The 72089-nt window shown below is 44.6% G+C and overlaps 1 protein-coding gene across 5 annotated transcripts; it reads right to left on the bottom strand.

The window, feature by feature from the left end:
• Window positions 1-30652: 30652 nt before the first annotated feature.
• Window positions 30653-67204, bottom strand: MFAP3L (microfibril associated protein 3 like). 5 transcript variants are annotated; one of them, XM_074993031.1, is made up of 5 exons: window positions 66339-67204; window positions 65513-65692; window positions 52933-53023; window positions 50610-51018; window positions 30653-38273 (listed from the first exon to the last, which is right to left on the bottom strand). In XM_074993031.1, the coding sequence occupies exons 4-5, from the start codon at window positions 50890-50892 to the stop codon at window positions 37408-37410; spliced, it is 1149 nt and encodes a 382-aa protein (XP_074849132.1). In that variant the 5' UTR covers window positions 50893-51018; window positions 52933-53023; window positions 65513-65692; window positions 66339-67204; the 3' UTR covers window positions 30653-37407. The 5 variants fall into 5 exon arrangements, with proteins under 5 accessions (XP_074849132.1, XP_074849131.1, XP_074849133.1 ...); XM_074993030.1 differs by lacking the exon at window positions 65513-65692 and having other exon boundaries at window positions 52933-53026; XM_074993032.1 differs by lacking the exon at window positions 65513-65692.
• Between the last annotated feature and the right edge of the window lie 4885 nt (window positions 67205-72089).

Raw genomic sequence — 72089 nt, 5'->3', positions numbered from 1 at the left:
TTAGCCCTGACTGCATTCTATAGTTGATGTGTCTTGGCCATTTCTTGGCCAAAAGACATGCAGTTGAACAGTACAAACCCCATTCAATAATGGGTAGTGGTACATGTATATGCATCGGTCAATTCATTCTGTGGTCACCTGGCCTAGTAGCCTTAAATGAGGTAATTATTTACGTGGATAGGAGTTGGATTAGTTGTGACTCTCAACTTGTTTTGCAAAACTAGCATCTGCTTGCATCAATGCCATGCTTTCTAAAAGACAGAACAGAAGCAGCAAGTAAGAGCATAACTGCCATGTATGTGAATGGCGACTTCAGGCAGATTGCCAATAAATAATGATCATGTGAAAGGCACAATATGAAGCCCCAAGGAAGGGCCAGATTTGCAGATAAAGAAATGTGTCAAATAAAACACCAGCGATGACAATAAAGCTAGAGTAGACTTAGACTTGGCCACATATCGGTTTGACATTGTCATTGTGACAAGGAAATGTGTTCATGCTAGCCTGCCCATCTTGGCATTACTAGGTAATTAAAAATAATGCAAGTAATATTGAGTGCTATTCCATACTTACATCTATGGACACTAAAACTCCCTACCACTAATACCTAAGGGCTTTCACTTTCATCTAGTGTCCCTTTTTCCCTCCAGAAAGAATCAAAGCCAGAGTAAGAAGGAGATGTCATAAGAATACCATCTCTGCTACTATTTGCTTTTGGCGCTCATCAGCTTGGCAAGACTAAGACTTGTTTAAGGGCCGGATCAACTCCCATGGAAAATTCCCATTGCCTTCAGTGTGAGCTGGCCTGGGCCTTTAATGGTTAGTTTAAGGGATATTTCATGTTGTCACTGTATGTATCTGTTTTAGGCTAGGCTGCCCCATGTTCAAGCTCAGTGTGATTTATTCAGTAGCATTGAAACACGACTGCTATGCTAGCATATCACAGAATCACAGGGCTGGAAGGGACCTCAGGAGGTCATCTAGTCCAGCCCCCTGCTTCAAGCAGGATCAACCCCCACTAAGTCATCCCAGCCAGGACCTTGTCCAGCCGGGACTTAAAAACTCAAGGGATGGAGAATCCACCACCTCTCTAGGCAACACATTCCAATGCTTCACCACCCGCCTGGTGAAGTAGTTTTTTCTAATATCTAACCTACACCTCTCCCTCTTCAACTTCAGACCATTACTCATTGTTCTGCCATCTGACACCACTGAGAACAGTTTCTTACCCTCCTCTTTAGAGCTTCCCTTCCGGAAGTTGAAGGCTGCTATTAAGTCATGCCTAAGTCTTCTTTTCTGTAAACTAAACAAGCCCAAATCCCTCAGCCTATCCTCATAGGTCTTGTGCTCCAGTCCCTTAATCATTTTTGTTGCCCTTTGCTGAACTTGCTCCAGCAAATCCACATCCTTTTTATACTGGCGGGCCCAAAACTGGACACAATATTCCAGATGTGGCCTCACCAGTGCCGAATGAAGAAGAATAACTACTTCTCTAGATCTGCTCAAAATGCTCCTCTGAATGCACCCGAGGATGCCGTTAGCCTTCTTGGCTACAAGGGCACACTGTATACTCATATCCAGCCTTTCATCTACCATAACCCCTAAGTCCCTTTCCATCGTACTGCTGCTGAGCCAGTCAGTCCCCAGCCTGTAACAATGCTTGGGATTCTTCCGCCCCAGGTGCAGGACTCTACACTTCTCCTTATTGAACCGCATCAGATTTCTTTTGCCCAGTCCTCCAATTTATCCAGGTCCCTCTGGATTCTCTCTCTACCCTCCAACAAATCTACCTCTCCCCCTAGTTTTGTGTCATCTGCAAACTTGCTGAGGTTGCAATCGAGTCCCTTATCCAGGTCATTAATAAAGATGTTGAATAACACCGGCCCCAGAACCGAGCCTTGCAGCACTCCGCTTGAAACAGACCACCATCCAGATATTGAGCCATTGACCACTACCCGTTGGGCCCGACCATCAAGCCAGCTTTCTATCCATCTTGTAGTCCAAGGATCCAATCCATATTTCCTTAACTTATGGATAAGAATGCTGTGGGAGACCATATCAAAAGCCTTGCTGAAGTCAAGGTATATCACATTCACTGACTTCCCCATGTCCACAAAGCTTGTTACCTCGTCATAGAAGCTAATCAGATTGGAGAGGCAGGACTTGCCCCTGGTGTATCCATGTTGGCTACTTTTGATCACTTTCCCTTCTTCCAAGTGCTCCAAAACGGATTCCTTGAGGAGTCCCTCCATTATTTTCCCAGGGATTGAAGTAAGGCTGATAAGAACATAAGAACGGCCATACTGGGTCAGACCAAAGGTCCATCCAGCCCAGTATCCTCTCTGCCGACAGTGGCCAGTGCCAGGTGCCCCAGAGGAGGTGAACCGAAGACAATGATCAAGCGATTTGTCTCCTGCCATCTGTCTCCAGCCTTTGACTAAAGGCTAGGGGCACCATACTTTACCCTTGGCTAATAGCCATTTATGGACCTAACCTCCAAAAATTTATCAAGCTCTATTTTAAACTCTGTTAGAGTGCTGGCCTTCACAGCCTCCTCCAGCAAGGAGTTCCACAGGTTGACTGTGCTGTGTGAAGAAAAATTTTCTTTTATTAGTTTTGAACCTACTACCCACTGATTTCATTTGGTGTCCTCTAGTTCTTATATTATGGGAACAAGTAAGTAACTTTTCAATATTCACTTTCTCCACACCCTTCATGATTTTATATACCTCTATCATATCGCCCCTCAGTCCCCTCTTTTCTAGACTGAAAAGTCCCAGTCTCTCTAGCCTCTCCTCATATGGGACCCTTTCCAAACCGTTAATCATTTTAGTTGCCCTTTTCTGAACTTTTTCTAATGCCAGTATATCTTTTTTGAGGTGAGGAGACCACATCTGCACGCAGTACTCAAGATGTGGGCGTACCATAGTTTTATATAGGGGAAGTATGATATTCTTTGTCTTATTTTCTATCCCTTTTTTAATAATTCCTAACATCCTATTTGCTTTACTGACTGCCGCTGCACACTGCGTGGATGTTTTCAGAGAACTATCCACTATAATTCCAAGATCTCTTTCCTGATTTGTTGTATCTAAATTTGCCCCCATCACATTGTATGTATAATTGGGGTTATTTTTCCCAATGTGCATTACTTTACACTTACCTACATTAAATTTCATTTGCCATTTTGCTGCCCAATCACTCAGTTTGCTGAGATCTTTCTGAAGTTCTTCACAATCTACTTTAGTTTTGACTATCTTGAACAGCTTGGTATCATCTGCAAACTTTGCCACCTCACTGCTTATCCTATAGTTCCCTGGATTGTCCTTCTTTCCTTTTTCAAAGATGGGCACACGTTTGCCTTCTTCCTGTCATCCGGTATGTCCCCGATCTCCAAGAGTCTTCAAGGATAATGGCCAAAGGTTCAGCAATGACCTCTGCCAATTCCCTCAGTACCCTGGGGTGCATTAAATCCAGACCCATGCACTTGTGCACATCTAGTTTTTCTAGATAGCTCAGAACTTGTTCCTTCCCCGCAGATGGCTGCCCTCCACCTTCCCATACTGCATTGTCTAGGACCGTCATGTGGAAGTTGACTTTGTCTGTGAAGACTGAGGCAAAAAAAGCATTGAGTACTTCAGCTTTTCCTGCATCATCTGTCACTAGGTTACCTCCCTCATCCAATAATGGCCCCATACCTTCTCTGATAACCTGTTTATTGTTTACATGCCTGTAGAAACCCTTCTTGTTACTCTTCACATCCCTTTCCAGCTGCAGTTCCAATTGTGCTTTCGCTTTCCTGATTACTGCTCAGCATTCTCCAGCCGTATGTTTATGCTCCTCCTCAGTCAACTGTCCACCTTTCCGTTTCTTGTATGCATCCTTTTTGAATTTAAGCTGACTAAGGATTTCCCTGTTAAGCCAAGCTGGTTGCATTTGCATTTCTTACTGTGCAGCAGGATTGTTTGTTCCTGTGCCTTAAGTAAGACTTCTTTAAAATACTGCCAGTTCTCTTCAACTCTTTTCCCCTTCATCTTCGTTTCCCAAGGGATCCAACTCATCTGTTCTCTCAGGGAGTCACAGTCTGCTCTTCTAAAATCAAGAGTCTGTATGTTACTACTCACCTTTCTTACTTTTGTCCGGATCATGAAATCTACGGTCTCATGGTTGCTGCAGCCCAGGTTCCCTCCCACTTCTATTAGTTCTTCACTGTTTGTGAGCAGCAGGTGAAGTTGCGCACGACCCCTACTGCAAATACTATAGAAAGAAACTTACCATTCCTTGTCTAAGACAGCTCAGCTGCTCTTTTTCTAGGACATTTAAAATGTTACTGCCTTTGTACTGGTTATTTTGGGGGCTTTGTAGCCAGACAAAGTCTCCCCCTTACAAGCCAGCTTGCTCGCTGCCCCCCACCACTGAGGAGCACACAGGGCACAGAAACGGCTGCTGACGGCACAGTCTTTGATGCCCTCATTGAGGCCCAGATGTGCTAACTCATCGTGACCCTGAGAAACAGAAAGTACAGATAGAAGGCTAACAGGCCAAACTGTCAACAAGAGGAGGGGGGGACCCTCAAGAAGTCACCCCAGCTGGCATTGATGAATTTGATGCACACATACATACCATCCCCGAAGAGGAAATCTCCGCCCCCACAAAAAGAATGTCCTGTACTCTCAAATTGCTTATGTCCTGTCTTACAAGTGCAAATTAAGTAAGAAATGCCCGTGTAACAAACTGGCGTCACAAAAGACAGACCAGTACGATCTGGCACCCTAGATGAGAAAGAGAATACGTAACCTAAAAGGGGTATAGAAGGTGGGCCTAGCAGAACTCTAACTTTGAGTGCATTCCACCAACTACCTGCTGGTCGGGTCAGGTGATTGCCTCCCGAGGTCCACAACTGGGGACGTCCAACCTCGTATTCGTCTTTCCGTGGAATTGAGTGACCGATCCAGCTTGGCTACACTGGTATCGAGAGACGCAGAGAGGGAAAGATATACCCATGCTAGGTCTCCGTTTTGTTTGTGCACAGCTAAAGAATTAGAGCTCTGTAGCTAGACGTCGTTGTATCAAGATATCATTGTGTTAGATGGTAACAGATATCTTTGTATTGGATTGTAACGTAACTTGTTAACACCTGTAAGCCATGTCTACACGTGCACGCTACTTCGAAGTAGCGGCGCTAACTTCGAAATAGCGCCCGTCACGGCTACACGTGTTGGGTGCTATTTCGATGTTAACATCGACGTTAGGAGGCAAGACGTCGAAGCCGCTAACCCCATGAGGGGATAGGAATAGCACCCTACTTCGACGTTCAACGTCGAAGTAGGGACCATGTAGTCGTTGCGCGTCCCGCAACATCGAAATTGCGGGGTCCTCCATGGCGGCCATCAGCTGAGGGGTTGAAAGATGCTCTCTCCAGCCCCTCAGCTCAATGGTGGCCGCGTGGAGCGGCCCCTTAAAGGTCCCCTCCGCCTCCCTTTCCTGTGCAGGAAGCTGAGAGAACGTGCAGGCGGCAGCCCAGACACGCGGCCAGCCTGCACGCCTCACAGCCAGCACAGACAGCCACCCCAGCTGTGATGGCCGCCCGGCAGCCCCCCCAGCGCCCCCAGGGCCCCCGCCCAAGGGGAGCCAGGGCAGCCAGGGCTCCCAGGCTGGCAGCCAGGCCGGGAAGCGGTAGCGGGGCCCCTCCTGGATGGAGGCCGAGCTTCGGGACCTGCTGGGGCTGTGGAGCGAGGAGGAGGTGCTCCAGGTAATGGGGAGCAAGAGGCGGAACGCGGATGCGTTCACTCGGCTGGCCGAGGGCCTGGCCGCCCGGGGTCACCCTGCCCGCACTCCGGACCATGTCCGGAGTAAAGTGAAAGAGCTGCGGCAGGGTTACGCCCAGGCCCGGGATGCGGCCGGCCGATCTGGGGCCGCCCCCGTCACTTGCCCCTTTTACGGGGAGCTCAGGGACATCCTGGGCCCCCGGCACACCTCCTCCCCTCCGGCCACTCTTGACACCTTGGCTGAGCAGCCCCAGCAGGCCCCAGAGCCGGAGTCCGCCCCAGAGGTAAGCCCCGCACCCCGGGGGCCCCCCCTGGAGCCCACCCCCGGGGCACCAGAGCAGGAGGAGGAGGAGGAGGAGAAGGGGGACTTCTCCTCCACTGAGACGGGGCTGCAGATCCTCCTCCCATTCCGGAGCAGCAGCCGGGCGTCCGCCCCCCAGGTGTCCCCCGACCGTGGGAGTGGACCTACAGGTATGTACCCCCCCTGGTGTACACCCCCGGGGTTGAGGGGTGGGGGTAATAGATATGTGGCCAGGGCCCTCCACATGCCCAGATGTCCATGGCCCCAAGGACAGCACTGCCATGTCCCTCACAGGAGTGCATCAGCCCCTGCCCCCACCCCCAGCACGATAGGGCCATGCCCCATCCCCGGGGCAGGGTGGAGCGGAACCTCTAGGGTCCCCCGGGAGGCAGGGGTGGGACACCCAGCAGCAGCAGCAGCAGCAGCCGCAGCAGCATGTGATGGAGTGGGGGGAGTGCAAATGCGAGACTCAGGCTAGATATGAGCAACAAGCTGAATAGCTCCCAGGGGCAAAGGATGATCCTGGGGCTACAACTGGCAGGTTACACCTCTGCCCTGAACAAAGAGGAGGGAGGAGCCGAGCTGGCTTTGAATCGGCGGGGGCCGCAGGTAGAGGCTAGGGGAAGGGAGAGCTGGAAGGCAGGCAGCCTGAGGAGAGGGAAAGCTACACCCCAGAGGGGCACACCTTGGGGTCTTCTCCCCAGGACGGGTTGGAAGGACTGTCTCTGACTGCTGTACTGTCACTCCTGGGAGAAACTGGGCATCTGTGGCCTAAGAAACCTCTCCTGTCAGACCCTGCTGAGTGAAGTGAGAGTCACTCCCGCCGGGGGACGGGGTGCAGTGCAGGGGGACCTGTGAACCCCATCACAGCAGCATCTCCCGGGGATGGGGATGGGGAACCTGCAGCACAGGGGTGCGGGGACAAGGGCCACGGCTCGGGGCCCACAATAACACCTGTCTCCACTCTTCTTCCCCCCATCCTGTGTTCCGCAGCTGCACCATTGGAAGGACCGGAGAGTGCCGGCGAGGCTTCAGTGGTCCTGGAATCCCCTCCGGGGCCATCGCTCCAGGCCAGCCCCTCGGCGGAGGACCGACCGGCCCCACGGCGGGCAAGATGGCGGACCCAGCACCACCACCCGACGGCGACGGACCCCCAGCTGCTGGCCATCCATCGTCGGCAGCTGTAGGTCACGGAGCAGTGCCTGCGGGTGGAGCAACGCCGCCTCCACCTCCAGGAGCAGGCGCTGGCCTGGCGCCAAGAGGCATGGGGGGCCTACATGGACACATTCAACCGCCTAGTGGACTACTTGGCCCTCCATGCCGCACCGGCCACCGCTGTGCCCGCCCTGAGTGCTCCACCCGCCGCGCCACCCGCTCCTCCGCTCGTCGCCGCGCCGTCCGCCGTCGCCCCGCCCCCCGCCACCGAGGGCTGGACCGCCGAGGGAGACCTGGGGCCAGCTGAGACTCACCGGATGTATCTTCCAGTCCGCCCAGCCCCTAGCCAGCCCCGGACAGGGCTGCGGCCGAGGCGGGGCTCCCGGCCGCCCACCCCCAGTGCCGGACTATAGGGGCATGGGGCCCAGGACGTGCCCCCCCCCACCCTTGTATATAGTTTGGACTTATTTATTTGTGTCCCCTGTTTGCCCCGTCCCCCCCGCATGTAAATAGTTCTCCCCTTCCTTCCAATCTCTGTTTTTTTTTTGTAAATGTATGCATACTTTTTTATGTTTCACTTATAATAGTTAGAAGTTCTTGGATATAGTTTGGTATTAGTTAAAACAACAGTTCAAAGAAAACCAGTTTGATTTTACAAACAAGTGCGTGCTTTTATTTGTCCAGGAAAAGTGGGTGGCGGGTTCTGTTGGGTGCTCCGTGGTGTGGGTGTAGGGGCAGGGATTGTTGTGGAGGAAGTGGGGGGGGGGCGCAGAGGGGGGCCTGGCAGAGTTCACCCCACGGCCTCATCGAAGTGGGCCCGTAGGGCCTCCCGGACCCGGGTCCCTTCAGGGTTCACCTGGTGACTGGGGGCAGCGGGTGGCTGCACGTCGGCCCTGCCGGCCTCCACAGCCCAGCCCTGAAAAAAGGCCTCCCCCTTGCTCTCCACTAGATTGTGTGGGGCGCTGCATGCACCCACAATCTGGGGGATGTTGGTGGGGCCCGCGTCCAGGCGGGTGAGGAGACATCTCCAGCGCCCTTTGAGGCGACCAAATGAGAGCTCCACCATCTGGCGCACGTGGTTCAGGCGCTGGTTGAAGCGCTCCTGGCTGGCAGAGAGAGATGGCCCGTGTATGGGTGCATGAGCTAGGGCCGGAGGGGGTATGCCGCATCTGCGATGACGCAGAGGGGCATGGTGGTGTTCCCCACAGGGATCTCCCACTGGGGGATGTAGGTCCCCGCCTCCAGCCGGCAGCACAGGCCCGAGTTCTGGAAAACCCGGGCGTCGTGGGTGCTGTCCAGCCAGCCCACATAAACGTCGTGGAAACGGCCCCGGCTGTCCACCAAGGCCTGGAGGACCACTGAGTGGTAGCCCTTGCGGTTTATGTAGCGTCCTCCACTGTGTTGCGGGGCGCAGATGGGGATGTGAGTCCCATCCAGAGCCCCGAAGCAATTGGGTTAGCCCAGTGTGGCAAAGCCCGCGATGGTGGCATCTGGGTCCCCCAGCCTCACGAGCCTGTGCAGGAGTATGGCGTTGATGGCGCGCATGACCTGCAGGGGAAGCACATGGGAGAGCATCAATGAGGGGTGAGCAGGGTGTGCGTGGCCCTGCCCTGCCCGGGCCCCCCTGCCCTGCCAGGGCTGCCTCCCCCCTACCCCCGTGGGTCCTCTTACCTCCATAAGGACAGCCCCGACGGTGGCCTTGCTGACGTCAAACTGCTGTCCCACGGATCGGTAGCTGTCTGGAGTGGCCAGCTTCCAGACAGCGATGCCGACCCGTTTCTCCACTGGGAGGGCACACCGCATGGCGGTGTCCTGGTGCCTGAGTGGGGGGGTGAGCCACTGGCACAGCTCCATAAATGTCTTCCGGCTCATCCTAAAGTTCCTGCGCCAGCGGTCGTCGTCCCACTCCTCAAGCACCAGCCGCTCCCACCAGTCGGTGCTGGTGGGGTAGCTCCACAGGCAGCAGCGTGTGAGGTGCGGGGGGTCGGGGTGCTGCAGGGTTGGGGGTTGAGTCCTGTTCCCCTGCGGGCAGCTCCTCCTCCAGTGTGGCAAGGAGGTGCTCAGCTGCCTCCTGCAGGGGCGGCTGGGTGGACCTCTGGCTGCTGCTGCTGCAGCTGCTGCTGCTGCTGCTGGGGGTCCATGACTGCGTTGCCCGAGGTCTGCGTGCCTATGGCTCTTCAGACCGCGTGCTGTGCAGGCTGAGTGTGTCTGGGAGGGGCACTTTAAGGGAGTGGCTAGCTGTTGCCCCGAAAGCGCTAGTCCGCCCTGTGACCCTGTCTGCAGCTGTGCCTGGCATCCCTATTTCTATGTGTGCTACTTTGGCGTGTAGACGTTCCCTCGCAGCGCCTATTTCGATGTGGTGCTGCGCAACGTCGATGTTCAACATCGACGTTGACAGCCCTGGAGGACTTGTAGACGTTATTCATCGAAATAGCCTATTTCGATGTCGCCACATCGAAATAGGCTACTTCGATGTAGGGTTCACGTGTACATGTAGCTGTACTTTGCTAGCATATAAGAAGTAGACAATAGCCTTTTGTAACCACACGCTTATAACTGTAGCTTAATAAACTTGTAACTAGTTAAGATCTAAGCCTGACTGCTGCGAACCCTTTTGTCACTACAACACAGCCGGCACAACAAAAAGAACTTTAACCGTTTGGTTACCACAGCCTGGCCGTAGGTGAAAGTGCTAGCAGCTCTCTGCTCTAACAGTAAAAAAACTGGGTTGCTTAGGACCCAGGGGAATCCGTCAGCCTGTCTTGGCTGCTTGCAGCGAGGAGCTCCCTGCTCTTACAGTTTAAAACTCAGATGATAACAAGGGCATAGTTGGTACCTCACTATACATTACCCGGCCACCGGCTAACAGGCTTTAACATCAGCTGAGATCTTGAATGACTGTAGTAATTAAAAATTTCATTTTGTTTGCCCGGTATATCCACACATTATGCGTGGATGTATGTCTAGCATGGAGCCTGATTCTGCTCTTATTCACAAGGGTATAAATCAGAATTACTTTCATTTAAATTCATGGATTTACAAAGATGTAAAACCACTGAGAACATAAGCAGACCTACATACTATACGGACACGGAGAGATGTGTAGAGTAAGATCATTGGACTACATTTGCTGTGTGATTCTTTCAGTCACTTTTCCTCTCTTGTCAAGCACAAAATAAGATACTTGCATGCTAGATGCATGTGGGGAGCTGTCACTGATCCAGAGTAGGATCCAGTTGCTGTATAGGCAACATGGCAATACCTTCACATAAAGGAAGTTGGGGAAGGTGATCAATAATATTAAAAAATGGTCACAAGCTATTCCTCTCCTTCCTTTAATCTTGTCTTCTCATGGTTTGTTTCCTTCTTTAGTGTCACTGGTGTTGAATACTAATTATATGGTAGTTGGTGCAATACCAGAAGTCATTTGGAGTTTATTCAGGTTCTGAATAGCCAAAGTGAACATGTGCCAATAACTTGCAAGTTTTTCCAATCTGTTGTAACTGGTTTATTTCTTGATTCTATCATGTCAATGATCTGATGCAGGAATACAGGATATTCAAAACAGGGGCAGGACATGAAGTAATAAATGAGCATAGTTCTTGTCAGGATAATCTGTGTACATTATAATTCAATTTATCTTCAAAAGCTGAAAGGAAAGGAAGCAAATAACATTAATACTAAATTAAGAAACAAGTAACTATGGTGGCATTGACACAGCAGGTTGGATGGCTACTACAAATGTAATTGTTGAGACTCTTTTCAAATACTGTCTCAAAGTTTAGTATGGAGCAGAGGGAAGGACATTTTAGGTGGCACTGCCACAGTAGTATTTCAGAATGTGGATCATATTTGGGCCTCGGCTGTATCTAGGCAGTGCCCATTGAAGCAGTAGACTGAATTTTTGAATGGACGGATTTTCCCATCTTACAGTACCCTGCTAGATCAGCCTCCTACGCTACCAAAGTAAAATGCTACATGGTACCCGTTCTAATGCTGTGCCATGCCATCATACAGGGTGCACTTAAGAGATCATAGATTTATGTTAATAAATGGAGAGTAAAGAGTCTTAGGCAACAGAATGAAGATGACTGATTTTTTTTCACAGAGTGTTAGTCTGTCACACAAAAAAAGTAGTCATGTAGCACTTTAAAGACTAACAAAATAATTTATTAGGTGATGAGCTTTTGTGGGGCAGACCCACTTCTTTAGATATGGAGATAGTTTAATGTTATAAATCAATGAACATGGCAAGAGTAATGGAAAGGTCATTTCGTTTTGATTTCTGATGTTGAAAATTTTGCAGGTGGCTGCAAAATGTTAATTACATCTACATTGTGAGCCAGTTCCTGTCATCCTTTTTCAGGGAAATTCCCACTAAAACAAATGCGGAATTTTGCTTGAGAATGGCATGTAGGTCTGGGCCCTAATAGATACACCCAAAAGTGCTAGTAACAGCCAGTAGTTCTAGCTTCACAGCTTTATTAATAAAGTGGAATCAACTGAACAGCTTCTGTTCTGTAACACTGCTAAATAAATGGTGTCACTCTGCAAGGTGATGGGAGCTGAAATTTACACATGCTTCTTACTGCAGACATCCTGCACAATCACTGCTTCATGATTGCACACACTATCAATGATAACGTACGGTCAGTGTTGTCTATTCATAATATTTTATCATGAGTTTCATAAGAGTTGGTGTTACAAACCGTGAAAAGTCACAGCAAAGTTCCAGGTTCTCTGGGACATATGGTCACTAATGTAACATTCATGCACTGCATCATACCCTCGATTTTGATTTATCTGGAGGAGATCCTACAGATAACTAAACAAGTAAGCTTTTATATTTAAATCAACTCAAATTAAATTAAATGTAACCTGATGTTCTTATGCCAGTGTCCCTGTGTCTTGGGAAGGTGTTTGACTTGGACTTGTGTTTTGCAGAACTAGCTTTCTGCCTTTTTAAGTTACATTGTCACCTAGATATACCTTCTGCAGAAAAAATTGGCTGTATTGTTCTTCTGCAAAGGATGGGAAAGAAAAGAGGCTGGTAAGGAACACCTGATGGATTTTTTCTCAAATCTTCTAATATCAGTGACAAATGATTACTGGCAATGCCTCTTTACCTCTAATGCATACTCTTCTACTACTGAATGAAAAAAGATGCTTCTAGATCTATAAGAGTATATTTGAATATCTTTTACAATGAGCTTTAAAATTCTGCTGTTTATCCTCTATAATCTATAGATTACAAGGAACCTATGCCCAAGGTTTCCAAATTCATCATCTCCTTTATAAGGACATCCTGATACAGAGAAAACTATGAACTACTATGAACTTTTTTTTCATTTTTCATTGTTATTGTAAACTTTTGTTGTAATAGTTAATAGTTGTAATAGTTGTGTATGAATCCACACCATATTTTTCTTATTTGTGACATTAAAATAAAATGTTGCATATATAAGAGCATAGGTAGTTTTTAAAAAATCAATGAAACTGACTGGTTATGAAAGTGAAAGAGTAATAGAGGTTAACATGCAGTTCAGCTGATCCAACACATTCATCTTTAGTGTTGGCGTTTACAGAGGGCTAAGTTCAGCAGCAATGAGTTGCAAGTTAAGCATCAACTGTGTGTTACTCAGGAAATGCGTATGACCATAAGCACCAGTGTTAAAGTAGGCAACTTGCACCAATTTGCTGTTTATTAGAAGTGCAAGATGGTTAACTTACACACTGATGTCAGGAGCGTACAAAACTGGAAAAGCAATGAGCAAAACCATACATTTTAAAAGAGGACATAGTCTGTACACTCACCCAATGCCGAATCATTGCCAAATCACTTACACTTCTTAAATCTACGTTATGGCCACTGTATATGCTGCTGAATTTGGCTCATGTGATGACTGGTATGTGAGCTTGTTACCTTCCTGGTTATTGGTTTCTGTTCCTGTTTGTTTCCTGCTCCTTGAACTCAGTGTCAGTGTTTTGTTTTTGGGATTATTGTTCAGGGGTGCATCTGAGTGTAATATCTACAAACATCCTTAGAAGTCTGGTTAGTTCTCTCTCTTGAATTTGGCCAAGAGCATTATTATACTTAAATCAGGAGCTCTTTGTGGGCACAGACTGTCTTTTTGTTCTGTCTTTATACAGCACCTAGCACAAGTAGGTCATGGTCCATGATTGATGTTCCCAGGTACTTTCATGATATAAGTAATAACAGCAAAGTGCTTCCCACATCTGAGGTCAGACTGTCTCAGAGGTCGAGAGAGGTCCAAGCCGCTTCCAGCTTCCCCTCACCATAATAAAAAATAATAGTAATAAAAAAACTTGACATATGAAAACAGTAAGGCATCAAAAAGTGAGACATAATTTGACTATTTTAATGTAACAAATGCTTTTCTAGCCCTTTTCTGTGCAAATGCACGAATTATTGAGTGATGCACATAAAATAAGTTGCAAAATTTATTAAATGTCAAAAATTAACAAGTGTCTAAATTTGAGGCTCCCTTTGAGCTTGAGACCAAGGCAAAATGGTCCTCCTGGCCCCCACTTTGATTGGCCCTGTCTGAGTCTATCATTTAAGGCAGTGTTTCCCAATTTTATGTTGCTACGGAACCTTTTTAAACTCAGAAGAATTTTGCAGAACCCAATTCCGATGTTTTCCTTCTCTCAGCCCCTGAACCTGCCCCTCATCTCCAGGCTTTACCTGCCTCAGCCCCCCAAACCCACCCTGCAAACCCCAAGCTTTACCACCCATCCTGCAAACCCATCCTCCCATCCCCAGCCTTAATCCCTCTCAATCCCAAACGTGCCCTCCTATTCCCAGGATTAACCCCTCTTGGTCCCAAACTGGCCCCCGGGACTAACCCATCTTTGGCTCTGGCTGGGGAGCCTACACCAGGTGGCCATGTGTGCCCAGCAGAAGGGAAGGCTGACATGGAAGTGCTCTGTTGGCAGGGGGGAGATGAGCCATGTCCACTGCAGGGGTGTGGCCGCTTGAGTAGCAGGGCGAGTGAGGGGCTTTCTGAGACTCCCTGCCCTGCTGCTGAAATAATGGATCTAAATTCAGTTGGTTTAATCACCGGATCTCTCCTGCTGCCCTGCCAGACATTAAACCAGTTACACTTAGTTTTACTGATTCAGCACTGGCAGGGCAGGGAGACGCTGAGGAATTTTCTTGTGGAATCGTTATTTTCACCTCGCGGAACTCTGGGGTTCTGCAAAACACCATTTGGGAAACACTGACTTAAGGCTTCGCTAGTAACTCCCCGATTGCAGAAGCATTCAAACACATTTCTGTAAAAACATTGCTGTGCCAAATTGCACTGTGGTTTTTGTTGTTTGCAAAACATCCATTAGGAGCTTTGGGTTGAATCCACTTCTGTTAATTTAGCTTGAAGCAAACTCCAGTCCTCATTGTGCTATGCCTCGTATGTCTCTATTTTGAGTTGAAGTGAAAAAGTGCTCCATTTGTGAAAATGTATGTACATTCCAGGCATTTGAATACTTTTTTCCAGGTTTTGCAATTAACTCATAGCATCTACTCAAATATTTGCTGCAACATATTAGTTACTTTGAAATGTGAATTAGAAACTCTCTGAGTAAACGACCAAGTCCTAAACAAGGGCAGAGATACTGAATGAATTTGTCCACTGTTGAGAGTATTTTTCATTTCTGAGCTTCTCTGTCCTGAGGCACAGTTCTAGTTCATCCACCTCTTTGAAGGAATAATTCAGTGAATCTCCTCCATTAACTTCACTTAGGGGAGTCAGCTTCTTGCAGAGATTCTGGTGTTCTCCCCCACCTTTTTTTTTTAAATTAGTCAGGGTGCCTTAAAAGCAATGGGGATTCAGAAAGCATGACTAATACTGATAATATAAGATGCTTCCTATCAGCCTTGCAAGCAAAGATGCCCATGCACTCCAAGGGATTCACAACTTCAATAGGAAAAAGAATATCTTTTGTTGAAAGGAGCTGAGCCCTGTGCTTCAGATTGAACACCAGTTTGAGTTAGCCCCTCCCTCCCGGTGTTTCTTGTGGTAACAGTGATAACATTACAATAAATTTGGATTCCAGACAGAAGATGATTTCTGAGTCCTATGGGAATCACTTGCTAAAACTGAGCCATCAAATTGAATTGAGGGTTGATTGCTTTGCCTCTCATGGAGTTAAATCAGCCTCTCACTGCTGTCAGATAATCTTGCCAGGGACTGATTTACCTATGCAGTAAAGTTCCTAAAATGCAAGGGGTTTTTTTGCTTTTGGAATGAAAAAATAGCACCAATGAACAAATGTTGCCAAAATATATAAAGTGAGGGTATTTCCGATCTGCCACTGTTGCTTCTCCTAGTGCAACCCACTATGCCATTAGCCTTTTTGACTTCAAAGGCACACTGTTGACTCATATCCAGCCTCTCATCCACTGTAGTCCCCAGGTCCTTTTCTGCTGTACTGCTACTTAATCAGTCAGTCCCCAGCCTGTAACAATGCTTGGGATTCTTCCATCCCAAATGCAGGACTCTACCCTTGTCCTTGTTGTTTTTATTGGCTCAGCTCACATGGGATGAAGTGCAGAACCTGCAAGACTGCATGCCTTAATGGAAACTTTCTGTAGAGCTACAGAAACAACCACCGATTATATCTTCCAGTAACCACACAATCCCTTCAGATGGCTCTTGGACCTTCCAATTACCCTGTACTGCCCTGCTGTATGCATGTGTGCAGAAACACACAGGACCTGACAAATAACCAAATCTGCAGTGTAAGCATGGAGATCACACACACATATAGATCTTCTTCAAGATCAGGAAAGTGAGGGGACAATGCTATAAAGTCAATATTTTCCTGGGAGGAATAACTATCAGATGGAGGAATTAGTTCCTAAAACCAGCAAATGCTCAGAACAGAAGCAACTGCCCTTTGGGCTAAAATTCTTCTAACTGAAGAAATATAATCTGCATAATTACCATGATCTGAACCCTCACAGGGACTTAGAGGGTTGGCAACATAGTGGCATACTGCCTATGTTTTTATGCATTAGTAAACAACCAGAAGAACACTGTGATCCATAAAGCCTGAGGTAGAGTCCTAGGCTCTCTATACAGAAAATGGAAAGAAAGATGCATCTTAAAATCCACAAATGCTGCTAGGCAAGGAATTTCTTAAGCATGAGGCTTGGAGCAGGAGGACTGTACCTCAGTCTACCATATGAGTGCCATACCCACCAGGCTCTGAGTTATTCCTGCTCCTATGCTTTTCCTCATTTACTCTTCCACTGTGGATAAAGACCTCTGGATGCCTAGAGTGAGGCACATGCTCAGAGGCAGAAACTTGGGAGTTGGGGTAATGTGTTGTAGAGATTGTGATATCTAAAGTGATGTAGTGTGTGTGCATTAATTGATCATCGTAGATTCTGTGAGCGCATATCAAAGGTTTTCTAATGTGTTTTAATGTATAATGTTTCAGACAGCACCATGTTAAAGCACACCAGAAGATCTTTGCTACATGTTCTAAAGGGTTAATAGCTGGCAGCAGAAGTAGGCTTATGTGGATTAGCCAGCAGAGGATTTTCAACAGGAGTTGCTCTGTTTTATAGACCAATTACTCAAATATGGGAGGGTCTTTCCAAGAATCAGTGGAGCTAAATGGATGTGCCTTTGCTCTACTATTGTAGATATCCCTATTCTGATACCAGATGGTGTGACCTATCTTTACTTAGCTGACATTAATAACTCATATTAGTGATAAAAGTATAATCTATTACTCATGGACCTTGTCCTTTGTAAAACTGAATAAGCACAGAAACTTTATGTAAATGCTGCACTAAGTTACATTCTGCTGTCTAGAGTCAAAGTTGGTAGAATCACATAAAATGGTCCTAAAATGTGATTTCCCATCACAGAAGGTTTTCCTCAGCATACAGGAATCTAGTGCAGGAGAGCCATACTGCTAATCATCCAACACCCATCTCTCTGCTACCAATATAGGAATTGCAGGTAGGGCTTTCTTATGCCCTGGTGCTTCCCAGCTGCCATTTTTGTTCTCATGGGGCAGCTGGCAGGAATTAAACAGGTTCAGGTCACTTCGTTATGCCGTGGGTTATCCCAGCATGCAGCTGGCCAGAAGAGCAAGTGCGCAAAGGCCATGTCTGACAAGGATTCTGGAGATGTGGTGAGCTCTCTTTGGCCATGGCTGAGAATGGGGAACCATTAATCCTAAGTGTCATGGTGCCAAGTGCAGAAGCCTGTGGACCATACTGTGACCTCTCTTTCCAGTAAAGTTATGTACAGCTTTCATCTCTGATTGCTAAAGGGTTTGTATATATTAATCTGTGGTGGTCTGTACTCTGGGTCTCTCTTCTTGTAATGGGCCCACATGCAACATGCTAGAACATAGTGGTGTGCTGCAGACCAAAGGGATCCTGAGGTTGACGCTCTGCACAGTGAATTTTGTGACCAGCCCACTGGGCTTTGACACACTTTTTGTTTTTTGAATCCTTTGGGCTCTCAAAACAAAAAAACAGTCAAGTAGCACTTTAAAGACTAACAAAATAATTTATTAGGTGAGCTTTCGTGGGACAGACCCACTTCTTCAGACCATAGCCAGACCAGAACATAGAATTCTTCTTCTTTTGTTGTTGGTAGGGGCGGTCGAGAGAGTCAGACTGTTGTTCATAGGTGTGATGGAAAAATTCATTTAGACGGAGGCAGCAAAAGAAGGCTTCAAGGTCACCACAGAATTGCATTAAGTTTGTGGAGGAAGTAGGGCAGAAGGAAAGACCCTGGGATAAGAGAGACTCTTCTGCTGAGATGAGTTGGTAGCTGGAAAGGTTAACAATATTGTTAGCTGAGCTGTTGTTATTGTAGTTGAAGTATCCTGAGGTATGAAGTAATGTAGAAAATTTATTCTCTTTTCTTTTTTGTAGAAAGTGGAAGTGTGTTTTATAAATTTCTTGTCTAGCACAGGTAAAGCCTTGTTCTGTGGGGTCTTGCATGGATGCCTGATTGTTGATGATAATTTCAAGTTCAGAGTTCATTTTAAATTATTTTTGTTTATTATAAAGGATTTTGATCAAGTGGTTCCTCAGTTTCTTAGAGAGTGTGTTGCATAGATGCTCGCTGTAGTCGGTGAAGTATGTTGATTGTAATGGGTTTTTCACTGTCAGTCCCTTGGGTACAATGTCCATTTTCTTGCATTTGGAGAGAAACATGATGTCTGTCTGGATCTGGGCAAGTTTTTTCATGTAGTTGATGGATCTCCATTCCAAACAAGAAGTGGGTGTGTCCCATGAAAGTTCACTTAATAAATTATTTTGTTAGTCTTTAAAGTGCTACTTGACTGCTTTTTTGTTTGGATAGTATATAGACTAACACGGCTCCTTCTCTGTTACTATTCAAATTTGGGCTCTCAGTGGAACATAGGTTCTTCACAGTCATTCTGCATCTTTTGCGATCCTTAGCGGTAGTCTTGATTTGATCCCACATTGAGCCAGCTGCTTTTACTTCATCCAGGAAGCTTTGTCACCATGTTTGTTTGGGACATCCCACTTTCCTCTTTCTGTTGGATTTCATGCTAACATTTGTCTTGTGATACATTCCTCACAGTCCTTATGTGGGATACAGCCTGCCCATTGCCTGGTCCTCCAGGTTGGGGGTTGGGTGATGGGCTAACAATGCATCCCTGTAAAAAACATGTTATGGAAACCACTAAGTCATCTGACACCCTGGGTGAGTGTAAAATATTTTTTTCATAAATGTTATTTGGTTGTTTTCTTAGTTGTGAAATTTGAGGAATGAGGGGTTTTGAGAGAACAAAACTCTCTTAAGACCTCAACCTTGATTGTGCATTGATAATTGGGAGATGCTGGAAGTCAGTGGCACAAGGAAATTCCTCTACCTATGTGGTTTTCATTTCAGGGTTGGGGCAAACTTGTTCTTTGCTTTGTTGTTGTTTGTTTGTGAATCCTAAAAGAAAAAAATTTTTATAAGAAGGAAGTTTAAAAACCATGTCTTTTGAGCTGTTAAGTAAATAAGACATGATTCATTACAGACACAACATGAAATACTTTCTGTTCAAAGGGAGGAAAAGAAAACAAGAGATTATTTTTCTTTGGTTTCTTTGAAAAAGTATGAGTGCTTCAGTGGCATACTGCAACCATAGCAACAGACACAGGCCAACAACATCTTTGCCACTTGAGCCTGGATCATCACAACTGTACTGGATTGTTGAGAATTCTCAGTGTCATGAGATGGTAAAGTACATATTCTCAAGAGACTGAAAGGCAAATGCTTCACAAATGCCAAGCTGGAACTTGGCACTGTGGCTGCTCTTCAAATGAATGGTACTGTATGTAATAAACAAGCAAAGTGAAGGAGCTTAAAAATCTAAATACTCTCTTGAGAGGAGCTATAAAGCACTTCCTGGGAATAATGAACAAAAGCTGTCAGAAAACTAAGATCATTGATTTTTATCACAAATGATTTATGATTATGGATGTGTGGTTAGAATAGGAATGTAGGTTCTGCCGTACAAAGCTCCACATTCTCTAATGCTACTTGTGAGGGATTATTTACACATTTCAGGAAGCATCCTGGTATGTTAGTATCACGTTTGTTAAAGTAGCTGGTATAGATTTTTTTAAACATATTAATCCAATAGTCTTTCTGTTTCAACATCTCCTTCGATAACTGTCATGTAGCAGTGACTGATGCATGCCATATGTGCTTCTATATCTATGAAAGAGGAAAATTCATACTGAAAAAAGTATGGATTTTCTTCTTGAAATTGATCATACTATGCAGATTTTTAACTCCCCCAGGCCTAGGGTTACTATATAACACTAAAAAAAAGCAAATACATAGTGCAGTGTTCTGTCTATTTATTGGTGGCCTGACAGCAGAGCAAACTAAAAAGGGAACAGCGTCTCCCATTCAGACTATGAAGTTTGTGGTGTTGCACTTCCTGCATAGTTTCATTATCCAGAGATACCATTACAGGCCGTAAGCTTCAGATCTCTACTGCTGGACAGTCAGATTATTTGGATGCCTGTAACCAGGCCTGGCAATCTTGATGTCTTTTTACAGTCTCTGTGTACATAGTGACCAGTCAGCTTCCTGGCAGCACCATTTTGGGGAGGGAATCTGATTCCCTCTTTGTGCTGATTCAACATTGACAGTATTACTTCATTCTGGAGTTAAAACTCATCTCCTATGAGAACAGAGTTTAGTTTATTTTTCTATCCCAGAAATGGCCCAAAAGAGAGGCAAACAGATGTTTAGTCATCTTATCCCATTCCAATTATTTAAAGTAAAAGCAAAGGTTATTAACAGATGACAGAAAAGGTAGAAATTACCAAACAACTTTTAATCTTTACATTATTGCTACTAGCCATGAGCAATGCCAGGTGGACACAAACTCTAACTTACAACACTTGAACAAAGCATGGACCTAAATGCACTGGGTTCCTTCTCAACTTTAGTGCTAATGATTCTCTTATGCTAGGGCCTGAAACATCCTCTGCCCCCCAAAAGAACTCCAAGAACAAGTTTTAGGTCTCTTTTCCTTTTTCTTATATTTACTTTCCATTTGAGGGAGATCGGGCTGGATAGATAGGCACTGATAACAAAGAAGTTGAACACAGAATTTGAGTTGAAATATGTGAGTAGTCCCATTGTTTTATACTGCACATGATTGCCTGGTGTTTATCATTGTTCTTAGATCCTCAGGTATTTATTTGTTTCTCCAGCTACCTTCCTCTCGCTCTTTTATTTTAAAACTATATCTGCTTGTGCCTTCAATGTGATCCAAAAACTGTGGTATGTGAATTCAAAATAGGGGACAGGCTATTTAATGATCCCTTGACATCAGAAAACTAAGATTATTAGAGGACTAGGACAGAAACACAAGTGCTGGGCTACTCCATGGAACACATGTACAACGTGGTGGCCAATGTGAACAGCTACCAGCTCTTCGTGCCCTGGTGCAGCTGCTCCAAGGTCCTGTCCGGCCGCAAAAGCCTCATGCGGGCAGAGCTGGAGGTCAGCTTCCTGCCCCTTGTGGAGCGCTATGTCTCCGAAATCTCCCTGACTCCCCACCACCAGATCTGGGTAAGGCGCTGCTGGGGAGCTGGGTTCTCATGTGGGGTAGAGGGGGAGGCCCTAGCCCCAGGCACCCAGGGCTTAGGCAGGAGGTGCTGAGCACTCACAACTCACTGCAGGTGCTTACACGTCTGATAACTGGCGCATGGTATGTCAAGCTGGGGCATCGTTTGTGGAACAGATAGTTCCCAGCAGGGCTCCCTCTAATTTGTTCCATCTGGGGTGGAATAAATTTTGTTATGTGCACCAAGACATGTCTTGATGGGCACCACACCTAGAAACACAGGCTGCCGGCTGTGGGTGCTCTGCCGATCGGCTGGGACAGCCCCGGACTCTCTCCTGGGTGCCCGCCCAAGCGCTCCGCTTCCAGGAAACACTGGTTCCCAGTCCTCATGTAGGTGGTGACCCTGGCTGCTCCACTCTCGAAAAGCTGCTCTGTGTGAGATGCAACCCCCAGTATTCCCACTGGCAGCAGCTAGGCTCTGAGGAGCAAGAGCTAACCCAGGTCATCCCCACTGCTGAGAGGGTTGGGTCCTGTTCCATGCAGACCAGGGCTGGGGATGCACTGGCATCGCTTGTGTAGGTGACCGCTGCCCCGGTGAACTGGCAGCCCCAGGTGCAGACGGATGGGACTTCACGTTACCGCACAGCCTGAGCAGCCTGTTCCGCCCACACGGACTTGCGTAAACATACAGAATGGGGAGAGACTGTCTAGGAACGACTACAGCAGAAAGGGATCTAGGGGTTATGGTGAACCACAAGCTAAATATGAATCAACAGTGTGATGCTGTTGCAAAAAAAGCAAACATGATTCTGGGATGCATTAACAGGTGTGTTGTGAACAAGACATGAGAAGTCATTCTTCCGCTCTACTCTGCCCTGGTTAGGCCTCAGCTGGAGTATTGTGTCCAGTTCTGGGCACCGCAGTTCAAAAAAGATGTGGAGAAACTAGAGAGGGTCCAGAAAAGAGCGACAAGAATGATTAAAGGTCTAGAGAATGTGACCTATGAAAAAAGGTTGAAAGAATTGGGCTTGTTTAGTTTGGAAAAGAGAAGACTGAGGGTATGATTGAGACATGATAGCGGTTTTCAGGTATCTAAAAGGGAGTCATAAGGAGGAAGGAGAGAACTTGTTCTTCTTGGCCTCTGAGGATAGAACAAGAGGCAACGGGCTTAAACTGCAGCAAGGGAGGTTTAGGTTGGACATTAGGAAAAAGTTCCTAACTGTCAGGGCGGTCAAACAGTGGAATAAATTGCCTGGGGAGGTTGTGGAATCTCCATCACTGGAGATATTTAAGAACAGGTTAGATGGATGTCTATCAGGGATGGTTTAGATAGTACTTGGTCCTGCCATTGGGGCAGGGGGCTGGACTCAATGGCCTCTCGAGGTCCCTTCCAGTCCTAGTGTTCTATGATTCTATGATTCTATAACACATTCGACTCTACAGAATTACATGCGTCTAGGTTATGTGGACTGCTTTGATTTCCAACCATATAACACATAGATACTAGGCACCCACAACAGAGCACAGAGAAAAAGCACTTGAGCCAGTCTTCTGGTCACTTTTAGTACTAATTAGGTTTCCCATAGACGGCCTCATTGGACAAAGGTGGTACCAGATTACCATGCCAGTTTGCGACTAGTGAGTCAGGAAGCCGAATGAGCTTGTTAATAGGGATATAAAAAGGCACTGGAAGGGGCCACTATCATGTCTGACAAAGGGAGGCCTCTAAAGTGAAGCACCTTATCTCCCTATTTTTTTTTAAAGAAGGGGTTAGTCAATTAAGATATGGTGTAAAAGTGTGAAGACACTGATAAGTGTTGGTGGAGGAACTATAAATAGAATTCAGGGTGGGATTTACAGCAAGAAGTTTTCAGAACAATCTGTGTTCATGGAAGAGGTGAGGATGTGACAGGCTGCCCCCGTCACAGTACACCTCTGTCAATCAGCTTGTAGTCTTGGACTGTTAAGATGATCACGTTAGTTTATACCGGGTAAGACCAGTGGTCCATCTACCCTGTATTCTGTCATCTTGGAGTTGCCAAAGTCAGCTACTTCAGAAAGTATGAACAGAACAGGGCACTTTTGAATGCTCCATACCCTGCTGTCCAGTTCTAGCTTCTGTCCATGTATGTTGAGGGATACCACTTTACTTTGCCTCTAGGTGAGAAATGTGCTCCTATGCAGCGTTAGTATTTTCTTTTTTAAAAAGTTTAGGAAAAAATATTTTTTTTTGTGTTTGAAGTTTCAAACTGTTAATTTTTTAAATAAAAATTTTCAGTCAAAAGTGACAATTTTAGTCTATTAATAGATGAGCTCTCTGGACATTTCCATATGGTAGTCTTGGTAGACTGAAATGGGAAGCAGATATCTACTAAAGCATTTAAAATAGAGAAAATAAATTTAAAAGACACTTTGTTAAAACAACACATCATCACTGCACAGGAGTCTGTGGGCACTATTCTGTGAGGTGCTGATGGTTTTGAAGATCATGAAACTTGAAGCTGCCCAACGACTCTCAGGAGGCCTGGGGCCTCCCTATCAAATCAGGCTTTAGTTTGGCATCAGCTTTGCTCATTATTAGCATTCTATAATTTTTCAGTTCAGTGCTTTTTTGGAAAAACTGAAGGAAAAAAAAAAAGGAGCTGGTACTTAGCTGGCTCTCCCCAACCAATCCCACAGGCAGGGCTGCCAAGGTGCCAGTACTCAGTAAGTACCAGCACAAAAGAAAGCATTGGTTTAGTTAAGTGTTTTCTTGCTGTTGCCTGGAAACATTTAGTAAGATGTCAGCACTGCAGCCTGGTCTGGTTTAAGAGTAGTTTAATTTTGTGCATATTCAGATTAAAAAAAAATTGGATTGAGATTTCTTAGGTTTTCTGCAACTCACAATTAATTTTATGCATACATCAACATTTAATAAGCTTTTTTAGTAGGACCAACCTTTTGTCCTTCCACCTGTATGCCTTGCTTATGCAAAATTACCTGCTGAAATCAATGGCCAGAGTAAAGAGTGCAGACTTAACTGTTGCCTGCCTTTCATGGTTTTAGATAGCTAAAGATGTTGCAAGAGTGATAGACAGCTATTTTGTACATTTAAAGTGGTCTATGTATGGAAAGTTTTATTTTTGTTAACAAATCTACTAAATGCATGCCTGAGAAAACAATACTTGATATATCTGGAAATGTTGTATCGCCACTTATGAATGCCAAGGGTCTGACTGTACAAAGTGGTATTCAACCTTTTTTTCATTTATGAACCCTAAGAAAATTCAAATAGTGATATAGACTCCAGGGGACCCCAGGTTTAAAATCACTGTCCTGGGAGATATTGAAATCCGTCCACACTTGAGGATGCATTGCATCTCCCCATAAAGTCTCTAGATGTTAACAGTGTATAGTACGTTCCAAAGGTGTGTCAGTGCCATGTAGTAATTGGGCTTTAAGATCCCCCAGTGTCCTGATCATTCCAGAGACCTACAAGTTACACACATCACTTGTGAAGATGCACATTTTTAAAACAGGGCGTGACTAAGTGAGAAAATGGACAGGTACGCCCTTAGAGACAAGAATCTCAACTGTTTTACTGGCATTAATATTAGCTGACTTATGCACAATTGCTTCTAAATAGGTATAGATGTGTGTGGCTCCATAGCTGGGAATATCAATCAAATATTCATAGACCTAAAATATTACCACAGTACTAAATATCATTTGACTATAATATGTTCTCTGTTGAATTTCTGTTCCTGGTAGCCATAATTTACTAATTTGCATATGGGACAGATATAAATATGTGAGTGTCTTTCATTAAAATACTGTACAATATCATGAATGAATGGCGGTTTAACCTGTGCAATGCAGGAGGTTCCTCCAGCAATAGGTTACACTTAATTCAACAGTATTAGAGCATCATATTCCAATGGGACACAAGACAAATATTTTCCACCAAATGTGAGAGGGTTTTGTTCTATACTGGCTATGTCTACATGAGCCCCAAACTTCGAAATGGCCACACAAATGGCCATTTTGAAGTTTACTAATGAAGCGCTGAAATGGATATTCAGTGCTTCATTAGCATGCGGGTGGCCGCGGCACTTCAAAATTGACGCGCCTCGCCACCACGCGGCTCATCCTGACGGGGCTCCTTTTCGAAAGGACCCCACCTACTTCAAAGTCCCCTTATTCCCATCAGCTCATGGGAATAAGGGGACTCTGAAGTAGTCGGGGTCCTTTCGAAAAGGAGCCCCGTCGGGACAAGATGCGCGGCAGCGAGGCACGTCAATTTCGAAGTGCCATGGCTACCCGCATGCTAATGAAGCACTGAATATGCATTTCAGCGCTTCATTAGTAAACTTCAAAATGGCCATTTGTGTGGCCATTTCGAAGTTTGGGGCTCGTGTAGATACGGCCACTGTGACATACGGCAGACCTTCCAGTGAAGTGATATTTCTGTCTCAAGCACACTGATCCTCAGATTAGGTTGTAACACACTGAACAACAATCCAGACAGTCACGTAACATGTAAAGTACATTTTCTTCACTAGATGCACTGCAAAAGTAGTGCTGCTGTATTGATACAGCTGCATAATTGCAGCACTGTATGTATGGACATGGTGTTAAGTGTTGTCAGAGTTGGGGGCTTTATGTTGACTTCCTGCCATTTTGTTGCCCAGTCACCCTATTTTGTGGAATTCCATTGTAATGGTTTAAGTCACTTTTGAACTTTTCTATTTTGAACAACATTGTGTCATCCAAAAACTTTGCCACTTTATCTTTCACTCTCTTTTCCAGATCATTTATGAATATGTGAAACTGCACAGATTCCAATACTACCCTTGGGAGACTCTGCTGCATATGTTTCTCCATTGTGAAAACTGCGCATTTATTCCTATCCTTAGTTTTAACCAGTTACTGATCCAGGAATGGACTTTCTCTCTTATCCAATGAGTACCTAGTTTTCTTAAAAGTCTTTGCGAGGGATCTTGCCAAGGGCTGTCTGATTATAGTATATCTATATCTAATTATAGTATATCTATTTGATTAGCATTATTCATATGCTTGCAGACACTTTTAAAGAATTCTAATAGATTGGGTGAGTGATGACTTCTCTTTAACATAATTTGTAGGGGAAGAGTCAACACAACTTTTATAATCTATACGTCTAATAATTCTTTCCTTTACTATTGTTTCTACCAATTTGCCAACTCCTGAAGTTAGGTCCACTGGCCTGTAACTGCCAGGATCACTGTTAGAACTCCTAAAAATCAGTTTTGCATTAGCCATCTTCCACTCATCTGGTACAGAGGTTTGCTTCAGCAGTAGGCAACATACTATAGTTAGTAGTTCTTCAGTTCCATATTTGAGTTCCTTCCTAAGTCTTGCATGAAACCATGAGGTTTGGGTGACATATTACCATCCAATTTATCCATTTATTCTAGACCCCTCTTCTGTGGACACATCAATGTGGGACAGTACTTCACATTTATCACCAGGGCTATGTCTACACTTACACAAAACTTGGAACCGGCCACCCTAATGGCTGAATCGAAGAATACTAATATGGAGCTGAAATGAATATTCATTGCCTCCTTAGCATGCTGCTGGCCACGGGACTTTGAAAGGGCCACAGTTCGTTCGCCTGTGGCTCAACTACATGGGGGTCCTTCTCGAAAGGACCCCGACAACATTGAAATCCCCTTATTCTTATCAGCTGATGAGCCACATGAGAGCAAGCCATGGCACTTTTGAAGTACCGTAGCTGGCGGCATGCTAATGAGGTGCTGAATATTCATTTCAGCCCCTCATTAGTATTCTTCGATTTGGCCATTAGTATGGCCAATTCAAAGTTTTTTGTAAGTGTAGACAGGCCCAAGAAAGAATAGTTCTGATGTGGGTATCTCCTTCATATTGTCTGCAGAGAAGACTGCTTTTAAGAATTTAGTTACCTTGTCTGTGATGGCCTTGTATTCCTTCAGTGGTTCTTTAACACTCCAGTTCTGTAGTAGCTCTGCTGACTCTTTGGAAGGCTTCCTGCTTCTAATGCATGTAATACAATTCTTATGGTTAGTTTGTGTGTCTTTAAGGCTGTGTCTACACTAGCCCCAAAACTTCGAAATGGCCATATAAATGGCCATTTCGAAGTTTACTAATGAAGCGCTGAAATAGATATTCATCACCTCATTAGCATGCGGGCGGACGTGGCACTTCGAAATTGACACGGCTCGTCCCGACAGGGCTCCTTTTCAAAAGGACCCCACCTACTTCGAAGTCCCCTTATTCCCATCTGCTCACAGGAATATGGGAATTCAAAGTAGGTGGGGTCCTTTCGAAAAGGAGCCCCATCGGGATGAGCCACGCGGCGGTGAGCCACATCAATTTTGAAGTGCCACGGCCACCCGCATGCTAATGAGGTGCTGAATATGTATTTCAGCGCTTCATTAGTAAAAGTTCGAAATGGCCATTTACACGGCCATTTTGAAGTTTGGGGCTAGTGTAGGCATAGCCCCACTGTTCTATTGTGCATCATGGTCAAGAGCAGCACCACCTTATACGCTTGGTCCTGCCACTTCCCTCTGGGAACACTGCCTCTTCAACAGCAACATTCAGGTTAGGGCTATTTTCTAAACTCCTTTCTGAGTCCTGCAGAGGAATCTTATGGAGTGAAACATTCCTCTCCTGTTTCCTAGCCCATGCAGGCACCTGAGGAATGAAAAAGAGGGGTAATACTGACTGCTCCCTCACTTCTATTTCTACCTGGCTCTCTCCAGCCATCCTACGGAAAGAGACCTTCCACTGAAACATCATCAGTCCTCTTGCAGGACTGGGTGAATAACATGTGCAGGAGAGATCCATGATGAACAAAAGCTGAGTCAGGTAAACAATGTGACTATACACAAAAGGCCATGGTTACACTGACCCAAACTGGTGGCAGCAATATACAAATAGGCAGTCTTGAAAAATATTTTTCAGGCGTAAGAGGCTGCTGACAAAGGGGATTTTGCCAGGAGAACCACATTTACATAGCTTTTTTTTGTGCCAGCAGCAGCATCTATCAATGAGCGAATATGCAAATGTGTGGCTATTTGCATTTTCGAGACTGCCCAGTAGCATACTGCTGCCAGTAGTTCAGGTCAGCGTAACCATAGCCAGAGTGCTGTCAAAATACTCAGTGACTACTCAGTGGTTACACTAGATGCATCTGTCTACAGAAGTGTCTGTCAGAAGAGCTGTTCCAACAAATCTTCTGTCGGCATATTGCATCTACACATAAAAGTGAATTAATCTTTCAGTCCGCTCTGTCAGCAAAAGGGCCCCCTGAAGCATCTACACAACTTTTTTGTTGATAGTTTCTGTGGACAAAATGCATTTTGTGTGTAGACATTCTGTGAGTTTTGTTGACAAAACCCTCTAGTGTAGACATAGCCAAAGTAAAGACACTAAATAAAATCTCCTTGAAAACTTAACTTTAAAGCAGGACTATTTTTAAGCTAAGTTTTGAGTATCTACAACACATTCCCTTGGCCAGGAATTAAAATATAAAATACTTGCACATTTTCCCTGTGTTTTAACCACCTCTACTTACTTGCTTATCATCAAAGTGTGCCCCAAACACTATGTGTTCAGTGGAAAGGACAAGGCAATTATTGTTTAAAGGTACAGATACTGGGAAACCAGCCTGTTTTCCTGTAATTTTGTTCATATAGACTACAATGCAACTGTGAATTTAAAACAGGAATTTCACATTTTGATTTGTTGTAATGTAGTAATTTGTCAGGATATCCAGAAGCATGCAGCTTTATTTTCAAAATCACAACTCCTGGAGAAAGTTCAGGTTGGAGGAATCAGGCCCAGGTTTATCACATGATGCTTCTCTGGCTGAGAAGAAATATGAGCAGCAGGTAGAGTCCTGAATAGCAAATACTGCCTCCTCAGTCACCCACAATCAGCACTGGGCATGGTAAAGCAAAAACTTCCCTTGGCCAAACCCGCAACTGGCCATCCCATGGCAGTGGCAATGGAGCAAGAGCCTCCCCTGCCCTGTTATACCTGCTGCACATGGAAGAAATTATCATATTGTCTTTTCAAGTCAGATGAAGAGAATGTGCCTAATTGGCCTTTAACTTTTTCTTGACTGCAGTGGGAGTTTGCCTCTTCACAGTGTGTAGCCAGCCAAAGTCTCCCCCTTACAAGCCAGCTTGCTCGCTGTCCCCCCTACTGAGGAGCACACAGGGCACAGAAACGGCTGCTGACAGCACAGTCTTTGATGCCCTCATTGAGGCCCAGATGTGCTCGCTTATCATGACCCTGAGAAGCAGAAAGTACAGATAGAAGGCTAACAGGCCAAACTGTCAACAAGAGAGGGGGGGAACCTCAAGAAATCACCCCAGCTGGCATTGATGAATTTGATGACCACACAACCATCCCAGAAGGGGAAGTCCCCTGCCCACACAAAAAGAATGTCCTGTACTCTCAAATTGCTTATCTCCTGTCTTACAAGTGCAAATTAAGTAAGAAATGCCCTTGTAACAAACTGGCGTCACAAAGACAGACCAGTGTAATCTGGCACCTTAGATAAGAAAGAGAATACGTAACCCAAAAAGGGGTATAAAAGGTGGGCCCAGCAGAACTCTAACTTTGAGTGCATTCCACCAACTACCTGCTGGTCGGGTCAGGTGATTGCGTCCCGAGGTCCGCAACTGGGGACGCCCAACCTCGTATTCGTCTTTCCGCGGAATTGAGTGACCGATCCGGCTTGGCTACGCTGGTATCGAGAGACGCAGAGAGGGCAAGATACACCCATGCTAGGTCTCCGTTTTTTTTTTGTGCACGGCTAAGGAATTAGAGCTCTGTAACTAAATGTCGTTGTATCAAGATATTGTGTTAGATGGTAACAGATATCTTTGTATTGGATTGTAACGTAACTTGTTAACACCTGTACTTTGCTAGCATATAAGAAGTAAACAATAGCCTTTTGGAACCACACGCTTATAACTGTAGCTTAATAAACTTGTAACTAGTTAAGCTCTAAGCCTGACCCGGTTATCCTTTTGTCACTACAACACAGCCGGCACAACAAAAAGAACTTTAACCGTTTGGTTACTACAGCCTGGCCGTAGGAATGCTAGCAGCTCCCTGCTCTAACATTAAAAAAAACTGGGTTGTTTAGGACCCAGTGGGGGGTACCTCACCGCACATTACCTGGCCACCGGCTAACAAAGCGTCACTTCAAACTTCAGATATTTCTGTTTTGCAAACAGCACCATAATTTTTCTGAGTATTCACTGTTGTTTTCACATCATCATCATCATCTCACACACTCAATATACTTCGTACAAATTATTTATTGAAACAATGATGAATTTTACAAGCTGTATCACCTTTTATTTTGCCACTTTAGCATGAATTAATTTCTCTGTCATTTACAGCTGTTAAAATCTTAGAACTGACAGTTCTTAAAATCAAAATACAGTAACTATGTGTCTGATCAACAGAACACATTCATAGGTGCTTTAAATTTGTTGTAACATAAAAAAATCCAGAATTGCTGAAATATAGCTTGTATTTCAGAGCAAGTATTTTCTCTGCATCTAAGGAAGTTTCAGCAGTCCATAGAGTATGATAGATACCAAGGAGACCAATACTTTAAACAGTGATTTGCCAGTATATTTCCAGTAACAGCTTTCTCTGAATTCACCACCTAAAAAACCAACCAACCAACCCCCGCGCCCTCTGTCCTCCCCCATCCTGGTTATTCTGCATCAGTAGGTTGATAACTTACTTTAGCAAAGCAAGTTAGGAAACCCTGATTATATGTTACAATACTTTCAGCTCTTTATATATAGGGTGACCATGAAGTGATGAATTCGCGTAGTGAATGAGGGGAACTTACAATGGGCATCATTTAAAAAGTTATCATCTACGTACAGTTCCACTGTAAAATTTAAGAATAGCGACAAACTGCCTTTTCTCAAATACAGTTAACACCATAGGTAAATGCTTATTTTAAATGGTAAACACTGCAAGGCATGTTTAACTATAGGAGTTTAATTTGTATCAAAAGAGAACAAACCCTAAGCAAGAGTGTGGGAAGAAAGGTGGTCTAACTAGAAGCTGAATAAGTGTTCCATCATTTTCTTTAAAATACTGGCTTAACTAAAACAAAAATGAAGAGTAACTATAAGGAAGCAATTGTGATTTACTGTACAGTAGAAGTCAAGTGTCATTTCATTTAAGATTAAACTAAAATATTTATAAAGGGTGTAGATACATTAAGAACACAAGATCCCCTTATGCCATTCTAAATTGGGTTAGTCTGCATGATATGTTTGGAACATAATTTGAAAAGGGACTCTTTGCATTTTGAGTGTTGTAAGGTACCAAACATATTTATACTTAAATAATAATAACAACATAAAAAAGGTGTGCCAAGGCTAAATGAGAGGTAATTTTTTACTTCGATTCCCTGTGAGTTAAGGTGTGTCATGAAGCCTATCCAGGATATAAATTAAAGTTATGTAATAATGTAGATACCAGAAATATAATTATGGTTCCATCAAACATACTAGTGATTTCTAAATTATATTCTTTCATCATACTATGCAGTAATTCATTTTGGACAGATTAAGATTGAACAGGCTGGGAGGAGATGGTGGAATGAGGTCTTCAGATCTTCTTTGCCGCTGCCAAAAGCATTTACTAGACATGTTGATATGTGCAAAATAGATACCAAAAAAAAAAAAAAAAAAAACCCTGAAGATTACTCAACGTATATGAAAACAGAGAGAAAATATTTAAAACAGAACTATTACAAACCTACCTTTCCCCCATATAAAACTACCTTTTCCATTTAGCCAAGTAACACATTAGCTATGATCAAACTATTAGATGCTCCAAAAAGTTATATTTGCCTTCCAAACAATTTTATGGGTGCATAAGGAAATAAAGCCTTCAGATTGCATTGACTGGACCAACATCATTTATGAAAGTTTAAGGTTTAATTGGGTGAAATCCTAGTTCCAGTGCCAAAAATCCTGTGGACATCAGTGGGGCCAGAAATTCACTTATGCCTGTATGAACATCTCATCCAAGCAAGTTAGCTAAGAATTGGTTCACTGCACATGTTAAAGTGTTTCATTACTCACTACTCATTACTCACATTGCATGTCCTAGCCATTTGAAAAATATGTAAATTTCCTAGTAGTGTAGACTTTTATTTTGAAATTCTGCTAGGCACTGTAGCCTAAATCGTCAAGAGACACATACATCACATAGACATAGACATTTAGGTGACTAGAAAATCACTGGAATCCAGAAAGCATGAGCCAAGGCCTTGACTCCCTAGAAAATACATAGGGAGATAGGTGCCTGAGAGAGAATGTGATCAACAAAAGCTAGCATGGTAGGTGTGAGCTGCCTAAACTGGCCAATGGAAGATACCCATGAGATGTTGAACTTCCTGGGCAGACCATGACACACCTATCTCAGCTCACAAACTACAGCTGGGAACCCCTTTCTTGAAGGCAGATGGCTTAGGTGCTTAACTGTTTTTTTTTTTTTTTACAGAAAGTCTGCTACCTAGCTCCAAACAAAATAGCTTTGGGGGAACGGAAAGGGAAGGAGGTGGCTTCTATCATAACTCTTATGCCAGCAGAGATTAGGGTGGGATGTGGGAGACCAGGTCACTTCCCATTGCTCCCGGAGGAGGAGAAGGGATTTGAAAAAGTGATCTTCTACTTCAGTGATGAATGCCCTAATAATTAGGCTATCCTGTCCTCCTCCTCTGGCCCAATTAATATTTACTACAAAGTAGAATAGCTTCAAAAAGAGATATGAGACTCATGTTGGAATATGCCAGAGCCCACTGATATTGGAACCCCCTCTGTTCAAACATCTTCTCCTCAACAGACACAGGGCAACTGAAATGGAATAGGCATTGGGCTATCCATCACCACATGGTTTAAACACTGCAGGGATTTAGGAGTAACATGGGTGTCTGAAGCCTGCTTGAGCACTAGTGCACATGCCAGAGGCAGAAAACTTAGTCCTGAGCTACACTGCAGCTTAAGTCAATATAAGTTACCTTGTACTTCTTAGGGAGGTGGACTATTGAATTCAGCAGGAAAGCACTTTGCCGTGGACTCATCCCATCTTCACCAGACCTGCTAAACTGATGCTGCTTCATCAGTCACAGTGATACCAATTTACCACACAGTATAAACAAGTTCTCAGGCTCCGAAGGAACTTGTACAGCAGGAATTAAGGTGCCTACAGGCAAATTGGATTGATTTAAATCACACATTTTAACCATGGCTAAAATCACCAAGCTGGAAACCTTGGTTTAAATCATTAATTTAAATCATGTTTTGCACTTAAACTTTTTAATGATGTTCCTAATAAAAGGTTGATTCACATTAGTCTGTTGTATTCAAACATGTTACTTACAACTAAATATAATCTTTGGTGCTGCTTTTTCACTAACCAGTAGGATGTAATATCTATACACACTTACATGAACAAGTATACAGCTTAATTTACATTTAGATTTATTATTTCTAAATATTTTTATCACTTTAGAAAATAGTGAATGATGGATTTCTTATTTACCAGATTATTATTATTATTATTATTATTATTTTACTTATGATATGTATCAAGCTCTCTTTGGAAGGAAAGTCAGCTATAATTAAAAATGCACTAAAACAGCTTTTTAAACTTTTCTTATTAAGTAAAACTACCTTAAAAGTGCTGAATACAAAAGAAAAAGTGTATCAAAACATGTTCTGCATTTTAAACTGATTTGTTACACAAAGGATGTATTATCTGTAATTAGTGAATTAAACTGATTGTTTCTAGTGACCATGGCCTTTGAGATATCAGCTCTAGTAGGTCCCATTCTCTCAGACCTAACTTTTATTCTTCGATCAGAAGAGGGTAAATAAGCTTTTCTGTTTTTTCAATTCTCAATTGATTTCTTAACTTTGAATGAAACAGCATTGAATTTATCTAATGGAACAGCTGAAAAGAGGCAAATAGCCCCTCTGCAGCTGTAAAAGGGGTATTGTTCTCACAAGCTGTACTAAAGCTAGTAGTACTAAACCTACTGTTACAGGGGCTTAGCCAGTAACTTCCCCTGATTCAGTTGTATAATTTGCTTGAAAACTTGGTAGCAAATATGTACTGCATAATATTTTTATATTTAAATTATTTTAATAGTTTATAATAATGTTAGCCCTTAACATGCACTGTCATTTTCAAATTTAAATCGTTTATAAAACAAAATTTTATTTAAATAAAGCTCTTTTTGTTTCAAAATAGAGTATTTTTTAAATCTCTTTGCCTCACTGGTAAGGGAGCAGCTAAGAAGGGCTTTGTAGATGGCAGTGCTTAAAACTGGGGGTTGGGAACCTAAGCTCCTTTGTAGGGCGCATATGAACTCAAAGATGACATAGTTGCAGCCCAGCGTTGCTTACAAACTAGAGGAGTAATCGCTTCCTAAATTTTAGCATTCTGATGTTACGAACAGCGTGGCTCTTTGTGATAAAAACACTTTCACTAAGCAATAGGCAAATCACTTTAAACTATGAAACAGTGTTTTGCTAAACATTGTACAATTAGGTATAATTTATATATCTCTTGTGTAAACAATGGACAAATTAGAAGAACTCCAAGTACACTTCCACCCTTGCATCATGTAAAATTCTCCTTTTCTGCTAACCCAGTGTCAAGTGATCAAAGCAAAAAGGATGAGAACATAAAACAAAATTGTACTTCAGAGCGAGTAGCTGACTGTGTTTCAGTTGGATGAGCACTTTCATTTGCACAGACAATAATCATCTTTCTAAAACACTCGTGTCTCTTCTTTTGCACAGTATGGTCCCAATTTGTTTCATTTAACAGCAACTAATTATACATTTTGGACCAAATTTTTAACAAGGCCTTTCCCCAGCATGTTTCCCTTTGTGAATGTGCACATTTAGATGTCAACTTACCTGACTACTGGGGGCTAGAGAAATAGCTGGGCCTCTAAATGGCTATAACTTGCACATACAGTTGATTGCATGCTAAAACAATCAGTCCATTGGGCCTCTTATTTTTTGTTTCATACCTGTTGGCCATGGAAAAGTACAGAAAGGGACAATTCACATATTTTACAGGTTGAGACTTGTGCACATCTTAGCTACCTCAGTGTATCTCGGTGGATTGTAACTGAACTGGGTCCTGAGAGGATTCTAAGGATACTCAGCCCTTCATTCAGGGACACCACCATTGGTATCCCTTTCTGATGGATGCAATTTCAGTAACCTTGTTTGCCCTCAACTATTAATGCAGTGAACAGATCTACTCTTCCCCAAGCTCAACATCAGCAATGCTCAAAGGTGCACAAGCTGTGCCAGCTGTGGAGTCATGTGGGTGGTCTGCGCTCACACCAGCTTCTTAGAAGTCTAAATGAATTGTCTCTCCACAGCACTCTAGCAAGAAACTCCAGGCTATTTCTTCAGACTTGATCTCAGCCATAGTGACCCTTCACCAAAGTGAGCAGACCATGGTCCACTCAGCAATTCTAAGTGAAATGTGTATCAGACGACTAAAAAACATACTATTCATCATGTGGAAATTGCTACTTGTAAGTGCTCTATTTCCATGCACATCCAGTAGTGCATAATAGTACATATTTTCTGAAAGAGATACTGTCCATCTTTCCTCCCTACCTGCTGCAGTTCATTAATATCCTACCATAACTCCATGATCCTAACATCATACCATCGTAGGACTGAAGGAACTTCAAGAGGTCTATTACTCCAGTCCCCAGCACTCAAGAAAGAGTAAGTATTCTCTAGATCATCCTTGATGGATGTTCGGCTAGCCTGCTTTTAAATGCCTCTAATGACAGAGATATGCCTCACTTGCCATGATTGTGAAAGCTATATATGTATGGAGTCACTGCTGCTCCGATGTCAGTGAACCCCTTCCCCCGAGGAGATATTTATTTGATAACAATTTTTAAAAATAGCAAACCAGTTATACTCTTGTATTACAGTTTGTGATCATTGTCCATTTTTAAGCACTGAGACCATTATGACTTAATAGCAAGCTTTTGACTAATTTTTTTACTCTGCAAGATTAAAAAAATATGAGGATTATTGATGCACTTGTGGTTTTTTTGCATCAGGAATTCTGGATAAACAAGAATCCTTTACCACTTCAGCCTCACTTGGAACAAAATTTTGGAGTGTTTTTCACTGAATCCATGCTCCTTCGGAGAGGATTATATGGAGTCATCTGGTTCCATTTACTTCTACATTTAAGCAAAACAAAATAATAAATTTTGAACACCCAAAGTCCTTGTCAATGTAAACTTCTGGTAAAGTCAACAGATGGTTAAACACATGAAAAAATCTACTTAACCTTTGTACTATTGCCTTCTGGCAGAAATAAAGTGCTTTCTCTTCTGTATGAACAAGTACACCATATATATCTGTGTGATTGAACACTTATTGGCTTCTTCATTCTTAGGTGCAGGGAAATCTATTTCCCCACTGTTTAAATATAAATAAGATGGTCTCAAATGAAAAAGACACATTAATAGCCCTAATTCACAAAGCAAACTGGCACAGATGCTTGATATATGGGATCTAACTAGGATTTTATTTGGCTACTGAAATCCTGCCTCCTGGGCAATATTTCAAATTCATGGGAAGAGTTTCACTAAAAAGCAGCAGATGGCAGGGAGGCAGAGGAAAGAGAAGAATGAAGAACAACTTTATGTTTAATAAGTCTAAGTGTCTTTAACACTATAAATGACTTCTAGGAGGTCACTGAAAATGGCAACAACCTAGAAATTGCTGAGGTAAATGTTTCTGGAAAAAACATTCTAAATCAAAAAGAGCAATTAGTATTAATATAATAGTAATTACTCTGTCACACATCATACTAAAATTAACTCAACCAGACAAGAAAGAACCAAATAAGCCACATGCATGCTTTTGCTATGATAGTCTCCAGATAAGGCTTAGCGGCAAATACAATATCTATTTTAAAGGCGTTCCACCTGATTTTCTTACTATGCATAGATTTGCAGAGTAATCATCATACATGGCTTTCGTAAATAAAACACATATTTTTGTCATTTGCCAAAGCTGTGGCATTTGAATCCAATTCAGTAGAAGGCTCTGGAACTGAGTCAGTAGGAGGTGCTGGTGTTTGAGGAATCTCTTCTTCCTTGATTTCCAATGGCAAACTATCCTGTGACTGGTCATCTACACCATCCTTTCTGGACAGCTGATGAACTGATACTTTTATCGCAATCTGCTGTGCTGATTCGTGCAGGGATGATGCATCAGAGTCACCTGTGGGAGAGTCACTGCGCTTTAGTGCATTAGGGATCATATACACATCATCTCCATCAGTAGGCTCCTGGCCTTCTGCTGTTTGCCGTACAAAGTTGTGTCCCTGTTCCTCCAAGCCAACCACCTCCATGATTTCTTCCATTATAGTCCTGCAGTTCATGATGAGAGGTGGCAGCGGGACACTCCGGGCAAGCTCCTCAATGTAGCGAGCAAACTCCATGGTCTTGAACTGTGTTACTTTGGCAAGCTCAAGAGTTTTGGCTGAGGTGATGATTGGGATGCGTTTAGCAATCTCAAAGGCTTTCTGTAATTTCTCTGCTCCTTCTGTTCTGAAAAACTCATTGATCGCTTTCTCGGTTTTCTTCAGATGGCTGCTCATCATACACAGCCTGGTAATATTCAAGATCATGACAATGGTAAAAGCTACAAGGCAGACAATCATATAATAGATCCCCATATCTCCGGATGTAAAGACGACTCTCAGAGTCACAGTATTATTCACAGTGCCATAGATATTAGAAGCAACACATGTGTATTTACCTCTATCGTTAAAAGACACGCTGGTGATGTTCAGTAGCCCATTGTCAAGAAACAACCATTTTCCTGCTGGAAAGAGAGAGAAGAACTTAGTCCAAAACATTTGCTTATAATGGTCAGTATCATGTTTTAATTATCCATTTTGTTGTGCTGGCTCCAGAATTTCTTAAATAATGACAATAATGTAGACTATACTAACGTGATTTTTGTCATCACAAAAACATCTGCTCTTAGGATCCCATCACAATACAATTTTAGCTACTGTAAAGATTACTGATTACACACAGGTCACATTCTAAAAATGTCTCACTATCTACAATAAACTATATTGTATTTCTATCATAGTCAAGCATGTTAAAAACCTCCTTACCTATTGTGGACAGCATCCCAAACACATGCTATACTTCAAAATATACTGAATTTTAATGAATACTAGACATTTGAGACAGAAGACCTAAAAAAATCACTTAATCCATTGCTGTTCATATGATGACTGTAAATTTTCTGGTGTTGTGTTACAGCAGCTCTGATCATCTTGTTACTGTTAACTTTACCACACTCCCAAAGTTTTGCTAGGGACTTTATAGTGCAAAAAATATGCAAGAAGCTTACATTCTAGTTTTAATCATGATTTGACAAAAGGGCATGAGAAGAGAGCAAGGATATGAAAACTGAGGGAAAAAGAAGGACCATGCCAGTCAGATCAGTGTTGTTTTCCCGTAAAAACTTATGCATGTTCTGGTGGACTTCTTTTTTTTTAATTGAAGAGGCAATCTTTACCGACTTACCCAATGTGATTGATGCATTCGATCACTACAATCTACTGCAAGTGTTCGATGTGCACATTTTTCTTGGTTTGACCCTAACATGGCTGGCTTATTATCAAAAAATCTGAATCTGCTCCCATTCTGTCAGGCTTTCAAGATTCAGATAACTTATTGTTTTCCCCATTATAAGGAATGACTTAATTCCTCCTTCCCCCCCAACCAAATTAAAGAGCTACACTTTAACTGACAGAACACCACTAGCTAGACACTATGGAGACATTTATGCCATATTCAGTCAGTCTGTAGTGTGGATTTGAAAAGTTGCAAGACTGGTTTAAAAGATGACATTAATCATGGGTGTGGAGTGCTGGCAAAAGCTGGCAAAAGCTCTCACACCCCTTAAGCTCTGCAGTAAATTCCAGCTGGATAGAGAGTAGAGCACAAATGGACAGAATAGCTTTGGAGGTTCTGGGTGTTTCTGTATCTCCCTGAATACCACACACGGGATCTCCATGCTGATTCTCTGGGTATCAGCATATAAAGGCGGCTGAGGACAGTGCCACAGGGCCTGCAATTACAGTACAGAGATTAAAAAGTGTCACAGACACAAGCAGCAGTGGTAACAGCTGCACTTGGCAACCTCTCCTTCTGATGTACATATGCATGTGCATTGATTTCTCTCCCTCTCTGATGTCATCTTCTCTTTATGGAGATGTGTTTGGTTAAAATGCTACTTCTAGTTCTTGGATTCTTAGTTTTATGTGATAGAAACACATTATGTGCAGTTTGCAATTAATCAGACAAAGAAGCACCTTCAGCTGGAATAATTAGCAGCTTTCCTCTTTTTTTAACTCAAAATATGGCTCATCCTGAAGGTTTCATTATTGGTTTATCCTCAGTGAAATTCTATACATAAGCCTACTTAACCTTTTTGGCGTTCCTAATTACTTTTTCACCAACATCTTTAGTTTTGAACTCTTATTCTTATGGGGTTTGCAATATCTGAAAACTCCCAATACTACTCATAGGCTGGGTCTACACGGCGTGGCTTTCCTGACAGATCCATGCTAATGAGCATCCTCAAAATTGCAAATGGCCACTCATTAGCATGGTCCTGCAAGAACATGGTCTTGGCCTCAGCAGAGGTGGGTGCCAGCAGTAAAGAGGCTGTGTGGATGTGCCCCTTCCAGCAAAAAGCCCCTCTATCGCTAGACCCTTATGCCTGAGTCCAGCATGGAAATGTGGAAGGTATGTCTAAGGGGCACTGTTTCCTGACCCAAGTACTCCAACCCCATGGTGTGAAGTGTGGGGAGGGGATGTGTGTCAGGGTCAGGCCGGGGGCCCCTTCAGGGTGGGAGGAAGGCAGCCCACAGAGGGGAAAAAGGCCTGCTAAATAGAAGCACAAAGCAGCAGGGCAATTAGTATCAGCTGGGAGGGAGCTAGCTCGGGCATATTGAGGCCATCTGACTCCACTGCTGGCTTAATAAAGGCTTTTAAAAACCCTTTGGAGTTGCAATATAGAGGGAGGAGAAAGTGGGAGAATGGAAGGAGAGTGGAAGAGGAGGTTAGAGGAGACACAGGGAGCAGGAAGAGCACCCAAGACCGAAGCAGTGACTGGCCTCCCTACCCCAGAGACACTTTGCAAAACTCCAGCGCCTGGGGTAAAGGGGAGAAGGACTGAACTGAGCCGTAGTGTTGATATGAGTGGCCCTGGTCGCATATCCAAAACACAACAGTAACAGAATGCTAAGCTGATGAAAGAAGCAAGAATAGCTGATATTATCCCTATTTTGAAGCTGTGGAACTGAGGCACAGGAAAATGTTGCCTAGCCAGTCCCAGTCTCTCCCTTCCTAGCTCCCAGTCTCTTTGGTTCCCTCTCTTCTTGCACTCTGACTCCCATTTCCGTCTTTCTCTGCCCTCCCCTGCCTCTAATCAACTCCCCTCCACACATCCTCCCCAGACTTCTTTTCACAATCTATTTCCACATACCTCCCTGATCCACCTCTTGGCCCCTGTGCACTTGAATCAGGAAAGTTCCTTCTAGACATCACATGTACGTACCAATGAGAGCACATGAAAGACATCTTACTTGCAGTTTGGATGCCTAGTCATGGTCCTATCCATAGCAACCCAGAGCTGTAATTTCAGGGAAGTCCAGATCAATTCTGAGCTTGAGTATGCCATATGAGAACAGTGATTGTTCCTCCTAAAGTGGACTACTTTTTATTTGTACTTATTGGACTTCATCCTATTTCCTTCAGACCAGGGTTTCCCAAACTTTATATGGTTGGGACCTGTTTTTTTTCAGTATCTTTTTTTCACGGCCCAAAAATGTAAATGCATATAAAAAATGAAAAATAATAATTTTTCACTGTTTATTATTTATTCACAATAATAATAATACATAGAGATAATTCGTATATTTTCTAAGGACCGGTATTTTTTTTCCCCCAAGGACTGGTACTGGGCCATGGACCACACTTTGGGAAATGCTGCCTCAGACCATTTCTCCAGCTTCTCCACATCATTTTGAATTCTGACCCGATCCTCCAAAGCAGTTACAACCCCTCTCAGCTTGGTATCACCTGCAAACTTGATAAAGAAAGGTTACTCACCGTAGTAACGGTGGTTCTTCAAGATGTGTCCCCATGGGTGCTCCACATTAGGTGTCGAGCTCGCCCAGCGCCACAGATCGGATCTTCCAAGCAGTTTCTGCCAGACCGCGCACGCGCCGGTGCGCGCCGCTCCCTTGCGCGCTCCTGGCCACGTGCGCGATCCGGTCCCTGCCAGTTCCTTGACCAACCGCCTCGGATGCTCCTGCAAAACACTAAACAGAGATCCGAAGCGGGGAGGATGGGTGGGTAGTGGAGCACCCACGGGGAAACATCTCGAAGAACCACCGTTACTACGGTGAGTAACCTTTCTTTCTTCTTCGAGTGTCCCCGTGGGTGCTCCACATTAGGTGACTACCCAGCAGTAACCCAAGATAGGAGGTGGGTAATCGGATTATGTGCAGCTTGTCCCCGAGAGGACCGCTGTCGAGAGACGGGTATCCTCTTGGAATACCCTGTGAAGGGCGTAATGTTTGGCGAAGGTGTCATAGGATGAGCAGGTCGCCGCTCTGCAAATGTCTTTTAGCGCAACGCCCTTGAAAAAGGCTGTTGATGCCGCCACCGCCCTAGTGGAATGAGCCCTGGGCGTGGCCAGTAAAGGAGTCTTTTTGAGTTTGTAGCACATTTTATGCAGGATACGATGTGCTTTGAGATTCTCTGCGAAGAGAGACCTTCTCCTTTCGATTTGGGAGCGAGAGAGACTAGGAGTCTATCCATTTTCCGGAAGGACTTGGTCCTGTCTATATAGAAGGCTAGTGCCCTCCTCACGTCCAAGAGGTGTAGACGCGCCTCTTTGTTAGAGTTATGAGGCTTTGGATAAAACGAGGGTAAAACGATAGGTTCGTTAATATGAAACTCAGAAGAAACTTTAGGAACAAAGGCTGGATGCAGCCGTATGGTTACCGCCTCCTTGGAAAAAACAGTGCAGGGTGGCGTTGCCATAACTGCCGCAAGCTCGCTCACCGTGCGAGTTGACGTGATTGCGAGAAGAACGGTCGTCTTTATCGTAAGGAAGCGGAGGGAAACCGTGGCCAAAGGCTCGAACGGTGGTCCCGTTAGCACATTAAGCACCAGGTCCAAGTTCCACGAAGGTGGAAGCGGCTTCCGAGGGGGGTATAGGTTTACCAACCCTTTGAGGAACCTGGTAACCATGGGATGGGCGAACACCGTGTGCCCTTCCTCTTCGTGTCTGAACGCCGAAATGGCGGCAAGGTGGACCTTTAACGAGGATAGTGAGAGTCCTCCTCTCTTGAGGTCCAGTAAATACTCTAATATTACAGGTATAGGCACCGAAAGCGGGGCCAGCCGTTTGGTAGAACACCATGCCGTGAAGCGAGTCCATTTCTGCTTGCAGGTCTTCCTGGTGGAAGTCCTCCTGCTACTTTCTAGGACTTGTTGCACTTCCTCCGTACATGTGCTCTCTAGGGAGCTGAGCCATGGATTAACCACGCTTGTAGTCGCAGGCCTTGGGGGTGCGGATGCACTATGGACCCCTAGGCTTGCGTGAGCAGATCCGGCGCCACTGGAAGGGGCATCGGTGGACGGTCCGACATGCGCAGGAGTAGGGGGAACCATTGCTGTCGATCCCACGTTGGGACTATCAGGATCATTCGGGCTCCTTCCCTCCTGGCTTTCTGCAAGACTTTGTAGATCAGCACTGTGGGAGGAAAAGTGTAAAGCACGGGGCCCCTCCAGGAGATAGCGAATGCGTCCCCCAGGGACCCCCATCCCATTCCTGCCCTGGAGCAGAATCGTGGGCACTTCTTGTTGTGCTGAGTGGCAAACAGGTCTATCTGGGGAAAACCCCATGCGTGAAAAATCGGTCGTAGCAGATCGGGACGGATCTGCCACTCGTGCGTGAGTGCGAAACGCCTGCTCAGCTGGTCTGCCTTCACATTGTGAGCGCCTGGTAAGTACGAGGCTTTCAAGATTATATTGTTGGCGATGCACCAGTTCCATAACCGGACTGCTTCCACACATAAGGCACGGGACCGAGCTCCTCCTTGCCGATTTATATAAAACATGGTGGAGTATTGTCTGTACTGATCCCGACTACTTTGCCTTGTATATGGTCTCGAAAGTGTCTGCAGGCGTTGAACACTGCTCTGAGCTCCAGTATATTTATGTGCAGTGACTGCTCCGTGGAGGACCACAGCCCTTGAGTCACCTCTTCGCCCATATGTGCTCCCCACCCTATGAGGGAGGCATCTGTAGTAAGAAAAACCGATATTTGTGGTTGGTGGAAGGGTACCCCTGTTAGCAAGTTCTTGGGGTTTACCCACCATTGCAGAGATTTGCGCACCTCTGCTGTGGGCGACACCACCCTGTGAACGGTGTGTGCTGCCGGTTTGTATACACTCGCCAGCCAGTGCTGCATGCTGCACATGTGTAACCTGGCGTTCTGTACTACGAACGTCGCTGCTGCCATGTGGCCCAGCAGCTGTAAGCACGTCAGGACCGGCACCGTAGGGCTGAAGGTGATGACTTGCACGAGGGAGCCGATGGCCCGAAAGTGAGTCTCTGGTAGATACACTCTCGCTGTAATAGAATTTATGTGTGCCCCTATGAACTCTATGTCCTGTGTGGGGTCTATCTTTGATTTTGCCAGATTGATAACCAGGCCGAGCGAAGAGAACGTGCCTGCTGTGACGCGTATCATGCGTAGTACCTCCTCCTTCGAGGCCCCTTTGAGTAGGCAGTCGTCCAGATACGGGAATATAAATACCCCCTGTCTGTGCAGGTAGGCTGACACCACCGCCAAGGTCTTGGTGAAGACTCTGGGGGCCGAGGAGAGGCCAAACAGTAGGACCTTGTATTGAAAATGTTCTTTGCCTACCATGAACTGGAGGAATCGTCGGTGAGCCGGATGGATAGTTATGTGAAAATATGCGTCTTGTAAGTCGAGGGCTGCAAACCAATCTCCATCGTCTAGTGCCGTAAGGATGAAGGCGATTGTGATCATCTGAAAGCGTTGCTTGCGCAGGTACCAGTTGAGGCCTCGAAGATCTAAGATGGGCCTCCTGTCTTTTTCTCTGTGAGGAAGTACCTCGAGCAGAACCCTTTCCCTTGCAGTTGCTCCGGCACTCTTTCCACTGCCCCTATGAGCATGAGATGGTCTACCTCCTGCTTGAGCCTCGCTACGTGGGAGGCGTCCTGGAGGTGGGGCCTGGGTGGAGGTCCTGGCAGTGGGAGCGACTGGAAGGGGATGGCGTACCCTGTGGCTATGATCTCCAGCACCCATTTATCTGTGGTGATCCTTTGCCACTGGTCGTAGAATGGTCAGAGGCGATGGTGGAATAACCGCTTCGGATGACCTTGTGCGATGGTAGTGATGGCACAGCCCTGGATCTGTGTGTCAAACTTGTGGCCTTTGGCCCTGCCCGGAGGACGCACGGCTCTGTTGGGAACGTCGCCTGGGAATTCTGTACTGCTGGTGCTGTTGATGTTGCCCTTGCTCGTAACGCCTGTGGTACTGGGGACGCTGTGGCTGGTACTGGTCCCGTCTTTGTTGAGGGTAATACTTTTTCTTTCTGTATGGAGGGGTGTAAATCCCCAGGGTCCTAAGTGTGGCTCTTGAATCTTTACTGGAATGAAGGACCGAGTCAGTTGATTCAGCAAACAGCTTCTGCGAGTCGAAGGGAAGATCGACTATCTTTGCCTGCAGATCCCTCGGTATACCCGAAGTCTGGAGCCAGGACTCCCTTTGCATCATCACTGCCGTAGCTGTGGAGTGTGCTGCTGTGTCCGCAACATCCAGGGCGATCTGAACTCCCATCCTCGAGGCCGCGTAGCCTTCTTGCACGATGGCCTTGAGCACCGGTTTCTTGTCCTCTGGAAGCGAGTCCATGAGGGAGGTTAGCCTAGCGTAGTTGTCGAAATTATGGTTCGCTAGATGCGCTGCGTAATTTGCCATTCACAACTGTAGAGTGGAGGAGGAGTAGACCTTTCTGCCGAACAGCTCTACCTTCTTGGCATCTTTGTCTGTTCCTCCTGTCTTGACTTGAGATGTCTTTGATCTTTGTTGCGACGACTCCACCACCAAGGAATTTGGTTGTGGGTGGCTGAACAGGAACTCCATGCCCTTCACCGGCACGAAGTATTTCTTATCCGCTCTCTTGTGGACAGGCGGAATAGTCGCAGGGGTCTGCCATATCATAGTGGCAGACTCCAAGATTGCTTCATCAAGCGGTATTGCTATTTTGGAGGAGGCCGGAGGTCTCAGATTTTTGAGGAGCTTATGGTGTTTCTCTTGCACCTCTGCTGTCTGGATGCCTTGCGTGAAGGCCACCCTCTTAAACAGCTCTTGAAACTGTTTGAGATCGTCCGGAGGATGGACGTCCCCCGGGGCCGTAGCCTCGTCCGGGGAGGAGAGCGAGGAACCACTAGGGTACGCCTCTCTGGACCCTTCCGGTTCCTGTTGGTGATGGTACATCTGCTCGCTGGAAGCTTGCAAGGGAAAATCTCGGGGTTCCATAACCAGTTCCCCCTGAGATACTTGAGTCTCTGTCCCCGTTCGCGATTGCCCTCGAGGATACGGGCCGTCTGTGGGGATCTTTCCCTGGTAGATTGCCGGTGGTGTCTATGCCTCGCGTGATAGGGGCGACCATGGCAGCATGGGCACTGTTCTTGGGAAGGTGACCTAGACCACTCCCTTGGTGCATACCCTCTGCATCTGGGGGAGCGAGATCGTCGAGAGACCTGGGACACTGGAGAGAGCGGTTTGTGATAGTACTCCACCGGCTCAAACCCCAAGAAGGGTGAGGGTGGTCCCAGCCAGGGCGAGGCTGGTTGTAAAAATGGAGACGGGGGCTCCGGGTAGGCTAGGGGGGACCCCTGCCTTCTAGTTGGAGTCTGCAGCATGAGCAGAGGGCTGAGAGAAAGCAACTCTGCAGCCCTGTCTGGAGAGGGGCTGCGGTGCCTTGTTTTGTGTGCAGCCTTCCCCCTCCCTTGAGGGGGTAGCTCTGCCCCCTGACGTGTAGGGGATCTCGGCCCCGTCCGCGCCGTGCTCGGCACGCTTATGGGCAGTGCCGCACAGGCGGTGTCCTCCGGTGCCTGCAGGCTGTGTGCCTGTGCGCTCTGCACTGCCGGTTCCCCGGGGGTCGGCGCCGCTGCTTGCGGTGCCGCCGCTACCAGCGCTTGTTTAGCCGCCGCCCTGCCTGCGGTGCGGGGCGGCTGTTTGATTATCGGAGGCTGAGCCGCCTCCACGTGGCTCTCCGTGCCGCCGCCGATCAGCTGTTGTTGCGGCTGGGGGCTGGGTGCTCCTCCCGTCCCGCTCGCTGTTGCTGCCAGCAGGGATCGGGCTGGGGAGACTTTCCTCCGTTTTTGCGCTGATGGGGTGAGGGAGGCGGCTTTCCTTTTATGGGCCCCGGAGGGTCCCTCCTGCTGCGGCCGCTCCGGCACGTCTGGCTGGAGGGCCTTGTCGAAGAACAGCATTTTAAGCCGCATCTCCCTGTCCTTCCTTGCTCTGGCTGTTAATTTTGCACAGAAGGAGCATTTCTGCATGACATGGGACTCCCCCAGGCACCTTATGCAGTGACTGTGCCCATCAGACGCTGGCATTGCCTCTCGGCAAGACTCACATTTCTTGAATCCTGAAGAGGACATTGTTGGTGAGTCTTTCAGTTGTTAATGGGGTACTCAGCACCTTCTCTGTGCTGTTTTCCCTCTCTCCGATAGCCTGCCACGGCAGGAAGGCTAATGGCCCTAGGCTCCTGGCCTCCGGTGCTCCGCTTGTTACTAGGACTGGACTGAATGCCGTCCTGCTTGTTGTTTCTTTCTTTTTTTTTTTTGAAAATAACAACTGGCTAACTTAACAGTAGCCTAAGAACTTGAAAACTTTAAAGAAAAACAGTTAAAACCATTGAATATGCTAACTTGGCCGTAGCCTAGTCGGATTCCGTCTGCAGCCGATGGCGGTTAAGAGGAACTGGCGGGGACCGGATCGCACACGTGGCCAGGAGTGCGCAAGGGAGCGGCGCGCACCGGCGCATGCGCGGTCCGGCAGAAACTGCTTGGAAGATCCAATCTGCGGCACCGGGCGAGCCCGACACCTAATGTGGAGCACCCACGGGGACACTCAAGGAAGAAACTCTCTATGCAATTATCTAAATCATCAATGAAGACATTGAATAGAATTGGCCCCAAAACTGACCCCGGGGAACCCCACTTGTTATTCCCTTCCAGCATGACTGTGAACAATTAACTACTCTCTGTGAATGGTTATTCAACCAATTATGTACCCACCTGATGGTAGCCCCATCTAGGTTGCAGTTCCGTAGTTTACTGATAAGAAGCTCATGTGATACTGTATCAAATGCTTTACTAAAATCTAGGTATACCACATCCACCACTTCCCCTTTATCCAAAAGGCATATTATCCTATCAAAGAAAGCTATCAGGTTGGCGTGACGTGATTTGTTCTTGACAAATCCATACTGTTATCTATCACCTTATCATTTCCATGTTTGCAGACGGGTTCCTTAATTATTTGTTCCATCATCTTTCCTGGCACTGAAGTTAAGCTGATTGGTCTGTAATTTCCTGGGTTGTCCTTATTTTCTTTTTCATAGATGGCCGCTATATTTGCCCTTTTCCAGTCTCCTGGAATCTCTCCTGACTACAGAGCTTATAAAAGGAACTGCCAGGCAACACCCCCCGCCTTAGAATATAACATAGTAGACCCTTGAGTTACGCAAGGGTTCCCTTACACACACCCTCGCATAACCAGGATTTTGCGTAAGTGGAGGTCTGGCTTTTTCCCTTGTGGAACACACGTTCTGCAGCTGGGGAAGCAGAAGAACTAGGGCCGGGGAGGTTGAGACAGAGTTGCGCCTGAGGGTTGGTAAGCTACACCCAGAGGCAGGGGTAGCAGGTGAGCAGGAACTATGTGCAGGTGGTGAGTGGAGTTGGGGGTAGGGGCTGAGCTGGGGCCATGCAGAGCCAGTGGGGCTGAGCCAGGGCTCAGGGGGAGCGAATTAAGTGCAGCTGAAAATTGCGCATTTCCAGGGTTTACTGTAGGAATCACGGGTCAGCCACATAAGAGCGGGGTCACGTACTCTGGGTTCGCGTACTCTGAGATCTTACTGTATAATATATGAAGCATTGGTATTGCTAAACCACTTGGTAATCAGTAGGAGCTTTATTCATTGTAAAAATCTCAAAATGGCTTGTTGTTGTATTCTTGCTGCAGCTGTTATAAATGATATAATGGCATTTAGACTGTGACTCAGTGTATGGTTTTGTGCCAAAAGATTCTGGCAGAAGCCAGGAGCCTGCTGAGAAACAAAGACTGTTCAGGGTGTAGAGAAGGTACTGGTGTTGGATACAGGTTTTTCCTGTCCTCAGCAAACCACAATATTATTCAACCTTTCAGATTCTCAGCTGGACATGCAGAGAGGCAGTCACACCAGTGCAGAGGGCCTACACTCAGCCCTATGCACCAATTTAGTCTCTCATTTAAAGGCTCAAAATGTGTTTTAAGACGTGCCCAGCATGATTTTTTTTTCCAGTGGCTGAGTTATAGCCACAGTGAACATTCCTTTTGTTGCCTTAGGTAACCACTTTTTTTAAACTTTGGAATTACTAATGGCAAGTAAGCCTAATTATGTGGCTTCCAGGAACAAACTGTTCATCCTGCAGTATTTTTCAGTTGTTTATTATGCTCCGCCCCTTCATTGCCTGCACTGTTGTGTAGAGCTTTTCCTGTTGCATGAGAACAATTCAACAATAGATTCTAAATAGGTACAGCACACACTAGGGAAAAAAGCTTGTACTGGGAAACATACACTGCAGGAGGAGATGGTAAGTTTCCTACTGGACAAAGATGTAGTAGTGCGGGAAATCTAAGATGAAGTGATATAATCCCTTAATATTATCCCTGCAATTTACACTCCTTTGTTCAGTACTTTTGCTGAGAGCTCCAGTAAAAACATGCCAAAGTCTTAATTACAATATGCTGCCTTATCTTCAACACACGGGGCTTGAAGCTCAGTCTGTTCCTTTCTGTACTAGCAAGGATAAATATGTTAGTGCAAGACACAATACAGAAAGCTTCTACAGAGATACTATACTGTGGGTCAATCCTTGCATCAAATCAGGGTTTTCTCTCAGGGTCAGCTAGTCATAAGACAAGAAATCCTGCGTTTAATGTGAATAACTCAAAACTTTATTTCATTATGCTGTGTTTAAAGTGGCCAGCATGAAAATGCTACATGGTCTATAAGGCTGCTTCATAAAACTGCAATAACTTTTCTTGTATCTTAAAGGAATACTGTGCACTTACATTTGTCGTCACATTTACATTAAAAAAAAAACAAAAAACAATTTTATGTAACAATCAAGTCCGCATACCGGCAAAGCACTTACACATGTACTTACCATTAAGTATATGAGTTTTGCATCCAGGACTGCTCTAACTTGCACTGATTGTAAAGGAACCCCTCTCACCATGACCCTGGGGCTCTTCTGTTGTCCCAAGAACACTGGAATGCAGTGCATTCAGTCCACGCCTTCTCCTGTCCCCTGCTACTCCCATTGTTGCAGAAGTGGGGTGAGGAAAAGGTGGTAGAGAGGTGACTATGTTTCTGCACTTTCAGGCCACCATGAATTCCCCTATGGAGAGGGAATCCCCATCTAGCTCTTGAGCCAGTTTTGTATCCTCTCTGCTACCAAAGCAGAGCAAAAGGAACTGTGTGGTGACTAGGAGCCAAACCCAACTGTGCTGATGAAAAGAAGCCTTTCCTTTTTGTATCTCTAGTATTTCTTCTGCCTTTTTGTTTCCGGCTGTGAATTGCCAGAAAAACACATTAAAAATCTGTAATTGTTTTAGTGTATACAAATGATTTTGCAGCTGCCACAATCCCAAAAGACTTGCTATTTTTCCCCCCTCACAGGAAAGCCTAATACAATAAAGTGATTATGTTTTCTCTCTCTCTCTCTCTCTCTCTCTCTCTCTCTCATAAACACAATGTTGATGCCACGATCCTTGTTAGGTCGTAAGAAACTAATCCAAGCATAAACACCTTACCACTGTTCTCTTCTTCTTTCAGCAAACCACCATTGGAATTGTACCATTTGTAATGCGGAGCAGGATTTCCTTGGACATTGCAGTCAATTAAGGCACTATTCCCTTCCTTGACTGTAATATGATCAACTGTGGAGATCACTACAGGTACAGATCCCAAGTTCACGTCAGTGTGATTTAAGGTGCTACTAGTCACATCCTCAGCAGCTATCAAAGCTGCTAGTAAGATAAAAAGGCGTATGGTAGTCAAGAAGTTCAAAAAGTGGTGGCTGTTTAGCATGTTCATCTTTCTTCGGTAGGCTGCTCAACCACAAGAGAGCTGGGATAGGCAAATGTCAGTCAAATGCAGTCCTCTAGTTGAGCAAATCACAGCTTGCTTAATCCACGAAGATGTACATTTAAGAAAAAAATCCTACAAAATAAATGAGGAGTGATAAATAGTCCATTACAAAAGTTCTTTTTAAAATAATGACAAACCCATGAATGTATGTGACACACATCATTTCAGTGTCTTGCCTAAATGTTAATGTTATTGCCATCCCTTCCTTACTAGCAAAAGATGCATACATTTCCCCAAGAATAGGACTTTTAAAAGCGACAAGTGTAGGAGGAGTATTTGTCATGTGGGCATGTAGCAGCAATTTAGCTGTAGCAGCAGTTAATGTGTTATTCTGAAGAACAAAATGTAGAATTCTACATGCGCACTTATCCCAAGCAATCAGCTAAAACGGAAAAGCAAAAGACATCTCATATTAATGTTGCGATTATGGGTTTCATTATCAAAACACAAGAACAGCCGTACTGGGGTTAGACCAATGATCTACCTAGTCCAGTATTCCATTTTCAAAAAGAACCTAATGCCAGAGGCTTCAGAGGGAGTGAACACAATGGGATAATTATCAAATAATGCACTCCCTGTTGCAGCAGGCTGGAAGTGGTTTTCATTGTATAGAGGGTTTACAGTTTGGTTTAATAGCTCTCAGAACCCCACACTATAAAAACTGTTCGAGCCCCCATGTTCCTTGTAAGCTGAGCACTTGGGCAGCTTCCTGAGAGATTTTCAAATGCCACCCATCTGATTAACAGAGCACCAACAGTGCCCACAGATGGCAGTATGCGTTTCTAATGGTTGTGCATATGCCTCTGTGCATATAACCATGTTTAATCCACACGTGGCTGGAAAAAATAGAAAGAATATCATCCTTCATGAACTTACCTAATTATTTTTGAACACAAGTTATGTTTTTGGGCTCCACAGCATCCTCTAGCACCAAGTTCTATAGGCTGACAGTACTGCCTTATGTTTGTTTAAACATGCTGCCTATTCATTTCAGTGGCTGACCCCTGCTTCTTGTGTTAGCTGCACACTTTCTTATTCGTTTTCCTCACATCATTCATAATTTTACTTCTAGTACAACCCTGCTTAAGACTTAAAAGAAATAGGTCTTTCCCTTGTTATTGCAGAGACTACTGGGGATAGCCATTGTCTGTAGCTATGTTCTGATTGACCAGTTGGGTGTGTATTTTTACTATCATACACATTCACTTTTTCTCGAAATGCACAGCTGGCATGTTACCCCCTGAAAAAACTAACTGATGGAAGACTGTGTTCAGGAGTTCAATCAGCTGGTCACTCCAAAGAGAAGCAGATGAAAGAGTGACATAAATCAGTGTTTCTTAAACTGTGTTCTGCAGAACACTGGTATTCCATGATCAACTTGGAGGTGTGCCGTGAACATTTGGAAAAATACTCTGATGGCATGTATTTTCTGTTATTAAAGCCAGATACGATGTTATTTCTTCATTGCTATGATACCTGATTAAATTACTTCATTTTGTTTTTGCTTTATATGTTGCTGCTTGTTTTTGATCTGACAACAATTTTTTGGGGGGAGAAGATGTTTGTAGGTGTTCTGCATAAAAAATATTGTTTGGTGTTCTGTGGTCTCAAAAAGTTTAAGGAACACTGATATAGATGCATGCCTTGTTCTGGCATACTACAGTATGTCTATATTAATTTGTTCTCCTTCTAATAATAGCATGTATCCCTGTTATCTAGTGCTACAAGGTTATTCAATTCAACAGCAAAACTAAAAGAAATCAGCTCCTTGTATACAGGGTAAATGGTTCCTCTATAGTTTAAGGAACACGAACAGCCCAGAGTTAGTTTTGCTTGGTCTGAAATATGAAGAAAAAGAGAGAAATTTGGTTTCATCTCTGTTACCATTTCTCTAGAGCACAAAACCCATCACATGACTGGCAGTCATGAAAACAATACAAGAAAGTCATGGTTAAAGTTAGCCCCTGATATATAAACACTACTTACTGCTTTTTTGTCTTCATGCCAATTCCTTTTTCTGGTTTCAGGAGGGCTGTATGTTTTATACAGTGCACAACTGTGACAAGCCAATAGGTTTCTACTGGAGGAGAAATGCAGTCAATAGGATTTGTCTACGTTATTCCAAAGGTTCATTGGCAGTTCAGAGGTTCACAAGTGTGAACCATCCAATAAAAGATTAAGCTGTTAGGATCTAGACAGGCAAATCAATAGTAACATAGTTCATTCATAACTGGTAGAAAGTTGTCTGGCTTGTGTCATCCTCTTCCTAATAAAACTATAAACCTAAAACCACGGTCCTAAAAGGGACGTGACATGATATTCTCTGTCTCTCTGGGCTATTTCTTTGCTTGTATTCTCATGACTTTTCTCCTGCATCTTTCTTTACTGCCTCTAGATAGTAAGTTTCAGTATGGCAATTGTTGCATGACTAAATTCTTTCCTTAGAGCTTTGGGAACCTGATTCCTTGACTGGTTTAATGTCTCTCAAGCTTAATGCATGTTTCTGTCTCTACAAGCTGATTTCTGTTGAATGCAGAAGGTTTCAGAACCTTCTCAGGCCCCTGTGAAAACATGCATCCTGCCATTCTGCCTCTTGTAGCTTCTTAAATATTGTAAATACCAGGGATGTTCAAAAGCAAAGTAGGAACCAGTTCGCTGACAGAGCTGCGTAACTAACCAAGTGTCCGTAGCCCTATCGTACTCAACCTTAGAGAGACATAAATAAGCGAATTGCCTTGAGGACACCAAAAACAGAAGCAAGAAAAATGTAAAGTAATGAGGTTATTGTGTCTATGCTTTAAGAGCCTGTAGAAATGACACAGTGTCACCATGGCAACTCTCCCTCCCCCCGCCCCCACCATTGCTTTATAATTTGGGTAGAGATATTCTAGAATGAGGAGACAGATTAATGAGAGGAATAAACTATTAAGAGTTTGGTTAAATATTGACTAGAGCCAGAAAAAAAAATGGGTATGACATTACCATGTAATTCTAAAGAAGGAGAAAGGGGCAAAACTTCATTGGTAAGAACTGCTTGAAGACTGGGTAACTGTGGGAAGGCCCAGGTCATTAAATACACAAGCAGCTATGTGGAAGTGTTGGACTAAGAAAAAGAATTTTGTTTTTGTATGTCGTTAGTAGGAATCTAAGGTTTGTGCTTTTATTGTGTTTTTTATTGTGTTGGTTTCTCACATTCAGAAACTTTTGAGATGGAAGTTGACTCAAAGATAAAGCAGAATTAGCCTAAGAACAAGATTAGAAGTCTATATCAGTCAGTGAGGAGATAAACTAGAGGATGTGATTAAAGTATGCAAGATACTGAATGGTATATAGAAAACAGCTCAGGTACTTCCATTTACTTTTTCACAAATACAAGGATACATTCAATGAAATTGAAGGCACAAAATTTAAAACTAATGAAAGAATATTTTACTCAACACACAATTAGAATGGGAAACTCATTGCCACAAGATATCATAAAAGCCAGGAACATAATGGCTTCAAAGAGGTCATGGTAATCAGCCTGACTGGAGAATATTAATGAAGTGCTGCAATGAATATGCGGCACCTTATTACACTAATTCTCTCCAGCGGCAACTTCAAAGTGCCGGCATGCTGTGTAGCAAACTTCAGAGTACCCACACAACTCCTGAGGAGTAAGGGCCTTTCGAAGCTGTGAGGTACTTCGACGTTCCTGCAGCTACATGCCATGCTGGCACCTTGAAGTTTGACACTTTGAAGTTGCCACAGGGGAGAATTAGCCTAATGAACTGCTGCATGTTCATTGCAGCACTTCATTAGTATTCTCTGCTCAGGCTGATTACCATCGAAGGGGGCAAGTGTAGACACAGCCAATAAGAATCAAAAACAGACAAGGATTTGTATGGAAAATGAGAGTATGTAGTTAAACACAGTTATAGTAAAGATTACAAAAAGAAAGTTCGCCAAAAGTATGGAAGGGATACAAAAATTTCAGACATCTGTGGACATAACTGTCTGCCATGATGATTTTTTTAGCCTTCATTTGAAGCACTAGGTATTGACCACTGACAGAGATGGATTACTAGTGAAATGGCTTTCAGTAGAGCAATTCAATGTTTGTAAACTAATCTGTTTTTGTTAACTAAAATACTGCTTACTAGTAAATGCATAAATGTCCTTTTATGTAAGTGACCAACAATATGTAACCCAGAAGGACTAAAACTACTGAGAAGAGGGAGTGATGTCTGTTCCACAGCCTTAGCTTGGGAGCCCATTCACTAGAGGCTTGTGGCTTTAGCCCTTAAGGTCCCAGGGTCAATACCTCCAGCCAAAAATTGGGGTCTGTTGGCTTTACTAACAATAATGAAAGCAGACAAAGAAATCTGGAGACATACACCCTTTCTGAGAAGATATCGGCAAAGCTAAATGTTACACAAAAGAGTCGCATTAATAAAGAGACCCTTCTGAGCTATGTGTTACAGTTGAGCACCAACACTGCAGGAAGTTTTCAGAGAGGTTTCTTTTCTTTATCCTTTATAAAGACTTCCATAATCTGTATTTCAAAATTTATATTCAAACTAATAAATCAAGTTATAAAATGCCAAGCAATAACATAGCTAGTGTGATGGACATAAACATCATTCTAAACTGAGTGACATATTATATGAGGAAGTCCTTTGGTATAAAGAGCACTAGCTGCACATCGCCTGAATGCTGAACAAATTAGGCAGAAATTCTTAGCCAATAAATAAGTGCTTTACAGTTAGGCTTATAATAAACCTACAGAGTTGTAAAGCTGATCTGTAGAATCCCACTTGACAATTCTTCTTCCTATTTGAGAACCTAAGCCTGAAAAACAGTTATGCACGTGAATAGTCCCATGGACGTCACAACCCAAGACCCAAGCCAAGTCATGTACTTAAAGGAATGCAGGTACTTACGTGCTTTATTGGATCAGGACTTAAATTCCACCCTTCTCCAAATGATCCTCAAGACCCATAAACCATTCAAGCTAAAATGACTGGATGAAGCTTCCTGCTCTGTAAGTTACCTGGAAGGTTTAAGTTCCTCAAAATCTGCTCCCCCCACGAGTCCTTGATGACCTAAGGAATTGAATGTGCACCTCTTATGCAGCACTGTAGATAACATGTGCCAGGCATCTGAGTAAAACCCTTCACCAGCATCTATACCAAGGGTGAGGAACCCCCAGACTGCAGGCTGGATCTGGACTGCAGTTTGGCTGGATCTGGCAGTCAAGGCTTGGGGTGTGTCTGCCCTGCATCTGGCCTGCTGCAGGGCGGGAGGTGGGAAGCCCTGAGCCTTGTGGGCTAGATCTGGAAAGCCCAATGGGGACAGGAAACAGCAGTGCTGTCACTGGCTCTGCTGCTGCTACCGTCTCTGCTCCCTGCCCCTGGCCAGGGGAACAGCAGCTCACAGCTCTGTGCAGAGGCTTTTCTCCCTGCCTCTCCCAGGCACTATCCTCTGACTGCTGTTATTGCCTGCAATTCCAGCCAATCAGAGCAAAGGGAGGGTGGTGTGGGACAAAGGCAAGGAGAACAGCCTCTCTAGGGAGCTTTCCTCCAGCGCTGTTCCCCAGGGGGCGGCAGCAGCAGCAATGCACAGAGGTAAGTGCCCCTCCCCATTGCCAAGACTCCTCCATCCCACTCTTGCCCCCCTCCTATCTAGATGTCCCCCCACCACTGTCTTCAGCCCACTTATGCAACTTACCTCCCACACAGATCCCCCAGCCTCAGCCCACTCCTGCACCCTCCCTCCCACCCCGACCTGCTTGGCAGCCCCCTCCTGTACCCTCCATTTTTGGTTCTCCTCTGGGCCCCCAGAAGAGTAAGTCTGGCCTAGGGGAAGCTTTGAACCTAATTTCCCCCTTCTCCACTCCCTGCCTGTGGTGCTGGCATGTGAAGGGAGTGAGGTGTCTGTCAGGGGCCACATCAGTAAGGGTTTTGTGAGGTTTTTTGTTGATTTTTTTTTCTTCTTTTTCTTTTCACTTTTGTGGGGCCTGGAACTGATTTTTTGTGGGCCAGTGGCCCACAACCCCAAAAAGATTCCCCACTCTTGATCTAGTCCATGTAAAATGGACATCTAGCCAGATACATTCAGAGAACAAGTTAACATGGACAGAGCAGCTGAATAAATTCTTGAGTTACCAATTAAGGCTTCAGTAAAAATAGAACAATATTTTTTTTCACTAGAGAAGCTTACTTCTGCTGAGGGGAAACAATGGCCTTTTTATGGCCATGTTCCATAAGTGAGTTGTGGATTGTACAAACAGAAAGATCTGCTATAGAATTAGTAGAGAAGAGGTCTCTTAAAAGCCCAGAATTTCACGCCAGTAAATACATATACTCTTTTTCAAGGTTTCTACTACAATAATAAAGAGCTCTGATGCATAAATCATCAGGATGCATTTAACAGTATTTGTTTAGGTCAGGGAGTCTTTGCTTTATGGCTCCATACACAAAACTGTCACTCTACAGGCAGCTGTGTCAATTTATGAGATTTACTTAAGTCTTTGCAAGCATACCCTGAGCCAGAGGTTCTCAACCTTTTCCTTTATGAGCTTCTCCACCCCAATATGGTAAAAAGAACCCACCACAGCCCACCTGTGCCACAGCAACTGTTTTTCTACATACCCAGTAGACTAAAAGCCAGGGCCGGTAGCAAACAGGACAGCTGCACAGGACCCAGGGTTGATTGATTTAAATCAAGGCCTTTTAAATAATTGGTTTAAATCACATTTAAATCACCAAGAAAAAAAAATCACTGATTTAAATCAAGTCTCCCACTGATATTACTTCACTTCTTTCTTAAGCAATGTGCAAATCTCAGGTCACTAAACCATGTTAATTTGTAACTCAGTACAGCATTTTACAACATCTAGGAGGGTATCTTTTGGGTTATTTTTTAAATAAGTTGATATTATTAATTTACAAAGTAGTACATTACTCAGCTGGGGGAAGCTGGGCAACAGCCATGTTGCCACTCTAGTTCCTGGCTCCCCCAGCTTGGGGAAGCCAGGCAGCAGCTGTGTCACTGAGCAGGTCCGGCTCCCCCCCAGCCACGGGGAGCCAGAACCACGCGCAGCAGCAGCCTGCGCTAGGGGAAAAGGTGGAATACAGGGCAATTAGCCCTTTTAGAAAAATAAATTAGGATGCCTTCCTGGCATCTGTGATACGGGGCTGTCCCACCCAAAATGAGACGGATGATCACCCTACACATTCTTACAACTAGGCCCCGCATCTTCTTGCGCTGCTTATATTTGACACATTCTCCTTTTGTGACAAGGGAAGCAAATTTCTTAAAAATATTCCCAGACAATGTATTTTTTTTACGCCCAAAAACCATGACATTTTATCTGTGGCAAAAGTGAGGGGAAATATAGGAAGCTGTATGTGTGCTATGCAGTTCATTTTGCCATTACTTTCTATTCTGACTCTGTCCTTTCCCATATATTGTCTCTTTGTCTTTAAGACAATGTCTTAACTAACTCCTCTGCTTTTGCTTGGTCCACCTACAACCACATAAGCACAAAACAAAAATAAACCTATCCGGCCTTTGTCTTTCTTTGCACGTTACTTTAGTCTGCACAAAAACGGAAAGCCCAGAACTTTCAAGAAGCAAGAGCAGGTAGCGAGGCTGGAGAGCCTACAGCCTTTAATTTATTACTATGAGACTGCGAGGTAAAGCGTGTTTGTGATGAGATTTAATTGTACCTGTTGTTATTAAATGAGAGATTGAGTATTTTATTTATTTTAAGAAAATCAGATTTCAATTTAAAAAAATCCATTAAAAGAAAAAAAAAGAACACCATTGATTTTTATCCACTCTGCCAGGGCCCCAGGCCACAGGGGGCTACCACACAAAGTCAAGTCACTCATGCTTTAGCCTCACATGGCAGGGCTCAGGCTTTGGCTTTCTGGCCTCGCCTCCTGCAAGTTGAATGCCAGTTTTGCTGTTTATTTTGGAGGCCCCCATAATTTGCTCACAGCCCCCGCAGGGCCCTGGATCCCTGGTTGAGGACCTCTAGGTCAGGCTATGGCTTTTAGCACAGCTACCTTTTTGTACCAGTACAAACTCAGATGGCTCAGGGACTTAAAATTTCTTCAGTTGAAAGCCATAGGAATAACAAGACAAGGGTGGGACGTAGAATCGCCCTGCAGTGATTCCAAATACCATCTCAGTGAGTTTCCTTATGCCACTGGTTACTGCTTGTTTCTCGTTTTTCTTTACATACCTTTTCTCTCTTTTTACACCTGTACAAATCAGTATAAAATTCTACCCTGGGGGCAAACAATTGGAAAAATCTGATTTGTGTTTTTCACCCCCTTGACAGAAGAGTACATCACTATGCAAAGCACAACTAGACCGAGTACGTTTATTTTCCTCTTACCCCATGCCACAAACTGTGGTCACAAAAGTCCACTTTGCTAAATTCTGATTGGTTTTCCGAGCTAGTAAGGAGGAAATTAGTCCTTCATTTAAATAAATACCCATTCTTTAAAAAAAAAAACCCTCAAACCATTATTTTGTATTTAATATAGAATGCCCAGACAGATCTTTAATGGGATCAAGATTAAAATATAGGTTTGTCTAAATACAATAGTAAAGGCTTTGAAATGACATTTAGTATAAATATCTTTAAAGTTTTCATGTCTTCTGAACAACTGAATAGTTTCAGTCTTTCATCTTTTCAATGTAGTACATACAGTTTTCATTAGTCTGTGTTAGTCTGGATCTGTAGTAGCAACAAAGGGTCTTTAAGGTTAGTCTATAAGGTGCCACAGGACCCTTCGTTGCTATTTTAACTGAAGGCTTCTTTTACATTAGCAGGAAAATAAGGACTTTGTATATAACAACTCCCACCAGACTTCAGATGGCCTCAGTCATTACATAAAATATGTAATCCGTGATAGGCACATGATACCACATCTTAATGATTTGCTTTTTTACTTACTGACCTCCAGGATAAAGTACAAAGGAGTAAAGCACTAATGCTGTGATCGTGGCCATTTCAGAACTGCCAGAGAGCACTTGCAAGAAATTAACTGTAGTTGAGAGTGTGGATGATTATGATTATGATTCAAAAGGATAATGGCAAGTTAAAAAGTATTGGATTTCTTTACCTATCAGCATCTTAGTCTTTGTTCCGAGAGTAGGACTCATGAGGACAAAACTGAATGCTTTATGGAGAGCTACAGTGAAATCAATGGGGAGTAGTATGGGCATGTGGCTGTCTGTGCAGGATGTTATTTAAATTTGAAAGACTTAAATCTCTGATTTCATTTTCATTTGTTATGCTCTTTTGTGCTCTTTATGTTTTGCATTCAACTGAGCTTGGATAGTGACAAGAGAATGGTCTGTGCACTTTTGTATATAATCAATATCACTTTCTTCTTCCTTTGGGCCAGCTATAAGACAGTCAGCTTTGGGCTCCAAATGTTTATAGCCCAAGTAAAAATATTTTAAAATCAAGATTTTTCATTAAAACAAAATTTGTTAGATCTCGTCTACTATAGTTTTTATATCACTTCAACTATACAAGGTTGAAACTAGCATAATAAAAGGCATAGAATCCTCCTCCTCCATTGGCACTGCTCATCCAGGCAAATTTAGGGAAGTAAGACATACTGGAAGACAGGCACAATTTATACCACTATAACTGTGTCCCCACTAGTTGTTGAACTGATTTAATAAATGAATTTCTTTTAAAATTACGTCACTAACCAAAATAATTTAATTGATACAAAACCTGTGTTTGGACCAGGCCGTAAGGTCTGCAAGCCCTGAATGATTTTAGGTACTTTACACATACTACATTTCACCAATTGTTTTAATTCACACCTTCTGTTATTTTGGTGCAGATCTATGTGTAGTCTAGTTCTTACACAAAATGATTCCTTTCCTCAGGCTTGCAGTAGGAAAAGAAGTCAGCTTTCCCACTCAATGTGCCTTATGATACTCTGTATTTGGTGGTGAGTGATTTAATTAAATTATGGTAATTGGTGGGAAGTAATAATATCCCCATTGTTTGGCAGGGGCATTTCTAGGACGTGCTTGTACATGGATAGGAAATTACATGTTACTAACCAAATGCAGGACTTTTCAGTTTAAAGCACCGAATAATACAATTAGGATTGCATGCAGTGACAAGATATATACACCGTCTCAGACTGGGCCTAAGCTACAACCAGTTTTGCCCTGGCAAAAAAGGATCCAATGGGGGATTTAGGTATTTAGTTTTGCCAGCATTAGCTGTGTCGATACTAAACACTTAGGAGGCATACGACACCAGTAAGGCTATGTTGGCCAAGGCCTCCTACTAGCAGCCTGGCCCTAAGTCTTCAGATTCTGTTGTATAGCCTGAATCATGGGTCAGCAACCCATATTGTGAGAAGAGTCATTTTTTCAAATTCAGTTACAAAACCAATACTTCAGGAGCCGCAGTGCATGTGAATATGAGATGATCCTTAATAAATAATGTCTAACTATACTTTCTGTCACCCCTATTTTAAGAACAGCGCACAGAAAGATTTATACTAGTTGGAAAGTTGTTACCCCCATATCCAGGCTTTACCCCCCAGCACGCCCTCCATCCCACCCCCTCCCATTCCCAGACTTAACTCCCATCAGCACCAAATTACCCCCCCATCCCCATGAGTAACTCACTTCTGCCACCCTGCCCCAACCTCCCTACTGAAACTGGACCTTACTTGCCCACCCTCTAATTTCCCCCCACACGCATTCTGGGCCCCCCGCCCTAGGTCCCCCGCAAACTCCTCAGGACAGAAAGTGCCTGCAACTTTCCCAGCCACTCTCCACCCACCAGCGCCAGCACCAGACTCACCAGATCCTGGGGCTGGGCCAGGAGCTGGGCTGGGTCCTGGGGGAACCGACCTTGTACTGCCACCAGGTGCAGCTCCAGGCTCTGGCGTCTGCTGTACAGAGAGGACGAGCTGGGGGGATGCCAGACTGCCCTGGAGGAGGCGCTGGCCCTGCAGGGAGGGAAGCTGTGCTTGCAGGAGGCTTCCCCGCGCCTCTTCCTCCTTAGTGCAGCTGTGCAGCTCCGGCAGGGGAAGACTTGGCTGCTCCTCCCCCTGCTCACTTCCCCCACGTGCAATGCAGGCAACTCCCTGCACAATAATGGACATAAATTGAACTGGTTTAACGCCGGCTGTTAAACCAATTCAGTTTAGTTCTATTATTTCAGTGGGAGCAGTGCAGGGAGCTGCAAGAGGAGCCAGCAATGGCAGCGATCAGAGCCACAAGGGCTCCTTAAAGAGCCACATGCGTCTCTGGAGCCACAGGTTGCCGACCCCTGGCCTAGGTGGTTGCAAAAATGTAGAAGGGCTTTGGGTGCATCTATACTATAATGATAACATCTGGAAAAGCAAAGCAATTAGCTTAAGAACAAAGCTGGGCATCTTGAAAACGTGTGTATTCAGCAGCATGTTGTACGGATCTGAGACATGGGTGATAACGAAAGATTTGAAAAGAAGAATATTGGCATTTGAAAGGAGTTGTTATAGAAAGATTCTGAGCATAGGATGGATGCAAAAGGTCACCAATGAGGAATTATATAGAAAGATACAGCCAAAAGAAAACCTGCTGCAGAAGGTTATAAAACGGAAGCCACAACTATTTGGACATATTTGCAGAATGAACAACAAACAAAAAATCAAGACCCTGGCATTTGGCATAATGGATGGTTCGAATAGGAGAGGCAGACCCCACAGAGAATGGATAGATGATGTAGTAGATTGGTGCAGAGCTAGTCTCCAGAAACTAAGCCACTCTGGACTGGATAGGGAAAGATGGAAGGAAATAGTGAGAGAGGCATCAGACACCAGTGGGCGCTGAGCCCACTGTTATTGATGATGATGACACTATAATGAGAGAGTTTGGGAAGAGGGTATAACATGGTACTCCTTGAAAGCAGGTTAAAATAATTTTTGTGTTGAAGTGTAAATAGCGCCAACTCTATTTTAAATTTCTTTTCCTGATCTAAGCTAGAGTCTTGCCTATTTGCAGGATTTGCAGCACAGCTGGAGAACATGATAAAAACAGATAGGTTCCAGCTACTAAGGCTGAATCATATTTCAGTTTTGTGGGACAACACATTTAACCTCATCCCCAAACACTGAAGTTATTACAGAATAGAATGCACTTTTCTCAGCTTGCTAAACTGCGAAATTGTGCAATATGAGGTTTTTGCAGGGCCTCACTGGCATGCAATAAATACTTACAGACTTTTTCCACTGCTATTTTATTCAAATTGAATTGGGTTTTAATTCTATGCAACTCAAACTGCAAGCTCTTCAGGATAGGAAATATGGCTGTATTTTGAAAATGCCATGCACATCTATTAGTATACAATTAAAAGCAGAGTAAACATATATCACCCATCCCATGTGGGTGGCTTACTATTTGCAGGAGCTTTATTTATATTTGTTGTATTGTGAGCTGTATAAACTTATGAATATTTTACAGCACTGTGGTGGTTATAAAATGGTGGAAGAAAAGCTTCAGTTGATATAAAAGTACTTTTAGATAACAGGCATATATATGATTGCCATTAAAATGAATCAAAGTACAGCAGACATCAAATCTACCCTACTGCAATGAGTAGCATGACTTCTAAAATGCATAGTTCTAAAAAAACTGAAAATATGCTCGATTTTTTTACTTTAAAAACATTTCAGTTTAACCCCCCTTTTTCATTGGCAATGAACATTTCAGTTTTTCAGTGTATCATACAAGAGGTGTCACTTGATGTGGAAGGACCATTTGGAAATGAAAACAAGGCCAAACAGGTTGCTTATCAGAGAGACCTATTTAAAAAGCTGCAAGTTACTGACTGAAAAAAGCATCTTGGTTGTCATACTGTTGGAAACTTTTACTCCTTTGTAATAAGAAAAAAAGAAAAGCCATGCAAGTAAACTAAAAATGTGACTGCTTGGGGGTTATTTGTATTTCTAATTGATTGTCCTGTTATACTGCTTGTATTGTATGGCTAAGTAACTTAATATGATGGCATTGTCATACTGTTACAAAGTTGAAGACTGAGGGAACACTGTCCCTTTAGGGCACTCATAGAATTCAGATAGGTATCTCATGAGACCATCCTAGTGATCAACACGTTTAATTAATGCAAAATACAATCATGCTACCTTTACATTTGATTAAAATAGCTCAGTTAAAATCCTTCCTTTAAAATAAAAATAAAAATAAAAATTCTTGACCTCCCACGCTTCTACCCCTCTACTCTCTGATTTGCTCACCTTGATCATTTTTTTCTGATTTGTCCTCCTTGATTACTGTTTTTGGTTCTCTGTGGCTTAAATTTTGAGTCTGTTCTGGTCTGGCTATGGTCTGAAGAAGTGGGTCTGTCCCACAATAACTCACCTAATAAATTATTTTGTTAGTCTTTAAAGTGCTACTTGACTGCTTTTTTGTTTTGATAGTACATAGACTAGCACAGCTTTCTCTCTGTTACTTCCTTAAAATGTCTGTTATTTAAAACTGCTACTTGCTGAATCAACACCCTTCCCTGACCCCCTCCATCCTCTGGACGGGGTACAATAAAGTGTTACAAATCTACTGTCCAACCTCATATTCCCCAAGATAAAAAATTCCAAGATCAAACAGGAATGGTGGAGTTCAAGGTGCCAGAGAGAAAAGGTTTTGGCCTCATTAGTTTTATATGCTTAGGAGTACATGTTCTTGGAAGCACCAGAGGAAGATACTATGGTGGCATGTACATTTAGAATGCCTCCAACTTGGTTAATCTCTCAGGTTTCCCTGCTGAATGAAGCAATACTTTAAGAACTGGCATTTGTTCTTGTTAGTATGATTTAGTAATCTTTCCAACTGGATTATTGCACCTTCCTCTGAAGCATCTGGCACTGGCTACTCTCAGAGATGGGAACCTGGATTTGAGCCTCTACTCCTCTGACATGAGAATTCATATGTAATTACAGGTGACAAAGATGTCTGGGTTAAAGCAATCCAGTTCTCAGACACATGCCTGCACAGTGCCCTGGCAGGACCCATTGTTTGGAGATGCATGATTTTTGAACAATTGGGAGCAGCAATACTGCAAATCAAATACAGCAACAGGCAGGGACTGCTGCAGATCCCTAGATGGAATAACGAACTTGGTGAACTGAGCAGTACAGTGAAATGGGCACAACTAATCTCAGCAAATACAGAATCAGTGCCCACAAACCAGAGATGGAAATTGGCACGAAGAACAGTCTATCCCCAGAAGAAACCACTTCTCAAAAGGCAACTGTGCAGTCAGTGTTGCAGAGGAGAGATTGAGATAGAGACACTTTCTGTTCTAATGTCCCAAGTATGAGGAAGTGAGACAAACATTTCCTCCAATGATCAGGAACTGAAACACATCTCACTCCAAAAGAGGAAAAAGTGCCTTATCCTGGCAGCAAGAGCTGACAAAAAGCATTGTAGTATGTATCTATCTACCAGAGGGTCAGCAATGGCAAATGAACAAAGGCAGTCAACCCACAAACACTGTGTATAACCCCCCTCCGGGGTAGGCTATACTTGCCTCTGACAGATACTGAAGAAGTCTTTTACCTATACTCTGGCAGCACTTGTACAGCTTGTCATGTAAATAAAACCGGTAGACAACTGAATGGTAAAATTCTTCTCCTGACAGGTATCAGAGAGGCAGCCGAGTTAATATGCATCTTCGAGAACAACAAGAAGTCCTGTGGCACCTTATAGACTAACAGATATTTTGTAGCATAAGCTTTTGTTGGCAAAGACCGGCTTCATCAGATGCTTGCGGGGAGTGGGGGGTGCATAGGAGGATTTAAAGAGGGCATCTCAGTAAAGGAGAGGGCCAGAGCTGACAAGATCTATTCAGTCAGGGTGGATGTTGCCCATTATCAGCAGTTGATGTGGAGTTGTGAAGTCTCCTCCAAGAGAGGAGAAATCAAGTCAGTTCAGTCGAGGGGGATGTGGCCCATTGTCAGTTTCTCTTGACAGGTGGGTGGTATAGTGGGATCTCTTTCTCTCCAATCCCCACCCTACCCAAAAGCCCTCTACAAATGTGGCCATTCAGAAATTACACCCATGTCTGACCTTTAAGCTGAGAGGGCTCCTGGAAAAGGGGGTCCGACTCCCTCTTCCAGCACAGAGAGCTCCCCCTTTCCTCAACCTGCCCTGAATGTCAGCAGCAGGTCGGAGTCCTCTACCCAACCTCTGAGGAAAAGCAATAGCAGGTCATGGTCATGTTTCCTGGACTGGCAGTCGGTTCTACCACTGCTCCCTACAGCTGGGGGTCCTGGCGAGCTGCTAAGCCGACCGAGATACCACGAGAGCCCACCCGTGCTCCGTAGGAAGCGAAAAGTTAGAAGAATAAAGCCAACCTGCAGCCCGATGCTTCTTTCGCAGGTGAGCCAACCCTCCTCTTGCCGTACGATCGCCCGGGCCCGAGATTTCTGCTCCGCACGACGCCCTTCTACACTGCCACGGAGCCTTTCCCACTATGGGAATCGGAGGAGACACTGATCCGAAGGCGAGTAGATAGACTCACGGAGGTGGCTCCCTCGCTGCGGCTGCGGCTGTCCTCCGCGCTCCCTACGTAGCGTGTAGCCAGCCAACCCTGCCGCCTCAGCAACCCCGGCTGCGTTCCATGGAACCACACGGCGGTGTCCGGACGTTCGGCAGCGGAACGTTGGGGCGCCGAAACATTCCGAGCGCGACCCCAGAAGCCAGGCAGCCAGCCGCACCGGCTTGTTCTCACTCAGAGGAACGGCAGCTGGCGCTCTGCAGAGTTCGGCACGCAAAAGTAGGTCAGGGCTGCACTGAGCATGCTCGAGGTAGAGGCAGGCTGCTGTGAAAACTCACTGAGTTGCCCAAGGTTGGTGCAGCTCCTTTTCCTTCCCCTCCCTACGCTGAAGGTCACCAAACGGAGTAGGACGGAGCGTCAAGAGATTTCGGGGAGCTGGGGGAGGGGGTATACCATTTGACAGGTTGTTCGCCGGGCCAGCTGATGCTGCACGTGATTGGATTAAGTGAATCAAAAGAATAGACGGTTCTTCTTAATACTGATGATTTTATCAATGACGGAAGATTTTTAGTTATATTGCACCTTTGCAGCTTCATACCTCCCCCCGACCCCGCACTCTCTAGGTATTTTGCTAAAGTCTAAATCGTTGCAAAAATAATTTTTATTCTGTTTCCTGAGCCAAAAAGTCCAGTAGTGGATAGTGAAGCCCTAGAGAAAATTTAGCATAATAGGACTCCTGTGTACCTTTAAGAGTCATCTCCAGCAAGTAACAAACGATCTTGCATAAGCAAAACATTTATCTGGAATAAATTGTTCTATATTAAACTATGCTACAGAACCATACAGATTGATGTAAATTGCATTTATGGCACTACATCTCTTCAATTATCTTGTCAGACTAAAATAAATGTACTAAGATAATTTCATGTAATAGCATATGGTAAAATGGTATGGTTTCAAAATTGAAAAGTTCAGAATGTTGCTTTTAGTTGCACATCAATTCCCTACCAGGTGTATATACTATTCAGTAGCTCTCCTTGCCCTAGCATTGACTGTGTCATCTGCTGCAAACTAAGTTTTCTATTCATCTAGCATTTTATATTTAGTGTAATGAGTATGGTTTACTCTTGCACTAATGCTGGTTTAGTCACAGGAAGCCTTTTATGCTAGCATAAACACAGAATTCTGATATTACCATTAGTCAAATTTAGGCAGTGTAATATGGCCAGAGCTGACTCTAGGTCAGTGGTTCTCAACCCTTTCACTAGTGCGAACCCCCAGGTGCCCCCAAAACCATTCATAAACTCCCATGAAAGTGAATTCTAGCTGCTATGGTGTCAAGTATTGGAGGGGTAGCCGTGTTAGTCTGGATCTGTAACAGCAATGAAGGGTCCTGTGGCACCTTATAGACTAACAGAAAAGTTTTGAGCATGAGCACAGACTCACTTCATCAGATGCTGGTCTTGGAAATCTGCAGGGCCAGGTATAAATAAGCCAGAGCAAGGGTGGGGATAACAAGGTTAGCTCAGTCAGCAAGGGTGAGGCTTACTACCAGGAGTTGATCTGGAGGTGTGAACACCAAGGGAGGGGAAGCTGCTTCTGTATTTAGCCAGCCATTCGCAGTCTTTGTTTAAGCCAGAGCTGAGGGCATTGAATTTGCAGATGAATTGTAGCTCAGAAATTTCTCTTTGGAGTTTGGTCCTGAAATTTCTTTGCTTCAGCTATTTTTAAGTCTGCTACTGTGTGGCCTGGGAGATTGAAGTGCTCTCCTACTGGTTTTTGTATATTTCCATTTCTGATATCTGATTTGTGTGCATTTATTCTTTTACGTAGAGACTGTCCAGTTTGTCCGATGTATATAGCAGAGGGGCATTGCTGGCACATGATGGCATAAATTATATTGGTAGATGTGCAGCTGAATGAACCCACAATGGCGTGGCTGATCTGGTTAGGTCCTGTAATGGTGTTACTGGTGTAGATATGTGGGCAGAGCTCTACCCCAGGAGCGGTGGTGGACGATGGCGGGCGGCCAGTAGGAGCGGCGGCGGCGGATGACGGTGACTGGCAGATGGCTGGTGACAGCAAGGGGAGGCTACAGAGAAGTGGACAGCTAGTATTGCCCTGGTGATGTATCTGTGGGCTTTGAGTTTGGGACTGCACCGCAGAGGGTACACCCTGTAACTGTGTGTGTGTGGAAAAGGGCCAAGAGCCCCAGCAAGAGACTGGGTTCTACTGCATATGGGGATGGTATCTGGGTAAAAGGGGTTTTGTCTCTTCTGTGCTGAGATATACTGCATCTGTCGCTGTAACCTGGGGGTAGGTTATGGTCATTAAACAAGCCATTTCTATCTCAGACTCTGTGCTTGCGAGGGGGGGGAGAACTGCCTTACAGGCACCCAGCACGGGGGTGAAATTGTCCCAGGCCACTGGGTGGGGGCTCGAGCCGGTTGATTGTATCCTTGATAGGAAAACCCCACAAGAGTTGAACCCAGCCCTTCTGGCAGGCATCTGGCATTAACAGAAGGGTTACATAAGTGGGGGCTCGTCCGGGATATCTTTTGCTGGCTAGTACCCCTCGCAAGCACACATATATATATATATAACATTGTAAGAAGCAGTTGTTGTTGCGGGATAAGTTAGAGTTTATACCATGGCTGGCTGTATGCTAGAAGAGTGGTGTGAGGAGTTGGGTATTGACCCTAGAAATTGTCTATTAGTTTTAGGGATACCTGAGGGTATGGAAGATGGCCCGATTGAGGCCCTTCTAACAAAAGCCATTGATTCTCTAACGAGGTGTCGCATACGGGGGCGTAGACCTCAAGTAGACGACAAAGCATTTGTGGTGATATGTGAATTGCCAGTAGCTGTGGACTCTTTGCAGATCCCAAGTGAGATAAAGATTCCCACTGGCACTTTGAAAGTTGTGATCGCCAAGGCCTTTGCAACAGGCCCCACTTCACATGCTGTATTTGAGGAGAAGATGACAGCCTTTTTGGCACAGGAAGGAAAGACTATGGCTGACGTGTCAAGTCTACTGAGTGCTGAACCATTGGCCCCTGGCCCTTCTATGGATGTATGGGCCAAAGCTTTGGGACGAGCATTGGAGAAGGTCCTGCAACCTCATCATGAATCTAGTTCATACCGTAAGTTATGCTTATTTTTGGGTGGTGCGGTCCCAATACCCGGGGAAGAAGCGTTTGAACCCTGGTTAGAACATACCACTGAAATGCTCCGAGAGTGGGCAGTACCTGAAGCTGAGAAAAGAAGGCGACTGATAGAGAGTCTCCGGGGTCCCGCGCTGGATGTCATTCAGATGTTCAAGCTGGGTAATCCGGAGGTTAGTGCAAATGACTGCTTGGAAGCTCTCAATCATGCCTTTGGGAGGACTGAAGATTCGGAGGAAGTTTATTGCAAATTCTTGAGCACCAGACAACAGAGAGGCGAAAAGTTATCAACCTATGTTCAGAGGTTGGAGAAACTACTGCAGAGAGTTGTCTTGCATGGAGCCATCACAGCGGAGCAAATGGATCGAACTCGAGTGTCCCAAATTGTGAGGGGAGCGCAATACCAGCACCCAATCATACTCCACCTTCGGTTAAGGGAACGACTGGCGGCCCCACCCAGCTATTCGCGATTGATTAAAGAGATCCGAGAAGAGGAAGAAAGGCAGGCCACCAGTGAGAGCAGGGACACTCAACCATCCAAACATGGCAGCACGGCCCCCTCGCAACTCCCCAAAACATTGATGGTGAACGGTGGAGAGGAGCTTGCCCAAAGAGTGCAAGACCTGATGGTGCAGGTGGACGAACTGAGGGGTGCTGTAGGTTCAGCCCGGGCACCACGGAGTGGTGAACAGCTAGCAGCAGCGGTCCATAAGATTGGGCTCAGGACAGCTACTTCTGCAGGCCGGCCAAGTAAAGGATCCTTCTTCTGCTACAAATGTGGTCAGGAAGGACACACTGCAGCAAGATGTCGAAATAAGGAAAATCCAACACTGGTGTACCAAAAGCTGAGGGCCACCTGGGAAAAGTCGGGAAACAGCTACAGGGTCTGGGAAAGGAGCCGCCCACACCCTCGGGAAGCGAGGGCTCCCCTAGAAGAGACAGACCCACGACTTTCCCACGAGGACTAATAGGACCTAGAGCAGAAGTCAATGTGAAAATAGAAGGGGTGGAATGTACAGCCGTCCTTGATACAGGGTCTCAAGTGACGATCATATTCCAGTCATTCTATCAACAAAGGCTTGGGCACCTGCCTATCCAGCCATTGACAGGTCTCGGCCTGTGTGGACTCAGCCTGAATGAATACCCCTATGCAGGGTATATCATCGTGCACCTAGAGTTCCCAGAAGATGTGGCAGGGGTAAGAGAGGAGGTGGACACAGTTGCCTTAATATGCCCTGACCCCAAGGGGATCTCTGACGTGTCGGTGCTCATAGGGACCAACTCCAGTCTCTTTAAAGTACTGGCAGAATATTGCAGACGACGGGCCGGGGACCAATACCTGAGCACCCTGATGATTCATGCACTTTGTGCTGAAGCCTACAAAAAATTTGAGGATTCTAAACAGGAGTTGCCTGAACTACCAATGGGTACCCTGAGGTATGCGGGCACAACTCCCATAGTAGTGCCTGCAAGGACAGAGCAAGAGGTGCTCACTAGGAGTACCTGGCTAAAGAGCAGCGGAGGGACTCTAGCTATGGTAGAGCAACCAGCTGATGGAGGCCTTCCTGAAGGAGTGCTGGTTCCCAGTGGAGTTATAGCCTTACCCGCTGAAGCCCAGGAAGAGGTGACTATACTAATCGCTAATGAGACGAGTTGTGATATTGTTGTAAAGCGAGGGCAAAAGATAGCAGACCTTTTTGAGCCCGATGCAGTGGTAAAGCCCCAGTGTGGAGCTCCGGCCCCAACAATAGATCCAGAAAAATTCGACTTTGGAGACTCACCACTGTCTGAGGAATGGAAGACGCGGTTAAGGGAAAAGCTTTGCAAGAGAACAAAGGTATTCTCACTGCATGAGTGGGATGTGGGATGTGCAAAAGGGGTTGAACATAACATCAGGCTGCATGATTCTCGGCCCTTCCGGGAGAGATCTAGGAAGATCGCCCTTTCTGAGATGGAAGATGTGCGACAGCATCTTCAAGAGCTGGCAGAGAATGGCATCATTACAGAGTCCCGCAGCCCATATGCTTCACCCATTGTTGTGGTCCGTAAAAAGAATGGAAAAATCCGGATGTGTATTGATTACCGCACCCTAAACAGCCGTACGGTGACTGACCAGTACACTATGCCTCGGATCCAAGATGCCTTAGACTGCCTGCTAGGAAGCCAGTGGTTTTCAGTTTTAGACCTTCGAAGTGGATACTATCAGATTCCTCTGGGGGAAGAAGATAAAGAGAAGACAGCCTTCATCTGCCCATTAGGGTTCTACCAGTTTGAACGCATGCCGCAAGGGATTTCCGGGGCACCAGCCACATTCCAGCGTCTTATGGAGAAAGTTGTAGGAGACATGAACCTACTGCAAGTCTTGGTTTACTTGGATGACCTGATCGTATTCGGAAGAACATTGGAGGAGCATGAAGAAAGACTTCTTAAGGTCCTCGACCGGT

The sequence above is a fragment of the Carettochelys insculpta genome, chromosome 4, assembly GCF_033958435.1.
Source record: "Carettochelys insculpta isolate YL-2023 chromosome 4, ASM3395843v1, whole genome shotgun sequence".
In the NCBI taxonomy this organism is placed as follows: Eukaryota; Metazoa; Chordata; order Testudines; family Carettochelyidae; genus Carettochelys; species Carettochelys insculpta.
The sequence above is the reverse complement of the archived record's forward strand: the minus strand, read 5'-3'. Positions and strand labels throughout refer to the sequence as shown.

What these genes read in the sequence shown, in the direction of transcription:
- MFAP3L (XM_074993031.1), bottom strand. Translation starts at nt 50,892, where the DNA reads ATGAACATGCTAAACAGCCACCACTTTTTGAACTTCTTGACTACCATA. An exon ending in GAAAGAAGAAGAGAACAGTG is followed by an intron (nt 38,274 to 50,609) that starts GTAAGGTGTTTA and finishes CTCTCTTTCCAG; the next exon opens with CAGGAAAATGGTTGTTTCTT.